We start from the raw sequence: 72,089 nt of genomic DNA, 5'->3' as shown, positions 1-72,089 counted from the left end.
CTGTAGCACCCCTGAAATGCAAATTTACACAGGTGTTGCGCGCACACATGTCCAAAGGACATGTGTGTGTGTAACATGCAACTGGGAAAAATGCAATAAAGTGCTTTTTTCTACTTTTTTCGCTATTTACCACGAAGTCTGATTTCGTGGTAAATAACGGCCAGAAATTGCGATTTCGCAAATTAAAATTGGTTAATTAATTGCATTTAAGGAATCTCAAATAGAATTTCCTTAAATGCAATTCCTTGCAAATATGCGATTTCGCAAATAGCGATTTTTGCATTTGGGATGATGAATCCCAAATGCAAAATTGCGCTCTCAAAGGGCCAGATTCTCAGAATCTGGCCCTTTGCGAGCGCAATTACCTTTCATGAATCTAGCTGTTAATCACCAAACATATATGAGTGTGATTAGTAGATGATGTTATGGGCTCGCAGTAAGAGCTGCATGGCCTCTGTACCTCTGAATAGGGATCTGTCCAATACGGATCTCCTGTTGTTTTCTTCTTACACCATCTGGGCAACCTTGGGTGCATATTTACAAAGAAATTATGCTGTGCAGCGCTGCCAGCAATTTAGCAGCGTCATGCTGTGTCATTTAAAAAACACAGGGATGCATCATAGTCACAAGAATACAGCGCAACCCTGTGTTTTCCCTTGCACCGGCGCAAAAAAAGGCTGCTTCGCACCAAATCAGACACCCTTGCACCACGGTGATGGTGCAAGGGTGCCTGAGTTCTAGGGATGATTGTTTCACATAAACAATCATTAAAGGAAATGGGCTCCTTCTATGTGTGCTGCACCTATAGAAAGAGCAAAAAACAAGGAGAAATAAAAGTATTTCTCGTCATTGCGCCACTCTAATGCCTGCTTTTCAAAGGCATTAGTTTGTGGCGCTGCCTTAGATTTACAGATCCTTGTAAATCTGGGGCAGCATCAAAAAGCAATGTGTGTTGTGGTGGAACGCCCACAGCAACACCTATTGCACACCCCTTTCACACGGAAAACTGTGTGAAATGGTACAATGTTTACAATGTGGCGTTAAGCCACGCAAAGTCACTTAGCATTATAAATATGGAGCAGGCAGGGCACAAGTCCTGAAAAAAGAAGTAGGGGGACGTTGACGTCATGACAGGAAGTGACGTCACGGAAGGTGGCTTGCACCATCAGACTCATTGCCTCCCCTCGCGCACCCCTTAGATGTTATTGCATCAGAGAAGCCAGCGCGTAAACTGAGTTCTGAATGAGCTCCGATCTCGCCCCAGAGAGGTCAAACAGTGAATGTGTGGCTCCATTTGCTCCAGTAATAGAGCTCCCGGTAAAATAAGTGGGGGGACGCCGTCCACCCACGTGGTACCCCGACTTGAGTCCTGGGAGCAGGGTATTGCACTACCGGAGCGTCATAAAAGTGATGCTCTTGTGGCGTAATGAGCTTGTAAATATGCCCCTTGGATTCATGGCCTGGCAGTGAGTAGTGCATTTCCGTTCCTGGGGCTGTATCACATAAATAGTCTTGTGGTGGTATGTGATGTGTCTGACGTTTGAGAAAAATAATGTAAACAAAGGGCCAGATGCATCAAGCATCCATTTTGCGATTCCTTATTAGCGAAAAATAAGGAATCGCTAATAAGGAATAGCAAAATGGAATGCATCAAGCAATCACTATAAAAATAGCGATTCCCTAGAATTCCTTAATTGCGACTCGCAAATTGCGAGTCGCAATTAATAAATACCTCCCCATTAATTCCTATGGGCCTAGAGGCCCATAGGAATGAATGGGAAGACAATCTCAATTTGCGAATCGCAATTAGCGATTCGCAAATTGAGATTGCGAGTTCAAGGGTGCAGGGGTGTCCAATGGACACCCTGTTACACCCCTGAATGTGATCTGTGCACATATGTTGCGCACACACATGCCCTTAGGGCATGTGTGTGCGCAACATGAAACTTTGAAAAATGCACAAAAGTGCATTTTTCAAAGTTTTTGCAAATTACCATGAAGTTGTACTTCGTGGTAATTTGCGTGCCCTATTAGCGAATTCGCTATTTTTGATACTTTAATGCATTGCATTTAAGGAATCTCAATTTGAGATTCCTTAAATGCAAACAATCGCAATTTAGCGAATTCTCTATTTGCGATTTTTGCATTTGGGATGATGCATCCCAAATGCAAAAATTGCACTCGCAAAGGGCCAGATTCTGAGAATCTGGCCCTTTTGCGAGCGCATTTCGCTTGATGCATCTGGCCCAAAGTTGTGTAAAGGTAGAAGATAAAACCTTCACCCACGACGTCAAATGAATTCAGATACCTTGGCCCACATGCATCATTGTGACATTTTGCACTTCCTAATTTGCGAAAAATAAGGAATCGCAAATTAAGAAGTGCAAAATGCTATGCATCATTATTTTCGGTATTCATTTGTGATTCGGTAAAAATCGCAATTTTTACCGAATCCCAAATGAATACCGAATTCTTAAGTTAATTTTCGCAATTCCCATTGATTCCTATGGGCCAAAAGGCCCATAGGAGTCAATGGGAATTGCGAGTGGCACTTTGAAAATTTCATGGGTGCAGGGGGGGGTCCAAAGGACCCCCCCATGCACCCCTGAAATGTATTTTTCGCATCATGTTTCACACACACATGTCCTAAGGACATGTGTGTGTGAAACATGAATGTTGAAAAAAAAACATTTTAAGCATTTTAAACACGTTTTCCAAATTTACCGAGTGGTTCAACCACTCGGTAAATTTGGCACCCTAATTGCGAATTTACAGTTTTAAATTTAATGATGCATTGCTTTTAAGAAATCACACATCTGCGACTTCTTAAAAGCACTCGCAATTTTAGAACTCACAAACATGTTACGAATTCTAAAATTGCTTCATGCATCCCAAAAAGCACTTTTGCATTCGCAAACGGCCGATTTTAAGGAATCGCACCGTTTGCAACTACAAAAATGCTTGATGCATGTGGGCCTTAGCATCAGAAAAAAAGGCAAAACTTTTTAAATTCTATTGACTTTACCAAGGGCAAGATTCCCCACAACTTGTCTGCTTTTCAGCAGTCTGCACAACTGAGATGCGTTCCAGCCATCTCCTGCATTCCATCAGTCTGCACAATTAGGGGTTTCTAACCAACTTCTCCTTTCCAGCAGAGTGTACAAATGGGTTGCTTTCCAGGAATGTCCTGTATTGCAGCGGTCTGCACATCTGGTCTGCTTTCCAGCCATCCTCTGGTCTGCTTTCCAGCCATCATCTGCTCTACAGTAGTCGGCAAACACGGTCCGCTGTACAGCCATCTCCTTCATTCCGGCAGTTTGCACATCTGGTCTGCTTTCCATCCATCTCCTGCTTTCCAGCAGTCTGCACATCTGGTCTGCTTTCCAGCGCTCTCCGGTGTAGGAAAGAAGGGTCCCAGTAGAGCTGATATACATATTTTGCTTGCATTTATTATGGAAAATTCAAAAGGAATGGCATACAGTGTCAATTAATCACAATGCATGATCCATATCATTTGGTCAAATAAAATAAAAGTGCCCCAAGAAAGGAAAGGGAAGGGGGGATAGCGTGATGCTGTGCAGGAAACAGGACAGTGAGGGAATAAAGTTTGTGACAAACTTATATATTGCAATATTAATTTTGAATGCAATACAATTTTAAGGCTTCAGATCCCTGAGCCAGAGAAGTTGGGGGATTATAACATATAACATATATTATTAACCCAACACTCCAACGGGCGGTTGTTAACTTATCTCCGCTCCCCCTCCCCATAGACGCGGCAAACTTGCCTAGATCGCTATGACGCCCCGCCGAGTACTGTATTAAGGACACCTCCACCTTCGTGGGCCTTCTAGGTGAGCATTGACTCGGTAACAGGATGATATTTTATGTATATCGTGACGGTAAAATCCTAAAAACATTCACTTATTTGCCCATAGATTAACGCGGGTTCGTTTCTTCTTTGTGAGCCACGTGCATTCGTAAAATTGCAAAAGGTTGCTGCCCTCAACCCCGTGTATCGAGACACAAGGTGAGACTTACTCCTCTAGGACTAGTAATTGCCAACACATTCTCAAGTTGGTCTCACAATTCCCTCCCCATTTCTCTGCTTAGAGATGCAGCACACCGAAGGCGACCCACAGTGACGCCTCGTCGTCATTTAAATCTTGGGTAATAATAGAGGTAAGCCCCGATCCTAATACATGCTGTTTCCACCCTAGTACTGTGACCCAGTGCACTAATATTCAGCAACTTGTTCATAGATCCAGCCCAAGCATCTGATGTGAATATGACCTATTCGCCATCTTGTCCTTAAACTCAGACCAGTCATCTGATGACAAGTGAGAATATAATCGTGCTTTTTGCTCGGACTGAGCAGGTATGTCCCTTTTGTGGCTTACGTAAATCATGTTAGCACCCATTTACATCTGGGTTCCTATTTCACATTGTCCATATGGTACCCCTGACAGAGTACCCCAAAGAGTATGGGCGATATGATCCTTAGAGGTCATTTTATAATATGACATTTTGTAGTATGGGATTAATTGGTCTCCCCTGGTCGAGTCAGGATGTTGTGTTTCTGTGTGTTATCCTGTACACGCTAGACAATATCTAATTTAACAAGTTACCCTTCACTGGTTTTACTGAATTACATAGAAATGTATACCTTAGGTTATGATTTTTTCGCATGTGTGTTATTTTTTAAAAGAATGTTCACAATTATCTGTAATTATTTGCCAACAAACACCCATGGTAACTGTGTGACTAATGTGATTGCCGCTCACTCCGGTAACTTTGACATTGATAGTCGGCTTTTTACACCTTATTGTTTTATATTTCTAGATACTGTAGTGCTCCTTTGTTGACCACCTTGTCCTGATGAAGACCCCGATGTAAGGCTAGACAAACGCCTACAGATGTAGCGTGGGGTCGAAACGTCGACGGCTACTTTTATGTTCTGTTCGGTTGACACTCCCCCATAATTTTGAACTTTTCGGTGTCAACAGAAATAGTCCTTAAACTTTTGGGATATGTTATAATCCCCCAGACGGCTACTTTTATGTTCTGTTCGGTTGACACTCCCCCATAATTTTGAACTTTTCGGTGTCAACAGAAATAGTCCTTAAACTTTTGGGATATGTTATAATCCCCCAACTTCTCTGGCTCAGGGATCTGAAGCCTTAAAATTGTATTGCATTCAAAATTAATATTGCAATATACAAGTTTGTCACGAACTTTATTCCCTCACTGTCCTGTTTCCTGCACAGCATCACGCTATCCCCCCTTCCCTTTCCTTTCTTGGGGCACTTTTATTTTATTTGACCAAATGATATGGATCATGCATTGTGATTAATTGACACTGTATGCCATTCCTTTTGAATTTTCCATAATAAATGCAAGCAAAATATGTATAGCAGCTCTACTGGGACCCTTCTTTCCTACACCGTATAGTACCCAGGTCCCATGTGGATTCCCCGGGTTGAACCCCCCTCTTAGATCAATTCCAGCGCTCTCCAGCAGTCTGCACAACTGGCCTGCTTTGCAGCCACAGCTACATAAAGGGTGCAGCCGCGGCCCATGGAGGGAGTTGCGGTGGGGCGGAAAGGCGGGGCGGGGGAGGGGCAGGGTGGGGGGTGCTAAAAAACAGAATATGGATAATAGCGCGCGCCCTGCATCACAAAATCCGATGCAGGGCGTGCTACGAAATTTGTTTTATTTATTAAATTGTTTACTTACCTCCAACTATCCATATTCCGGATATTAGCACCCTCTACCCTGCCCCTCCCCCGCCCCGCATTTCCGCCCCACTGCAACTCCCTCCACGGGCCGTGGCTGAAAGGGTGGGAAAACCTGTGGCTGGTAAATGTCCCTTACTGGCTTCAAGGCCTGGTGGAGGGCTTGGCAGGTTATGGAGGGAGCATGGGAAAGGCAGCAGAGCATTGGGGAACCTCCAGGGAAGAAGGTGGAAGGTAAGATGATAGTGGATTGGCTATGGAAAGTGGTAGGAGCTGTCACAGTGTATGGTTGCCCAGCAGCCCACCCACTGCCCTTCTTCTAAGTCTCCCCTACAGACAGCATTACCTGTTCTGATAAGAGCTTATGTTTACACATGCCACACACCCACATAACAGATAAATACATCAGGGATAACAGCTTATCTATTTATTTTATTTATTAAGTTTTATATAGCACAGACTTGACCCTTGGGTATCAGAGCGCTTCACAGTTACACTTGGAACATTTGTGATACAGTGCAAATAGCTATAAATAATTCCTGTACATGATTTTCTTATCAGTTTCAGCAAAAACAGCAGCATTACAATCAATACTAATATATTAAAGAGAAAGCCCAAACCTTTGAGGCAGGTAATCTCAGGAACCACAGCACCAATCACAAGACCCAATACAGCGTTGGAAAGGGCAGTTGCAGCAGAAGGACATAGGCTATGCAGACGCCCACCATATACACTCATAAGGTAAAAGAACCGTGCCAGCAAAGTAGTCCCTTGTGGGAGTGTCTGCGTTGTGCTGTGGGCATGTGCTGGGGGCGTGACAAACGCTGGGGGTGTGTGGAACGTTCCGCCCTTCATGCCATGTCTCATATTGTGTGCTAATCCCACCCTGCTTCCTTTAAATACCCCTGCACCCCATAATCATAACCCACCCCTACTCCTTAAAATACCCCATAACCCTTAAACACTAACCCATCCTAATCCTATAAATATACCCTGTACCCCAAAACCCAAACCTATCCCTAAACCCTAAAAATACCCCTATACATCAAAACCCAAACCTAGCCCTGAACCCTATAAATACCCCTGTTCCTCAAAACCCAAACCTGCCCGTGAACCCTAAAAATACCCCTGTACCCCAAAACCCAAACCTAGCCCTGAACCCTAAAAATACCACTGTACCCCAAAACCCAAACCTACCCTAAAATACTCCTGTACCCCAAAACCCAAACCTAGCCCTGAACCCTTAAAATACCCCTTTACCCCAAAACCCAAACCTAGCCCTGAACCCTAAAAATACCCCTGTACCCCAAAACCCAAACCTAGCCCTGAACCCTAAAAATACCACTGTACCCCAAAACCCAAACCTACCCAAACTCTAAAATACTCCTGTACCCCCAAACCCAAACCTAGATCTGAACCCTTAAAATACCCCTGTACCCCAAAACCCCAACCTACCCCTGAACCCTAAAAATACCCCTGTACCCCAAAACCCAAACCTAGCCCTAACCCTAAAAATAACCCTGTACCCCAAAACCTAAACCTACCCCTGAACCCTAAAATACCCCTGTACCCCAAAACCCAAACCTAGCCCTGAACCCTAAAAATACCCCTGTACCCCAAAACCCAAACGTAGCCCTGAACCCTTAAAATACCCCTATACCCCAAAAGCCAAACCTAGCCCTGAACCCTAAAAATACCCCTGTACCCCAAAACCCATACCTGTCCCTAAAACTACCCCTGTACCCCATAACCCAAAACTATTTCTGAACCCTTAAAATACCCAAACACCCCAAAACATATATCTCAGTACCCCAAAACATATACCCCTATACCCTTACTTACCTTATCCAAACCAAAAAAACATGCTTTTACCATTCATGCATTTACAACGAATTTCATTGTAAATGTATGCGTGGTAAAAGCATATAAAATGTAATGCCATGCATTATAATGGCATTGCGGAGTCGTAGTACTTTCTTAATGAAAGTATGCGGAGTGATGGAATGCAGAAAGAAAGTTGCGGAATAATGGGTGTTTACCCTCCCCGGGTAAGTACATTGGTGGCACGGCGGCCCGCATCTCCAGCAACATACTCATATTTTTTCACCACCCATTTGAAAAATGCACAGGTCTCTCTCATTGATGGCCAGCACCGACATACACTTTTAGACACACCTCCCGCCACAAGTTCTAGAATTGCGAACTTTAGAGCTGGGAGCTACGTTCGAATCTCGGCATCAGCTTAACATCCTGTGATTCCAGGCAAATCGCTTTGTCTTCCCGTGCCCACCACAAATGAATGTGTTCTTCTGTAATGTAAATTGTGCTCATGCCATGTTGTCGAGTTCGTACTATATAATATTGCCAGGAAAAATAAAGTAGGGAAACTCGAGTTCACGCACTACTGAACGCGCACTCTTAAGTGCATCAGCAGTGTACTGTGAATCGGAGCGTTTCACAGGCCTGTCACAGATAAGAAATGCTATCAAAACGAAATCCTACAAAACAATATACTACTGGCTGGCAGCAATTCATACCCGGACAACGTCGGGACGGGCTGCTAGTATATAATATATCTGTACATGACTTTCTTATCAGTTTCAGCAAAAGTAACAGTATTTCTGTACACATGATTCTGATGTGCTTTCTGTGAGTTGTACTACTGTAGCGGTTCGTGATCGCTGTTTGGGTATTAGTCACAATGCTAAAGAACAGTCTAGGCTTATGAAAGGAACTTGCTCATTAAGAAGCTATTTGCTTCCTTCTTGAGTGTTGCTATGTTTGGAATTTTTCTAATGTTTGGAGGGAGTGAGTCCCAGATTCTGGGCGCTGCCCTGGAGAAAGCACTGTCAAGTGTTTTCTTCTTCTGAAGGATGGGTCGTTTCAGCAAGAGTTCTCTGGTGCTCCTAGTTGGTCTGCTTCCTCCTGAAAGATCTATTTTCTGAGCTAGGTACCTTGGAGTTTTGTAGTGGGCGCTTTGTGTGTAGTACATGCCAGTTTGAATTGAATTCTGGCTTCGGAAGGTAACCAGTTTAATGCTTTCAGGTGACGAGAGATATTGTCGTATTTTCTGGATCCAGTAATGAGTCTTCCTGCCGCATTTAGACGTGCTTTTAGTGGAGCTGTGGAAACTTTTTAAAGACCTGCTAGAGTTGTACATCCATATTCAATCCTTGAAATAACTAAGGACTGGAGTGCTAGTTCGAGGTCCCCGTAGCGATGAGTGGTTTCATTTTTCTAATATAGTTCAGGTGAAACCGGGCACTTTTTGTCATTGATTTGATGTGTGTTTTCATGTCTAGGTTCTTATCAAGCGTGATTCGCAGTGATTTTGCGGATTCAACTAGTGTAGGAGTGCAGATTAGAGCTGTAATCAGTTTGGTCCATTCTTTCAATTCTGTGGGTTTCTTCGGTGGTGATATGAATAGGAATTATGTTTTTTGTGCGTTTAGTTTCAGATGATTACGAGTTAGCCAGTGTAATGACCTTTTTAAGGCCTCATTCATTTTCTTTATGTCTTCCAGTGACGTTATCTTGATGAAGATCTGAGTGTCATAAGCGTACAAGTGATAAGATATGCATGCATCACAGAGAATTTCTATGAGGGGTTCGACATGTAGGTTGAATAGTGATGGGGATAGTGTTGATTCTTGAGGGACTCCAATTGAATTTGGGCATGTAGGTGAAAGCGTCTGGTTGACTAGGAATCTTTGAGTTTTGTTCTGGAGGAAGGATTCAAACCATTTCAGAACAATTTCAGATAGTCGCATCCTGTCTTGAAGCCTGGTTAGCAATTTTTCATGGTTTACCATGTCAAAGGCACACGACAGGTCAAGAAGTACTAGTAGGCATGTTTGATTGTGATCTAGAGCCTGCAGCGCATAATCCACTATGTGTAAGATTGCTGATTCCGTACAGTGGCCTGGTCTGAATCCGGATTGGCAGTCGTCCAGCAACTTGAAATTGGCGATGTGGTTGCTCAGTTGATTTTGTACACATTTCTCGATTAGTTTAGCAAGTATAGGAATATTGGTTACTGGGCGAAAGTTATTTGGGTCTGCCGGGTCCACTGTAGGTTTTTTGATGATGGGGAGGACTTGACCTGTTTTAGACAATCTGGTAGGATCCCTTGAGATAGTGAGGCATTTATTACCTTTGTCCATACTAGGACGATGATATGATTGATTCTTTTTAAGCATTTAGAGGGGAGGGTGTCATTGTAGTGGTTGTTAGGTTTGATATCCAAGAGAGTTTTGTCAATGGTATTCTGGTTATGTAGCTTGAAGGTTGCCAATTGTGCATTGTTTTTCAATCTATCATGATCTTTTGTCAAGGTATCATTGTTTTGTTTTGGTAGTTGTCTAGGAAGGTTGTCGGCTGCCAACCTGAGCTCTCTTTCTAGCGTGTTGGCCTTGTCAGTGAAGAATGTAGAAAATTCTTCGCAGCTCAGTTGAGTTTTAGTAGTTTCTTTTGCAGATTTGGCCAGCTTATTTGACTGTTGCTTTAACATCTCAAATAGTTTCCGCGGTCTGTTTTTGGTGCTGTCTAGTTCCAATCTAAAGAATTCCTTCTTGGAGTTGAGTACTTTTTTGTTTTACTCGTTTTTGATCTTTCTGAGTGTTTTAAGCTGCGAGGATGATGGGTGATGTCTCCATTTCCTTTCTGCAAGTCTCAGTTTAAGCCTATCTTCATTCAGTGTCTCATTAAACCATGGATTTTTATCCTTCTCAGATATTCTTTTTAGTTTTAGTTGCATGGTGGAGTTGACTATGGCCCACATGCATCATTGTGTCATTTTGCATTTCTTAATTTGCGAAAAATAAGGAATCGCAAATTAAGAAGTGCAAAATGCTATGCATCATTTTTTTCGGTATTTCTTTGTGATTCGGTAAAAATCGCAATTTTTACCGAATCCCAAAGAAATACCGAATTCTTAAGTTAATTTTCGCAATTCCCATTGATTCCTATGGGCCAAAAGGCCCATAGGAGTCAATGCAAATTGCGAGTGGCACTTAGAAAATTTCATGGGTGCAGGGGGGGGTCCAAAGGACCCCCCCATGCACCCCTGAAATGTATTTTTCGCATCATGTTTCACACACACATGTCCTAAGGACATGTGTGTGTGTGAAACATGAATGTTGAAAAAAAAACATTCAAAGCATTTTAAACACTTTTTCCAAATTTACCGAGTGGTTCAACCACTCGGTAAATTTGGAACCCTAATTGCGAATTTCCACTTGTCAAAGTAATGATGCATTGCTTTTAAGAAGTCGCACATCTGCGACTTCTTAAAAGCACCCGCAATTTTAGAACTCGCAACAATGTTGCGAATTCTAAAATTGCTTCATGCATCCCAAAAAGCACTTTTGCATTCGCAAACGGCCGATTTTAAGGAATCGCACCGTTTGCGAATGAAAAAGTGCTTGATGCATGTGGGCCTATATTCGTTATTGACCTAGTGTAGTGCTCAGTAAGTTCGTTAGCTTTCAGCAAGTTGTGAGGCGGATTTAGTTCCTTCTCGCATCTTGCTATTAGTAACTCAATGTTAGGATCTTTGATGTCAATATTGTCATACCAGTGTAAATTAAAGTCGCCTTGGAACATGTTATTAGTGTGACTGTTCGAGTTAGCAGTGATGATCTCCATTCACTGTTCTATGAAAGTAGCATTATTGCCTGGTGGGTGGTAAAGCGCATGAGGTCTTTGATTGCCTGCTGTTCTTACATTGAGGCCTAGGTATTTACAAGATTCGAGAGGGTCTGACTGTATTGGGTTGATCTCTATATCCAATCGGTGTATGCATGCTATACCGCCACCTGTCTTTTTTTGTCTGTCTAATCTCACAATGTTATAATGAGGGGGCACCAGAAGATCCATGAACGGGGAAGATGATTCCGTAAGCCATGTTTCTGTTAGGATTGTCTATTTCCCGACTAACGATGAGGGCAGCGATGTCCGAGGCATATTTTTCTGCGGACAGCAGTTGAGCAGTAGGCATAGTTGTGGTTTCCCTATGCTACTAGAGTTGATTTCTCGAGTATTGGCAGTTAGCTGGACTTGTTGTAGGTTGTTATAGTTGGGTTTCCTATTCTTGGGCAGGGTTTTCTATTGGCATTGATCGGGACTGACTTAATTTCCTCCCCCCTGCTGCTAGTTTCCGGCTCATATGATCGTAATATAGTTAAGATTTCATCGTCTGATAGGTATTTAAGATTTCTGTCTGGTCGGTTATGACTATTTGATAATGGCATGAGTGTCTCTCTAATCTTGTCATGAGAGCTATTCACTCATTTTTGGACGTATTCGACTTTGGCATAGGTGCTTACCGTGATTTCCAGTATTTTCAAGCGCCACACACCCACATAACACATACTCACATCAGAGATAAGAGTTTATGTTTACACCCGGCACATAACACTTACGCACATCAGAGATAAGAGCTTATGTTTACATGCGCCAAACACCCATAAAACAGTTAAATACATCAGGGATGAGAGCTTATGTGTACACGCTCCAAACACTCACATAACACATACTCACATCAGAGATAAGAGCTTATGTGTGAACGAGCCACACACCCACATAACACATACACACATCAGAGATAAAAACCTATGTTTACATGCATTCCCAGGGCTCTCCAACTCAACATCCTTCAGAAAATCGAACAGTGGAGGAAGAGAGCACACTTCCTCCCTGCACCCCATGGATTCTGGTGGATGTAGTCTCCAAAAATGTTCATAACCACAAATAATCATTGTGTGCTACCCAGTGTTGGCCCAGCAACTGCTGGATGTCTTGGAATACATGTTTCGTGCCAATTGGCTCTTATCAGCATGGAGCAATCAGTTTGGTGGTGATTGCCACTTTGCTTTCAGTATGCAAAGTGAAATAAAGCAAAGTGCCATCTGTTCCCTATAATCATAGCATTGGAAAATAAGATATTCCTTTGTGCAATATTGTCTGGGGCCTTTAGTGGGGTGTGACTGACTTTGTAAGTATGCTATTTGCACTATAGTCTCCAAGCTGAAAATTTACCTACTAGCAGCAGTCAAACTAAGAGACTGGTGAACAGGAGCTAATAAATCTACCCTAGGCTTTTACAATTTGTCTCCCCGACTGTGATTGGCTGCTGCTGTCCGCAAATACTCTAGATCCTGGCCCCATATCAGGAGATTATACTGATGTGGCACTTTGGGTGCTACTATTTGTGAGAATGTGGCAGCCTTTGTCAAGATGCTATGTTAATTATGCTTTTACCGGGACGTGGAGAGGCAAGCAGCATTCAACCAGACTGCACATAATGCAAGCTGTGACCCCTGATTCTTTAAATGTGTCGAACATCAAGGATCTTCAGATTGTCTCTTTGCAATGAGATATCTGAAAGCAAGGCCAGCCTATCGACATCTACTAAAAGTAAAACATGATGTTCAATTTCAATTTCAATAAGCTTTATTCGGTTCAGACAAAACAAACCATAAAAGCACATATAAAACATTGTTAAAAAATCTATACAATTCATTAATCAATGAAATACAATTTTAACTGTTGGTACAGTTTAAGATAACATCTTAAAATATATGTCGCAGTATAAAAGCAGATATCGGGCTCTCTCATTGTAAACAACAGACTAATAGCAGCATTTGTGGCTACAGGTTAAAAGGAACATGTGCCTGGCGTATTGGAACAATGCAATAATTACAATGCGCTATACATTAAATAAACATTTACAGTCTAGATTAGTGCTTAGGCTTGTCACTTCAGGAATTCCAATGTTTGTACACGGAGTCAAATCTGTAGCGAGCAGGAGAGCTACTACCAGTAAGAGCACGAAATCCAGTTCCCATCATATGTTGATATGCTGTCATTAATCCAAGTGGAGAAGTATGTGGGATACTTGGATAGAAATCGTGCAGGTCCCAGATGGAAATGGGGCCGTCTCCATCTTTGGGCTGGGAGAGTCGTAGCTGGGGGACAATGTTCCGATTCCTAAACTTCACCAGAATTAAGTCCCCGGGGATTTCTTTAGGTAGGGACCCCAACCAGCCCACCCTTCTGACACCCAGAATTCCACCGTCATGATTGGGTGGAAGGGATCTGTTTTTATTTAGCCAAAATATGACTTTGTTCAGAAGGTCCCTGTGTCTTTCGGGATTCCCAGGAGAGGATGCCGGTACTCCCGAAAGAACAAGCACAAAAGGGGCGGCTTCCGGGGGTAAATGAATGCGCGTTACTCTATTTTGCTCCACTCCAGCCAGGGGGAAGTTTGTAGATACAAATTTGGGGGGAATTTTAAAAGCAGTTTGGGATGGTGTTTTGGAGTTTACACTTTCAGTTAAGGTATTTTTCCTGATGTTAATTGGCATAGGGGCTCTGGATGCAGTCGGTAGGTTGGGATGCTTGAATGTTGCTGTCTTTATGGGAGGTAAGGAGTTGGTTTTCATGGTTGTCTCTAAATTTGTCAGCCTATCCCCCAAGATATTTATTTTTTCTATGAGGGGTGCTATTATGGATTTTAGCATTTGCTCAAACTGAATTAATAGTGGCAACTGGGGCAATTGTACTTGGGCATTCAAACATTCATCACCCCCCTTAGGTACGGCGGAGTTCATGACGGGCGATGTAGAACCAACACCACCAGGAAGGTTCTGTATTTTGCATTCGGTTGCCCCGTCGATTTTCCTTTTAATACTTGGACCCTGTGACTGAACAGCAACTTGAGAGTTGGCCTCATTGAGTGGTGGAGGTGGTTCGCACAGTGTGCCAAATGGGTTATCGCTACAAACATTTTGTACAGGGGAAGGGGATGCTACTGGAGCGAACTTGGTACCACACAACGCATTTAATTCCTCCCAATAAGACATAGTTTGCGGGATTCCAGAAGTTAAAGGGGGAGATAGCGTGCTATCTAAAAGATGGAAGGATACGTCAGTGTCTATTTTTCTTGGAGGGGAAGGGTTATTCAGTCTCAGAGTTTTTTCCCCAGTCCCCTTTCCCGAGCCAAGCAGGAAAAAAGAATTTTTTAATGCCTCCTTTTGCATCATTCTTGACAAGATGTATGCAAGGTTAAAGTCTTTACCCGTTCATGAGAGGGCAATAAGTAATGGAAAAGGAGTTCTTTGTACCTTAAGTAGTCAGGGAACCAAGGGAGGTGGCCCGTCCCGTCCTCCTCCGGTCCCTGACGGCCACGGACGGCCCGCCCTCTGCCCGGGCTCAGCCCGGCTGGTCCCGCGCGCGGTCCCGCGTCGCGGGGGTTTTCCTCGGGTTAAATGCGCCTCCGTGCGCGGAAGTGTCCTTGGCCGTTTCCGCCGCTTTGGCGCTATGCTGCCTGGGGTATGTAGTCCCCACCTCCGCACTGCGGCCGCTATGGATGGATCTGCGGCGGCGGGAGGGGGGGAAGAGAACACCAACAAGCCCACCGGGATTCCGTTATGCCGCCTGCACCAGGGCACAGGTAGGGACAAGTGCTGCAAGACCCCCGTCGATTTCCTGAGACCGCATTGATGACCACAAGGTCTGGAGACTAAGTAGAAGGTAGGCATATTGCTGCTCTTACTTGTAGAAGACAAACATAACACATTTCAGCTAATCTAATGCCACACCTTAGGTTTTGCTAGCAGAAATAGTACGATACTGTCAATTTTTAGGTATTGCCTAGCGACGCAGCGTATGCTCTGCTCGCTTGCGAGACTTTTGTCGTCGGTTTTGCTTTGGAAGCGGCGTGGAAGCTCCACCCATGCTTCTCATTGGTGCACATCAAAAATGCTCGCCTTTAATTGGCAGGGAGGCATGTTTGTGACCTCCCTGTCTCCTGTTTGCCATGCCTGCCCGGAGAGGAGATGTGCACACGCATAGCGTCTCTTGGCATCTCCTTTTCTCGTACTTTCTTTATAATGTGCGAGGTAAGGTCTAAATGTTATCTAAAAAAGCTGCTTGCTTCTATATTTATCTGGATTTATGGAAAACTCATCGCGTAGGTTCATTTTTTTTCATAAGTGCCTTTCCCGACCTTATTGTCGCTTTTGCTTACCCACATTGCACCGTTTGATTTTGAGTTTGTAGCTCTTACTCGCTGCTTTTGCTTGCCCATCTCACAGCATTTTATTTTAAGTTTGTATCCCATGCTGCAAAGTATTTATATCTGTGAAACCTTTAGTTACAGTGAAGGTGCGGGGACATTGCAATAAAATAGCTTTACGCTGGAGGTAGCGCGCTATCACTGTGCCGTACTTTCTAGAGCTGGTTGACGTCCCGATTTAGAGGTATTGTTGCTCACCCAGTTGGCACTGTTTTAGTTTCCCTGGTTCATATGTTAATAGTCCTGGTTGCTTATCCACATGCACCTAATCTTTCCTCTCTCCCAATGGGAGTGACTCACTGAGATCCCACACTTCTGCGATTCCAGCCACGTCCATTCTTTCTACTCTCTCAATAGCAACGTCACTCTTATCTGTTGGTAGTGCAATATCCCACGTGATCACAACTCCATCATACGCTGTGATCATGCTGAGGTAGTGGCCCCAGTGTTTCTGCTACGTAATGAGGTGCACTGACACTCTACTTTGACAATCGGTAGAATGTTCGGGCTGTAGCGTTAACCGATCGGGTTATTTAAAAAGAGGGTACAGTTGTTAAAAGGGGTTCAAAGACAACCAGTAACCAAAGACCCCTTTATGTTGCCCGGCGGTGTCGCCTCTATGACCCACCAATATTAATCAATGAAGAAGCAGGCGCTGGAGACTGGAAGGCAGGAAACGAGGATTTTATTCTCTCCGGAGGAGAACACATCAATTCAGACAGCAAGTATCGTCACGAGGTGCTCTCACCACATCTCTGAGGCCTGGCCTCTTATACTAGGGTTTATGACCTTTATTGCACGTAACATATTCTCGCAACACTTTGATATTTGAAAGAACCTCCTCGGAATCTCCCCTTCAGGCCCGTTCCCACATACATTTACAGTTGAATTCCCCACCCCGGTCACAACAGGTGATGGTTGTCGCACAGCAGGGCATTCCGCCGGTTCACGGAATGCGTGGAGTTGATCGGATCTCATAGGGTGGGGGCTTTGATCAGCTCGAGGGTCTTTTGATGGGGAGGGGAAGCTTCCTACTGTACGGGGTAATAAACAGTATCCGCAGGGCCAGGTGGCGGCCTGGGAACAAGGAAGACAAACGGGGACACAGGGAAAGGGGGTTTGCATCAAAAGGATCTGAGACCATGAAAGGAATGAAGGGAGGTGTCGCGCTGGGAACAGGATGGGATTCTGTGGCGGAGCTGCGCTGAAGAGGGGTTTATGACCCAAGGCATGAGAGAGCGGGGGTTGTCAGCGTGCGGGGGATGCTTGCGAGGTTAGGAGAGAGAGAGAGAGACGCGCCGGCTATCAGCGAGGGGCAGGGAGGCCATGGTGTTTAAAATGGCTGCTGCTTATGCGCAAGGCATGTGAGAGTGGGAATGACCGGTGCGTGGGGGTCTTTCGTGAGGGTGATTCTGATCGTAACGGCTAAAATATGGCGGATGTGCATGACGAAAAGTGTGGCATCGGAAAAAGGCAAGATGGTGTAGATAATGTTCACCAAACTGTATTAATTTTCCACAGTCCTCCCTTTAACATTTCCAAGACATCTTGCTGGCCTATTTCCTATCTATACCTATTGCAGCGGTCATAAGTAAGGGAGAGGGGACTTAGGCAAAAGAACTGTACATAAACATCACATTATAAACATCACATTGAAAAATCTCATCATCTAGTAGGCGGGTTCATCGTTAAGTTGGTTGCAGAAAAAGTCATAGTACTGCAATATCAGACTAGAATTATGTAGCGAGGGCGTTGGGTACAGATCATAGATACTTATAGTCATTTGGAATAGGAACTGGTAAGTTATCATATAAGTAAGTCCTTTTTTGTACTCGGCGGGAGCATAGTCAGTCCAATGGTGGTTGGGAGAGAAATGAGATATAATAAAAATAAAAATCAGAGTTCTCAGTGTCTTTGTCGTCTTCTGTTGGCACTGTTAAGCACCTGGATTACAATTCGTTCTGTCAACAGGAATGTTCATGTGGATTGAGTCGTTGGAGGTCTGCGGGCAGGGGTACATTTTGTTTTGTTTCGCCAGACCTCATAGGAGAAATGCGTTACGGTTTTGGAGCAGGTGCATTTTCTTCCGTAACCCAGAGCATAGTTATTAGGAGGCAGAAAAAGGATTGTGATGAAAAGTGCAATTGTCTTTGAGTTGTGGGGTCTGTTTGTTTCTTGAGTCTCTGTGGTGGGTATTTCCTGTTGCTTCCATCATCATCGAGGCGTTCAGCAGCGGGTAGAACCACATACTTCGTTCATCTTCTCTTTAGGGGCGACCCTTGGTGGAGTTCTAGGTCACCGTTCTGAGATTAACATAGTTCGTGGTCTACTTAGTCGGAGCTCCCTCCCTTTTGACGCAGGGAATACCCTTCTCTGGATAGCTCAGTAGGATTTGGAGGAACTTGGAAGTTCAGGTGGAAAGGTGTGTGTGTGAACAGTCCTTATGGTAGGTCGGAGGAGGAGGGGATGGAGCAGGGCCAAGTCGGGAACAGATCAGGGGGACGGAGAATTTGAGACAGGCGGGTCCATAACCAGGTACAGAGAGCGGGGACTTTTTGGCACACATCGATCATAGAGCAGGGGCTTCAGGTCAGCCCTTTCCTTAGCTTTGTCTGAAACAGTGCCTCATCCTGCGACTCCTTACTGCTGTGGTCTCGCCTTGGCCTCCGTCGCTGAGGTTCCACGATCCGCAGTCAGGCCGCGTGCTCCCACATCCGGTCTCTTTCTCCTCCGACAGTGGTACCCTTAAATGAGTTCGAAAAGACAGTCTTTAGAGATTTTGCAGAAGAAGGTAATTACATAAACCTATTTCTCTCCCAACACCAAGCAACTGGGGTAAACATCCGCTACATTGAGATTTGCAGCCAACGTATAAACAATTGATGATGGGTTTGCTGGATTTCCTACAACTTCCCTTTGTGGCTAATTCTTTGGCGTTTTGTTGGTTATTACATTCATTTGTCGTGGTACGAGGTCTGGTACCCATTCATTGCATTCGTCTATTACAGTAGATGTCAGTTCTTCTGGCAGAGACCCATTTCCCTAGTACGAGTCTTGCAAGGCTAGGCCGGTCTTCAGGGCTTTGTATCTTACGGAAAAGTGCAACGTGCTATTCACCATAGTCTGATAGGCATCCTTCTGAGGGATGAACATAGGCTAAACGACTCTCCATTACATCAATGCGTCCTATCTTTTAGCTAAACATCCTATTTTCAACAAGGTTTACTGCAACAAGTTCTTTCAGTTTTCGATCTAATTTTAACTTTGCACACATCTTTCTAACTTTCTATATAGATTCTCGCAACCTGGCTACTACAAAAACTCGGGGGGGCTTGCGATAATTATTAAACTTATCCTTGGGGTGGGTGGGATCTTATGGAAAACAACTAGGAACACAGCGAATTGGAGCAAGGGGCGTTTTTCAGATTCTCGTTCAGGGCAGCTGAGACCAAACTGGGGGCATTTTGGGAAGACGGGGGTGTCTCGATCATTTCTTACTGCTTGGGGTATGGAGACAATTTGGAATGGGGAAGGTCGCATTACCACAGACATTTTTTTTTTTTATCATAGAAGCCACTGACAAATAGTTCCCTGACTGTGGGTCAAATTTAGGGAACCTTAGTCGTCTTACCTGTCCCTTTCCTTTTGGCCAATTTAATTTTCATCCATATTTAGCAGAAAAGGAGAGGTAGTAACGTGGTATCGATACAATTTTATTTAGGACGAATTTGTGCAAATACTTGTGGTATTTGGGGCCAATCAGGAGGTGCACCAGGTTCGCCAATTAGGTGCCAGTCGCTAGGAAGAGGGAAAGTGCGGAGGGGTGAAAGAGAGAGAGAGAGAGAGAGAGAGAGAGAGAGAGAGAGAGAGAGTAACAATAGGCCAAATAGTACACGTGTGACATGGAGAATGACCGTGTATTGTTTGGGCTATTCAGTGCGTTACCCAACGTTAGACGTTTCGGGTCTGTGTTAGGACGTAGAAAGCATGCAGTTTTGGGACGGAAGAGCATTAGGTCAGGTACAAAAAGGTCGCGCATTGAGTAGGGCGTCTTGTTGTGTCGTCTTGCAGCGTTAGTCCGTATTCATGCATCGGGCGTGACGTGGCTCCAGATCCTTTACGATACCCTAATCGGGACTCCAATGTAACCTGCAGAGGGAAAAAGGAGGAAAAGGGAGGGGGAACAACATTCGAGCACATCAAATGTACGGGCACGAAAGTCCTTTACTTACCACATACTCGTACTTATCTCCTCGGGATATAATCCCTAGGGTCTTGGTTTCTGAAGTCAAGGGGGCGGGCAGTGTGATAGGTGGTTCATGGGGGGGTTCGAGGGTGGCATTATGGATCGTGTGTAGGGAAACGCTAAAAAGAGGAATCAGAGGTGCCTAGCGCGAGGTACCTGGTTTTGTAGATGTATCTGGCCATCGGGATCCTTAAATCATTCCCAAAGCTGTGATGTTCTAAGGCATATCAGTTCTTCGGTCAGCCCTGTCCCTTAGTACCTTCGACCACCATACCTTTATAACATTCTATCAATCACACCGCTTTACTTTACCCATTCTCAGAAGTCGAGGTCCTTCTTCATACGTTAGTTCCTGAGCTTAGTCGCATATTTTGGAGGCAGCGTATCATACCTTTGATTCGATCATCAATCCAGGGCCGAACAACCATTTTTCAGATAACCTTAAAAAAAAGCAGAACGGTTGCGCACAGAAAAAGCCCTCCCACCAATTCCCACATTTACAAAAGTATGTGGTGCCTATTCATAGTTTGGAAAACCTTTATTTGCATAATCGTTCAGTACGTAAAATGTGAGAGTGCAATCATATTTTGGCCGGACATGTCGACGATGGAAGCACATACAGTAGGGGGGTTATTTTGCGGCACAAGAACATGTTAGAAAGGCCTAATTAATTATTTGCAAGTAACTAAAAACGTTTCATTGCGTGATGAGGGATCAGGGGCATTTCAGTTCATAAATGGAAACACAGTCAAGCTCATTGTAATCACATTTCCTAGATGTATACCGTGGGTGTGCATCATAAGCGACGTTATGTACCAGTTACAATAAATATCAAAATAAATCGTTCATTGAAATCAACATTTTTACGGGACCCCTTTCAAATGTTCGTCAAGTGAACCCTCCTCCCCTTTTCATCAAGTGCGCAAAGGTTCGTATATAAATCTTAGTACATCTAGTTTCATTAGCTAAGGAACACCACGAGGCATCCGTTAGTTCCTATTGATACCGGCGCCATTTTGGGCGAGGCCGGTTTAGTCCGGAAGTAGCATCAGGGGCAAAAATGTCTCCGACGATTGGCGGTTGGACCAGGGTCCCTTTCGGCAGTTCAAAAAAACCTGTGCTAACAGAGGGGCTGGTGGTGTGGACCGTCAATCAAGAGAGGGAGGGAGGTAGAGTCTTTCTTACCGGGTCATGTTGATGTTCAGCCGGAACTTACTCGAGTTCGTTAGCCCATAATGTTCCTGGGTGGTTCAGACGGAAGCTGATGCAGACACGAGAGCACCGCCATCTTGTTGCTGTGCCGTGGTTATTTCATTAGTGATCAATGCAGCTGTTCCCCACCGGAAGCCTGAAGGGGCTGAGGGCTCTTGGGACTTTGGTAGAATCTTCAAAGTCGAGGGGATGTTTGTCGATGGTGGGGGCTTGCGTCCAGGTGGGCAAGTGCCCGAGTTGCAATTTCGGACAAAGTTACTCCAGCGGCCTAGACCCGCCTTCCGAGGGCCCAGACGCCATTTTGAGACCCTGCGGCAGCCGCCCTCCGTCGTATCTTTCAGGAGTGGAAGAAACTTCTTGTGGCGACAAAGACAGAACATCATGCTGTTGGAGCAGGACATTTTGGTTCGGGGCGCCAGGGTGCAGCAGTGGAGTCTTCATCTGGGGAGGTGAGGGAGGCTCGTCCGTGCCGCCTCCCTCTCCCGGCGCATCCCACGCCGTCCCTTTGAATCAGGGGTGCACATGATGACCACCCTACACCCCTGATTCCGACTCTTGGGGGACCATTGTACGTCCGGTGCTGCGCAAGTATGCCCGTCGGACATTGTATGTCCTGTGCTGCGGAAATATATGTGCGTCGGACATTGTAAGTTCTGTGCTGCGCAGGTATATGGCCGTCGCCCGGCTGGAGGACATCGGCGCCGGGCCAGGGCTGGGAAACCTCCTACCTGCGGAGGCGGGAGAGGCTCGTCCGCGTCGCCTCTCCCTCCCTGCCCACCCTGCATCAGTTCAATGGAGGAATTCGTGATGGCCGGACCAGGAGATACGAGGGAGGGGGTCATTTGCATCCGCCCCCTCCCTACTCGTGGCCCGGGGGACGCCATCCCTGGAAGGGTAGTATGGGAAGACCATTTCATTGCCTGCTTTGAGGAGCCTCCTGTACCTTCTCGCCGGCGATCTCTTTTGGTCTATGGCTGTTGGCAGGCCCCGCCCCACACGTGCTATGTGTTTCGGGTGGGCGGGACCGTCGAACTGTTACATTTCGAGGACTTCCGGAGTGAGCGTAATATGTTTTGTATTTCTCCTATTAGTACAGTTTGCTTTAGAGAGTGTTCTACTAGTTATTCTATTTACCGTTGGTTGTGTGTTATCTTTACCGTAATTAAATCCTAAGTTATATAACAGATGCTTGGCTTCCTTGAGTCCTTTCTCTAACGGGGGTTGTTTACACTGGCCTGTAATTGTGTTTGTTTTTCAGAGTGGGGGAGCAACAGAGAGCAATCAGTCCCAGAACTCTAACATGTCGTTAAAATTGGTCTGACGAAATCTGTGCCATCGAGCATAATCAAACGGGGTGGTTCTATCTGTTCTGTCTGCACTAGTCTGATTGGTTTTTATCTCGCGCCTTTTCCCTATCTGTCGGCCTGTTCTTTCTGTCGACCCTCCGTTCTTACCTATGCTCTGTAGAGTCGGGCATTGGGCTTTCCAGTGCCCGAGACATCTACAGAAAGCACATTGGTTTTGTTTTAAATCTGCTCGTCCTGTGCATAGTGTCGGGGGATTACTTTCGGGTCGTTGTGTCCCGGGGTTGTCCTGTCGGCACATCCCTTTACACCGTTCCCTTTTCATGTCTACTCCTCGGAACTGTGCCATCGCTGGCCCTTCCCTTTGCCTACTAGACGTTTGGAGGTTTGTCCGTCGTGTCTCTTCACCCTTGTGGAGGAACCCAGTAAGGGGCAGCCTCTCGTATCGGCATCATGGTGTTAGATCGTTCAGTTTGTGGTTCGGTTGCTACGGATGTTGTGGATTCGATTTTTGGCTTTTGTTCAGTGAGGTGGCGGAAAACCTCAAGCGTACGCGTAAGGAGGTCCGTCACATCACTCTCACTCTCATCCCCGATATCGACCTTCCGGTACAGAGTCGTTAGGCTCTGGGGACCTTTTTCTTGATATCGGTCCTCGTATGCGTTTAAGACGTGATAACACAGTTGTACAGTAAAGTGTCGTCTGTGACTCCCTGTATAAGAATTAAACACATCCGTGACGGACTCTTCATCTTCCCTCTTCTCTACCAGTATCTTTGCTATCTTGTCGACCCCTGCTCGCTCATTTTTGCTTAGTCTGTATGTTTTTGCAGGACCAACCCTTCGGGCCTCTGGGTCGCCCAACGTTGTCGTTTGCGTAGCATCTAATACAAGGAGTTCAGCCGGCACAGAGGCCATGGGGGCTGAAGCCGTGGTGCTACTCTCGCTTGTACCTGGGGGTAGTGGGTGCTGTGCTAAGGGTTGGGAAGGGGCATATGGAGGGGGCATGTGGATGATCGGAGGACCTAGCAGCAGATCATCGTTGGTTCGCTGTTTCGAGTGTAATTCAGGGTAGAGCGTGGAGGGTGTTCTAACCAGACACTGGCTTGACGTTTCTATTTCTAGTTTCTGTTTGGTATCCTCTCTTTCTTTTATCTCTTTCTCTAGTTTCTGGGCCGCTAGGTGGGCTGCTTTCCGCAGCTCTTTTCCCAACCTACTCTCAGTTCTCTTTTTACGTTGTTCGGCTTCTTTTCGCCACATGCCGAAGCTGTCAAGCATAGTGGGCGTCGTCTTGTTTTTACCAAGGGCTGTTTCTAGTGTGTTTATTTTATCGTCTTCAAAGGATCCTATCAGTGGCCACTGACTTTCTCGATCCTTTTTCGTATATTTATGCCACAGCTGGCTATAGGCTATAGCGATTAATCCATGCTTCATGAACATGTCCTTATTAGGGGTGCCTTCCAGCGGAGCCGGATGGTTCATCTCTAATAAGCGGTCCGGGCTAAACAGGCTACTAACCAGTGGGGAGAAGACAGGCATGACGGATCACAATGGGGATAATAGTCAGCACTACCTATCTTATCATTGCGTGCAAAGACTAGACAGAATATTTCTATTCTACGTTGTTTGCAGGCAGTGAATACCTCATGAACCAATCTTGAGCAATCAATGTTAGGTCAAAAATAAAAAATCAATATGGTCAATGGGGAGAATAAGTAGGCTCGCAAAGGTCCGCGTCACCTACCCTTTCACTATCTGCAAAGAGGGGACCTATTCTTCCCTGTTTGCAGACAGAGAATCTCCAGAAAACAATCTATAACAGTTAATCAATGGGGGAGGGGCAATTGTTCAGTGGGGGAGAAAGATAGGTCCGACGGATGCGTACCTATCCTTCACTGTTTATAAAGGGAGAGCCTGTTGTTTCTCCGTTTGCAGACAGTGAATCTCCAAATAAATTAACAAAAAGTAATACTAGTATTTTCTCATCAATTATCAATCACTTTCGCAATTCGTCGTGTTTACACGACCTTACCCGGACCGCATGGACAGTTTCTTGTCTTCCGAATCCAGCGCCCGATCGTCCTCTTCTCTTCGTACTCCTTGTGGCACTCCTGATGGTTCCCAGTCAGGACCGCAGATCACTCGAGAGAGGTCTGTTCGGAACCAGTGAAGTTCGGATGATCGGCTGTCAGACGAGGGTCTATCGGACAGGGTACCTTCCGATCGTTGCAGTCGTTCACTCTGTCGTCAGGACCTCTCCCACTGGATCCACGAGTCGCTGATGGGCCCCACGCTTGGGACGCCAATTGTTAAAAGGGGTTCAAAGACAACCAGTAACCAAAGACCCCTTTATGTTGCCCGGCGGTGTCGCCTCTATGACCCACCAATATTAATCAATGAAGAAGCAGGCGCTGGAGACTGGAAGGCAGGAAACGAGGATTTTATTCTCTCCGGAGGAGAACACATCAATTCAGACAGCAAGTATCGTCACGAGGTGCTCTCACCACATCTCTGAGGCCTGGCCTCTTATACTAGGGTTTATGACCTTTATTGCACGTAACATATTCTCGCAACACTTTGATATTTGAAAGAACCTCCTCGGAATCTCCCCTTCAGGCCCGTTCCCACATACATTTACAGTTGAATTCCCCACCCCGGTCACAACAGGTGATGGTTGTCGCGCAGCAGGGCATTCCGCCGGTTCACGGAATGCGTGGAGTTGATCGGATCTCATAGGGTGGGGGCTTTGATCAGCTCGAGGGTCTTTTGATGGGGAGGGGAAGCTTCCTACTGTACGGGGTAATAAACAGTATCCGCAGGGCCAGGTGGCGGCCTGGGAACAAGGAAGACAAACGGGGACACAGGGAAAGGGGGTTTGCATCAAAAGGATCTGAGACCATGAAAGGAATGAAGGGAGGTGTCGCGCTGGGAACAGGATGGGATTCTGTGGCGGAGCTGCGCTGAAGAGGGGTTTATGACCCAAGGCATGAGAGAGCGGGGGTTGTCAGCGTGCGGGGGATGCTTGCGAGGTTAGGAGAGAGAGAGAGAGACGCGCCGGCTATCAGCGAGGGGCAGGGAGGCCATGGTGTTTAAAATGGCTGCTGCTTATGCGCAAGGCATGTGAGAGTGGGAATGACCGGTGCGTGGGGGTCTTTCGTGAGGGTGATTCTGATCGTAACGGCTAAAATATGGCGGATGTGCATGACGAAAAGTGTGGCATCGGAAAAAGGCAAGATGGCGTAGATAATGTTCACCAAACTGTATTAATTTTCCACACAGTGTTAGTAATATGTTTTGCTCTGGTGCTTGAGAGACACTGTTAAGCTTTGGGAAGTCGTAACCCTGACCTGAGCCAGCCAGAGCTCATACAGACACGCACTGCTCCAGGGGTCCAGAGGCCCTGCTAAAGCTCTGGGTATATGTGATCCTGAGCCAGGTACAGCTTCTAATGACCATCGCTGTGTGGCTCAATGGTTAGAGCAGCAGACCCTGATGCAGAGGTCTGTCCCGAATCAGGGTTCAATTCCCGCCTCGGCGGGTCTTGGGCTCAATTTTCCCGGAACCTGATAATTCTGGCCTCGGTGCCTATTATAATCATGGGTCCCACAACGGATCCAACAGAGCTAGGATGCCTGGCCTCACCTTGGGGGTGCCCAGGACTGGGTACTTCACAGGGAAAGGCCAGTAAGGGTTCCACAGAGGTATGTGCACAGCGCCTTGAGACCCCTTCAGGGGTGAATCGTGTGCTATATAAAAAGCACTACATTTACATTTAACCTGAGCCGGGGAGAGCTCGTACTGGCACGCACAGCTCCAGTTAGCATGGGTGAATAGGTGCTGGAAGTAGAGGTACGGGGAAGGGGGCTGCTGCAGCCACCCTAACAATAAACATGCTGGAGTTCATCACTGTGCATGGGACACTGCTAAGCACTGCATCCACGCAACCGTAGCCGGGGAGAGCTTGTACAGGCACGTACTGCTCCGGGGGTCATAGAGGCTCTGCTAAAGCTCTGTACATATGTGAACCTGGGCCAGGTATAGCTCCTACTTACCATCGCTGCTCATGGGACACTGTTAAGTGCTGCAACAACCTATGCTTAGCCGGGGACTCCGCCTCCACAAAACACAATCGGGCCTGTCTGCTGTTAAGCAGGTAGGGTTCACGCAGACACTCCCAATAAGTGTAGGGACACACTTTCTTACCTCCTTCGCTCCCTTAAAGTTGGGGTACTGGGAGGGGAACGTACGTACATTCTTTGCTCCTGGGAACATTCCAGGCTGATTTACCCCTCTCGGGTTGTGGGTGACCTTTCATTCGGAGAGGCATCAAACCCTCTGCACTGTCCGGCATAGACCGAATATATCAAGTGGTGACCAAGAAGTCAATGTTTTCAGCTGCAGTGTAGCTCAATCAGTGTGGATCGGAGGGGGCAGGTGGTTAAACAGGGTGAAGCAGGGAACCAAGACAATCACTACTGCTGCCTAAACGTTCTCTGCCCATTAAACCGTGCTGGGGACAAACTTCATCTGGACTGATTTTGTACTAAATATCGCCTGCGGCTTTCTCATTCACCTGCTGTTCTCCCTTACTTTCTCGCTCCATTTCCTTCCTCTTGCTTACTTTAACATCCTCTCTTCTTTCGCTCATGGTCTTTTCCTTTTGCTTCTTACTGGCTCCCTGTCCATTTCAATCCTGCCCTTTGCATCTGTCCTCTATGATACTCTTTCCCTCGGTTCCTCTGTGCCCTAATATTTTCTGCTCTCCACATCTTTCCAACTCTACCTCCTTTCGCTCCTCACTCCTCTTCCACTTCACATTGTCATTCTTTTTAGCCTCCCTCTGCTTCTTTACTCTTTTGTCCACCTTTCACATTCCCACTTCTGTACTCCCTCCTATTCAATACCCTCTCTCTGTAATTTCTTCAATTTCTACTCAATATTCCATTCTTCCTTTCTTAACTTTTACACTTTTTTCTTCCCTCAGTTCACTGCCCTTCTCTGGCCAGAGGGAGTATTCTGTACCTCAGTCAATACATTTTCCTGCCTGAGTGTTTCATATGCAGTGTTTGACCAATAAATGTATGCTCTGGTGAAATGTATTTGTTCTGAAAAACTGCAGGCGATGCATATACATGCACTTTGTACGTATAGTCCTTGCCTACGAGAAGCAAGGCTGGCAGTAAAAGAGACTGCCATTCTTGCTTCTCGTAAGCAAGCACTATAAGTAAAATGTGCTTGTTTACGCATAGTTTGCAGGTTTTCAAACGCATAAAGCATTGTCATTTACAATGCCAATAGCAGAAACTCTCGCAACTGCGAGACCTATTGCATTGCAAATGCTTGTTTTTACTGTATTGTGTCTTTTGTGTTAAAGCAGTAGAATCTAGTGCATCCTTGTACAGAAACAAGTATTGAGACAATAATGTAACATTTCTTTTCGACTTGCCTATATAGGTAACAATGCAGAATATAGTGAATATGAATATGAGGTCTGTCTTGTGAAAGGGGATAGGGTTTTCCTAAATGAATTGGAACCTCCTCAATGGTCTGGATGGTGTCCACCTGTAAAATCACCATCTCGGGAACATGTGAAAAGAAACACACTTATCTCAGTATAGAAATACCTGACTTGTCGAGAAGCGTTACCGAGTACATAGGTGCTAGAAATGAGCTCATATCATGGGTGTCTAACTCTTTATGCTCCAGATGGTCACAGCAAGTCAATACATTAAATAGAAACCCGTAGTATTCACAGGAAAGGTATATGAGAGGCCCAGTCACACAGGATCCAAGCATCAAACACAAATTGAAGGCTACCCAACATTGGCACAGTTTGGAGTGAGTGCACTTAACTATGAGCATTATGGAAGCAAGAAGTAGGTTCTAGGAGAAAAGACATACAAGGTTTAGCAGACTCCGAAAAACTACAACAACACCAATGATGGAAGTGGGCCCTCTTTGGAAGTCTGACTTGTTTTGCCTAGAACTAGGGAGAACTTACTGATGAGCCCTAGCATGCTAAAGGGTGGTGTGCTGTATGTGTCAAAATGATTTCCTTGTGTTTCTGGGAACATTTAGGACAGTGTTACAGTGAGAAATGCACACCCATTAAATCATATTATTCAAAGGCTCAGAATAGCCCCATAACCTGAGTGGAAGATACAAAAGGGAGGCCTACAAGGGGATTGGCCAGCGACGGCCCCTGGAGGGAGTTACGGTGGGGCAGGAGGGCGGGGAGGGGGAGGGGCAGGGTGGAGGTTGCTAAAACCGGCATATGGATAATTGGAGGTAAGTAAACAATTTAATTAATAAAACGAATTTCGTAGCTCGCACTGCATTGCATTTTGCGATGCAAGGCGCACTACGAAATTCGTTTTATTAATTAAATTGTTTACTTACCTGCAATTATCCATATGCCGGTTTTTAGCAACCTCCGCCCTGCCCCTCCCCCTCCCCGCCCTCCTGCCCCACCGTAACTCCCTCCACGGGCCGTCGCTGGGATTGGCTATTGTTATGGTTGGCTCTCTTGAGGGTCGCCAAAACCACCCTGTCTCCCATGAGCAGTCAGTTGAAATGTAAAGTGATAACATCTCCTTAAATATGTTTAGAAACTGACATATTCTGCTTGGGGTGAATTACATCAGCAAAATAATGGATACATTGGAACCACCATTTAAGAACGTCTGCCAAATACATAACTTATTTAATGTTCATGTAAACAGAGGGCCAACATTCTTTTCAGGTTCCTATCTTGGTCTGCAGTACATTTCTAACTTTTTTTTTAAATCTAGAGAAGTTTCTGTGAGCCATTATGGAAAGTGCTGACTGTCACGAATCTCCTGGGATTTCTGCTGGAAGTGTTTTGTGAATTCAATTTTTCATGAGCACATGTTTAAGGGCATCTTTGCTCAATGTTGCAAAGGCACCTACTATTTTATTTATTTTTCTTGATGGAAAAATATATTTTCCTATGGAGAATTACCATTTTCTAAACCCCAACAATTTCATCCCCATCATTCATCCGGATTTACTCTTGTCCTTGATAATAGGAAATCTCCAATCATATCCACGGTTGGAATGTTCTATGCAAAGTTTGTAGAATTCCCATAATCTCATAGATCAGGGTGTTTATTACTTGAGCAAGGATTCCTGGTTGGAATGCCCACTCCCTGTCCAGGAAAGCAGATTTACTAGCACCAAGTGTTCCACCACCTTGGTGTAATATTATGCATAATGAAATTGATTTAATTGTGTAGCGTTATGTTTTACATAATGCAAACATGAATATGCACTTGTAAATCATGCCATGTACACATTTAATAGAACATAGGTTCTTGTGGCATTATCTATATACTGTCTCTGCCTCCATTTTTCTCTATTCCTCCCTTTTCTTATACCCTGATCATCTCCTTCAACTATATTATGTAACCTAGTCTTCTACCCATGCCTACCCTGATGTATGTATCTCTCACAACACCCTAGTACATATGACTTATACCTTGTGTTTTTAAGTGCACTGTCACCCTCAAAGGCATTCTGCTGAACAAGAGACCAGAACCATCTTGGATTATGATCCCCTATTAACAGTCTATTGGCTATCCACCATCTTGGAAAGGGCTTGTTAGATGACCTTACACCCTTTCTGGAAATCATCTTGTTTGCCAGGTAGACAAAGAAGAATCCTGAGTTTGACATCTTTTGACTATTGCTACATTTCGCAGTCTTGCACTGCCATCCATGTCCCGCTCCTTGAACAGCACACACAACACTCTTTGGGGTGCCCTTCAGTGAAGGGAGACCAGGTGGTATGGCCCCTCGGCAGCACTTCAAGTGCAGTGTCTCAGAACATGCCTCTTGACAATGAGGACTGCTCTTCTTCATCTTTGGGCCATGCGTGGCCTCTGGTGGTTTTCTGGTCCCCTCTCATCCCAGTTACAACATTTGCTTTTCTAATTAATTTAAGAGTGTATCTCTAAAGCTTCCTGATTCCAGCTTGCATCCATCTGGGATTTTGGTGAGGGGTAGGACTTCCCACTTATTGCCTCCCTGGTTTCAGACAGTATCAGATTTTTCTATCTTGGGCACTAGTAAAGGAAGCTACATGATTAAATGTCAGGATCACAGGGTACGGTCAATGCCTTTGTCTATGAGTGGTGTAAGGAAGGGAGTGCACAAGGCCTCTTCATGAAACAAGACCTTGATCAGGCACCACAGAAGGAGAGGCAATACATATATATATAATGAGTCTTTGTGTTGTAGAACCTCTCAGGAGTGAATGGATCCTAAATATCAGTCTGTAGGGAGTGAATCTCCTTGCATTAGCTATGAATTTCAAGATGCCAACCATTCCAAAAGTCATTTTAAGGCAGGTCATTTGAAGTTCTTGTCTTCTGCATATCTAGAGCATGTCTACCTCCTTGTGCCAATGCATACAGAGCACAAGTGATTTCTGAGATTTTGCACTCATGTCCTAAATTTTGGAGGTAGGGTCCTAAATATCAAGCTATAATCAGCAGCCATAAGGTTCATCATTATCCTTGCACTAGTCATGTCTGGTTTGCTTCCTTAGCACATGATTTCCAACCACTCCTACCTAGACTGTATAACTGCTTGATTCATTCAAACTAGGCAACTACATCCATTCAGACAGCAGAACTTGCAAGATATGGATGGACCTGGTGGTTCCATTTCCCAGAAGTACTCTTGGTCTTGCAGCATTTCATAGTGAACAAATACCAGACCAAGTTAGAGCTTGTCTCCCGACCACCTGCAATGACTGAGAAACTGGGGGTTGTCTGTTAGCTGTGTTGTCTACCCTAGGGTGTTCATAACCACTCTGTGGAGGTTCTGTTTTGTTAATCATTAGTCAAGTAGTATGATCACTGATAAGATTAGCTGCTTATTTAAAAGGTTTAAATTCACTTTGAAGTTCTCATTGTAAGGTTTTACCTAAAACAAAAGGCAATACAAATCTTTTGAGGTGGCCGCGGCCAAGCTCTGGAATTCACTCCCGTGCGAAATCAGGCAAATCAAGGAGCTTCTCCCGTTCAGAAAAAAGGTTAAAACCTGGCTGTTTCCTTAGTATGTGTAACCTGCCCATTCTGTCCTGTTCTGTCTGACACTCCCGCCCTCTTTGAGCCACCAGCGCCAGGATGCCTGCAAGGTGACAGTGCCCTTTATAAGACACATAAATAAATAAATTGCAGCTCAGTGAAACACATAGGATCACCAGTTTTGTCAAAAGTTCCCATTTCAGCACACATCAGGTGTTCAACTGTGGTACATGGCACTTGACCCTCAGGAACATGAAGTTCGCTCTTTTCTTATGTACTTTTAGTCCTGAAAATGGATGTGTCACCTTACGGTGGAGATGCCACAATTGGCATCATATTGACGCAGATTCCCTGGACATCAACAGTGAAGACGTACATCCTTATTTAGAATTCACACTAAGCAAAATAGACTCAAAAACTCATTTATATGAACTTGTGAGGCTTGTGAGATGAAAACCCGGATTTCTTTGACAGGAGTATCAATCCATTAGGCAGTACAGTCTTTGACGACACCACCACACTTGGTGCTGGTTTTTAGTCGACATTTAGTGACTTTTTGACTCCCGGTCTAAAGCTCCCTTGTGAGGGGAAAATAGTAGGCCACTAAGTGGTCTGCCAAATGCACCCTTCGACGGAAGTTGATGCTCATAGGGTGAGGCGCAGTTTCCTTTGTTTCCTTTCTTTGCATGTGGGATGAATTAGGGTAAATGTATGTGATATTGCTTGGAAAGTATGATGCCCGCAAATTGCGGATCTTTAGTTACTTTCTCCAAATCAAATGAAGGAGGGAAAAAACAAAGAAGAGCAGAACAGTCCGAATTCCTCTGCCTTTCCACTTGACATCTCAAAAAGTTAAGGTTCAAAAATAGGCTTTCCGTTGCTGTATATTAAAGTCATACAAGTTATGTTATGTTATGTTGTTATGTTATGTTATGTTATGTTATGTTATGTTATGTTATGTTATGTTATGTTATGTTATGTTATGGTATGTTAGAGGAATTTATTAAAGTGCTCTATTGCCCAGATGTGTATTGGCGCTGGCTTTATAAGTAAGGAGCAACTGGCTCTGAGACTGTTTTAAGTTGACGTAAAGCTTACAAAATATAGCAATATATTTGTGCTTCTTGTTAAACCTCTTCTCCTGAGATTTACCAAGTTGGCACTACAAATTCTAGTACGGACAAAACGCCATTGACTTCAAAAGTCACACATAGGCTAGGTTTAACAAGAATCTTTGAATCTTAAACACGAGTTCTGGAAGGGGTTCTGTTGGTCATTGTGTCCTAAACCTGAGCTGAGATGCATGTACAATGACTCTACTAAGGAACACTGCTAATTTATGAACATCCAGACTGACGCCTTGTAGTAATAAGCTTCCAAGCACATTTTACGTTCTTACCTCCTATGTGCTTGTAGAATACGTATTTGTTATCTTACATAAATCATTCTCGTCTTGATTACCCACCCCCTTCCTAAAATACGCTTCCCACACTTCCTTGCTCCCGGTCAGTCTCTGGTTTACAAGACTAAACATTTCGGGGCAGATTTACAAGCCCCCTGCGCCACCACTACGTCACTTTTCGTGATGTACTGGTAGCGCAGGGGGCCCCTTCATATTTACAAGGAGAGGAAAAGGCACCCTGCGTGACTTTTCTTCTCCTTGCAAATATGACCCCTTCACACGCAGCACTGTGCGTTGGAGGGGCGTTCCATGGGTGTTGCTGTGGGGGGTCCCACGCAACACCCATGGAACAAGACACATCTCCAGATTTACGAGAAATCGTAAAGCTGAAGATGACTGTGAATGCTACGCCACCCTAGAGGTGGCGTAGCAAGGCGCAACGAGGAGAAATGTTTTTATTTCTCCTTGTTTGTTCCTCTTTCAATGCGTTCTGCATTCTACAGCACGCATTGAAAGAGGAAAAAGCCTCTTGTGAATGTTTTTGTGCTTTTGTGTTTTCTGCACAAAAACAATCTCCTCATGACGCAGGCATCCTTGCACCATGGTGCAAGGGTGCCTGTGCATGGCTGCAGTTTGTGCGGCCAGCGCAGGGGAAGGACAGAGATGCAACATATTCTTGTAAATATGTCGCATCTCTGTGCTTTCCAAACTAACGCAGCACGGCGCAGCAAAATGACTTGCTGCACCGTGCTGCATTACTTTGTTGTACATCTGCCCCCGAATACTTCTTTTCAGTTATTGCTCAGTGCAAACCATGGGCTTGAAATAGTGTTCCCCTATCCTGCCACTTTTCTCTAGATTGTCCAATGTTTCTACACATATTTTCGAGACCATCAATACCAACCAAAGTGTTCTAAAAATTATTAATTAATTATCAACACGCGAAATTATGAGTTTACTGTTTTACTTGTTGCATCTCTATACTAAACATGCATTTACAATTGCAGATGTTGCTTCTGAATCTGCTCTCACCCACCAAAGTATCACATAGAAATTGATTCTGTAATTGGCTGTCAATGTGCGATATTTTTTCGCAATTTTTATGAAATATTTGCCTTCACTTTTCAGTTCAGTTCCAAACTCTAGCATTAATAAAGTGCGTCATCAGCAGCAGTGTTGGAATTGTGGGCCTTGGAGTTATATTTAACCAGCAACATAAGTTTATATGGAGCGAATGTGGTATATCGCCCTGGGCTGCCTACTTTGGAAATGGTGAGCCATGTACTAGTTTCCACGACGGCTCAACATCCTGTGATGCTGGGCAAATCACGTAATCGCCTAGTCTCTAAAAAATAAAAATAAATGGACGTGTCCTTCTGTAATGTAACTGGTGCTCATGTAAAGCGCTCCATACCTTCGGTTGAAGTTTGCGCTATATAAATCTGCAAAACTATAAAATAAATTGTATATTCAGTTTGATAGAGTCTGTAATGATGACAGGGCTTGTTGCGGATGCTCTCTGTCCACCACCAGTAGGTGAGCTGCAATATCATATAACACAACAACAACGAGGAATCACGTGTTTATGAGCGAGGCACCCCCGGAGCACCATTTCCTTCGAAGACGTGTCATTTTTGACAGCTCCTCGAGGAATTCACTAGCCCATTCCAAAGAACCAGAGCCCGTTGCTTTATGATGCGCAGGACACAACCCCTCCCTCCATAAAAACTCCCCATTACCCTGCCACGCCACCTTCATGTCCTGTCAGCCATCGTCAGGAAAAGCTGCAATAAAAACGTGAGAGCCGTTTCTAATTAAAATGACACATGTATGACCCTCCCTAATGAATACTACAAGTTGCTGGAGATCACAAGTGCGTGTGAAGGGCAGTTATGCGTTTTTCTCTTTTCTTCATGGCGAGCCTGGCTGCTAGTAGTAACATTTAATCTGAGATGTTTTCCTGTCGCTTTGGACACGGTGAACCTGCTGCCTCTTTTTTTCTCCTCAGGTGGTCTGCGCGGACCTGTGTGGTTGAGGCTGCCCCACCATACCACATCATCATACCTCTTTTTGTGGTCTCGCTGTCGCCTCTCTACGTTTACTGGCTATATTCAATGTTACGCATCAGCGCTGTCCGAGGTTCTCTTTTCGTCAGGCTCAGGGGTTAAAAATATAACTTTGGAGTTGTTTTCTACGTCGTTTGACAGTACGAACCTCTCTGTTGCCACTGCTGAAGGTGCTTATACACCATTGCTTCGGCTCTTCGTCTATTTAAGGCACCAGTCATCCCACAGCCGTATAGAGCCATGCCTTCAATTAATTCTTCCAGTGGTTACTTTGTTTGATCATGCCTAGGTACATTAGCACTTCCAGTGCTTACTTAATGTGATGCCGCCAAGTGTTGTGGAATTCATACGTCAGCCTACCTTGTTGTCCTCCAGCTCTCTAGTTTTTGCCAGATCTTGAACTGGAGGAAAAAGAGGTGCAGAGGCCGTGTTATCTAGAGTTCCCTTGAGCACAAAACGCATCTGCATCCATTTTCTGCATCTCCAGGACTCTGAAGTATTACAAAAGGTACCACAGATGCTTCTGGTGCCCTTTCTGTAATACAGATTAAGCTGGTGCAAATATAGCACCTGTGCTATCTTAAGAGGGTGTCCCCACATTTGTGTGGAAGGTGTGGCCAAGCATCCGCACCGTATTATGGATGCAGGCGCAGATGCAAAGAGGCTGTAAGGATTCACATTGACTGTATCCATCAACGAGGTGGCATATACGCAGTGTGCCCCCACCCTGAGCGCACCTCTGAAAGGTGTGAAATGGGATTCCATCGACCCCCTAGATACCCACACACTGGTGAGTGCAGTCACTCGCTGCACCTGCCTGCAGTGGCATCTCTGTCCCCCCTCTGAAGTGCAGTTTGGGTGAGGCAGCATCTTGTATGTAATAGGGTGCTCTGCTTCTGGAGAAGTGTGGGTCAATGGTTAGAAGAGGCAGACCATGAAGCAGAGGTCAGACCCGGGACCAGTGTTCAATTCCTGACGTGGCAGGGTCTTGAGCCCAAAATGTCCACGGACTTGATAATTCTCGCTTCGGTGCCTGCTCGAATCATGGGTTCACACTCTGCAACTCCGGGCAATAGCTTGCTTAATCTCCACTATGGCTCCCCCCCCCCCCGAATTCCCCCCCCCAGCGGGATGCCTGGCTTTCACCTTGGGGGTGCCCAGTATGGGTTATCTCACAGGGAAAAACCAGGACGGGTTCCCAAAGCAAGTGCTTAGAGACCGTTGGTGATAATGCGCTATATAAATTACAATTACAAAGCAGCTCATTAATGGGGCTCCGTGGTGCAAAGAAGGGCAGTGTGCCCTAAGTATATAATACTGTCCTAGGTGAATCAATCAGGTGAGCAAAACACAACCTGCATGAAATATGATGATTTCTCTATCGGCGGAAAAAAATAATGTGGTTATTATATTTTCAGGTCTAATTGTAGACAGCTTTAGCTGTATGCCAGACCTTTCATTGACTAATTCTTTAAAGTGTGTACAGAGTGGGCTTTGTCTCTGCTCCAGAGCAGCATATCTATATCCTCTCATGCCATTGACTGCTTGTTGAGTCATTACATCCCATATGGAGTCCTTGCATTGCAATGTCTTCTGGACTAATTTACATCTAAAAAGCACGCAGACTGTAAAAGCTTTAATGGTTGGCAAAACCAATAGTGCCATCCAAACTGCACTGATAAGTTGAGGCCCATTGACTTTTCCAGTGCTTGTTTCCGTCTGTGTTTATTAGACTATTTTTCCCTACCTTCCACTCACTATATTTCCCATTGTGGTCTTTATAACTTATTATTGTTATTCTCACGTTTTCTACCATTTGAACTTCTCCTTGTCTTTTCACATTGGTTCTGATTTTTTGTATACTGTTATATTATGCTGTACTCTTTCTTAAACAAAATAAAACTTTATTAAACTAACATTTGAACTAGGCTCTCATGTGCTTCACAATTCACACAAGGGGATAGAATACAAGAGCCAAAATAATTGCTTAAGAGGTCATGTAAGCAATAGAGTTTGGAAATGGAAATCAATATTGCATACATGTTATACATAGAAGAGTCTATGGAGGCAAATAGGATCAGTATGCATGTGTAAGAAGAGGAGAGAGTCTGACACTACAACACATAAAAAGCGATGTGGATCCTCAAAGGCCAAGAAGGCTGCAAGGTTTGTGGGTCAGGTGATAAATCATATTAATGTGCAGATTTTATTTATCTAATTATTACATCGTTTTTTTAAGTGCTTTCAGTCAGGCACAATACATGCACAGTTCTAAATGAGAGTTAATGCAATCTTAAATACAAACAGTAAAACATTGAAGAAAAAATAGAGCATTTGTTCATCTGCATTCTTGGTGGGATTTTATGCTTGAGGAAATGTGGCTGCTCCTAGGCCTCTGATTGACTTGTGGAAGATAGGGGTGGTCTTCATGGAAGGCAGCATTTTCTGCAAATTAGGACTTGGCAGGCCACAGATTAAAGAGGTGCTTTTTCTCTTCCCTCAGACGAAATCTTCACTGAGTCTTAACAGCTGCAAAAGGGAGTTTGAACTGTTTGAGCCTTCAACATTTAGCTGTCTTTGACCAAAGCACTTGTGTTCGGTTGTTTAAATTCAGATAATGGTGAAGAGTCACTGCATGTCACTTTATGAGCTATAGCAATTTTGAGGTAAAGCCTGGCCACAACTGTGCATGACCTAAATATACACTCATCAATTTGTTTCTTTCTTTCATAAGTAGCTAATTAAAACAATTCAGTATTGGTGATGTGATCATAGAGCTGCAGGCCAAAAGTGACTGGAACAGCTGCACTTTATGAAAATTGTAGAGTGACTTCATTGGGAGCCCATCTTGTTGCAACCGTCAAAGTGGTCCATTACCAACCTGAGGATCAATATACTTTTTTGACATAACCATAGCAAAGGAAGCCTCATCATCACTGATACAGATAGAAGAGTTTTGATGGCTGTGCTTTTAGAGTTGTGAAGGAGATGTTCAATCAAAGTATCCCATCCCATCTCCAAGTTATGTACTTTCTGAACAGGCCTGAGAGAGGTCTCTATTTGTCTAGGTAGTCTGCTTATGGAAAAGATTGTTGACAAATGTTTTCCCTCATCCCACTAAAACAGAGTGAGTTAGAGTGTATTTATTTATTATATTTATGAAGATTTGTCTAGCGAGAACATGACCCTAGTGGATATCAGAGCGCTTTATATGACGAGGAGTAGGGTAACAATTGGACTGGTAAACAAATGTACAGGTGTGCATAACAAATGTATATGAAGTACTTAGCGTAAGAGGCTTGATTTCAATTGTAGTCAGTAATAATATGGTCATTCTTCGAAGATAAGTTAATATGGTTACATTTCCATAGGCCATTTCCTTAAGCAAGGATAAATAGTCTTAAGGTAAAAACTAAGGGGTCGATTATGAATGCGGTGAATCCGCATTCTCCGGGCTGGTGGAAGCCACCGCAGGCCCGGAGGATGCGGATTCACCTCTACGGACCTGCAAAACACCCACCGCCAGATCATGATGGTGGTGGGAGCAGCGGCGGATGGCAGGTCCGTCCGCCGCTGATCCACGGGTGTTGGCCGCAATTTGGTGGTGGCGTCTGCAAGACACCGCCAGCCAAATTACGATGGGTTTGTAAACATGCTTTTCAGCGGCGGATTTTCTGCCTTGGTAAAGCATGTGAACATTAGCTTCTGGGGGGCCCTTGCGGGCCCCCAGGGTGTCAGGGTGGGGGGTGCACATGGGGGGTACCTATGGTACCCCCCTGCTTTTGCATGTAAAAAGCGGCAGGCACCGCGCGGTGCCTGCCGCTTTGTGCATGCAAATGCATTGCATGCATATTTAACCTTGCGGCGGGTGCTGCTTAAAGCAGCACCCACCGGTGCACAGTCAAAATATTGATTCCCTAATATCGACCTACAATAATATCGAGTTGTAAATATCGAAGGTGAAGAATATCGAGGTCAAGAATATCTTTGGACAGAATATCGACCCTAAGGTAAGTATATCGAATTTTTTTGTATTGATGTAAGTAATATCGAAGTTAGTAATATCAATATCAATTATATCGATGTCACTAATTTCGGTGTTACTAATATCGATATTTGTTTGTTGTTAGGTATTTTATTATGTATTTTATATGTAAGTGTTTGTTTTTGTTAAGTAGTTTATTTGTTTTAAATTATATGTGTACTATTTATTATATATTAAAAATGTTATTTTTAATGTAATTTTATGTTTTAGTACTGGAGTGGGTTGTGGGTTTATAGGGGAATAGGGTGGGAAGTAATTTAATTATATTAAATTAATTATATATTTTTAGTAATTGTAAATTAATTTTAATTAATTTTTGCGTTTAAGTTCTGTAGCGGGTTGAGGGTTTATAGGGGAATAGGGTTGGAAGTAATTTAATTGTAATTAACACTATCACTGCTGCAGCAATTCCCCCTCTGTGCTGCAGATCCTTATTTCCCATTGTTCATGACGAGCTCAGCTCGTCATAAGCACACGACCAGTGTACTGCATGACGAGCTGAGCTCGTCATGAGCATCGAATGGGTTAAGGAATTATTTATTTTTGATTGGTATTGATAAATATATTATTTCTAATTAATTATTAACTGGTATTTAATTATTTTAATTGCTAATTAATTTAATTATTTGGTAATTAAGGTTTGTAATTTGTAATTACATTTTTTAAATGGTAATTAATTTTTTTAATTGGTTATTAAGGTTTGTAATTGGTAATTACATTTTGTAATTTGCAATGAATTTTTTTTTAATTGGTAATTAAGGTTTGTAATTGGTAACTACATTTTTTAATTGGCAATTAATTTTTTTAATTTGTAATTAAGATTTGTCATTGGTAATTACAATTAATTTTTTTAATTGGTAAATAATTTTTTGTAATTGGTAAATAATAATTTTTATTGTTAATTAATTTTTATAAATTGGAAATGTATATTCTTAATTTGTAAATAATTTATAATAACAATTAATTTTTATTGAAAAATAAATGTACTGTTTACCATTTTTTAATTGTTAATCAATGTTTCATGATTAATATGTTTTTTGTTTAGAAAAATATTTTAGTGTTGAATATTATTTGGTTATTTATATTTATTAATTAATATTTATTGGTATTTATTGTTCATTTATTGTTAAATAATTATTTAATTGTAATTATGTTTTTAGTAATTATCAATGGGGATTAGCAAATGATGTAGTTATTTAAAAATAAATATTTTAATTTTTTTATTTAGAACAATTATTTATAAGTTTGTTGTATTTAATTTCTACACTATCCAATGCTTTCCCTACTGTTGCACTCTCTGGAGTAGGAATAGTGATTTTTACTCCTACACTATCCAACGCTTTCCCTACTGTTGCACTCTCTGGAGTGGAAATAGTAATTTTTACCCCTACACTATCCAATGCTTTCCCTACTGTTGCACTCTATGGAGTGGGAATAGTAATTTTTACTCCTACGCTATCCAACGCTTTCCCTACTGTTGCACTCTCTGGAGTGGGAATAGTAATTTTTACTCTTACGCTATCCAACGCTTTTCCTACTGTTGCACTCTCTGGAGTGGGAATAGTAATTTTTACCCCTATGCTAGCCAACGCTTTCCCTACTGTTGCACTCTCTGGAGTGGGAATAGTAATTTTTACTCTTACGCTATCCAACACTTTCCCTACTGTTGCACTCTCTGGAGTGGGAATAGTAATTTTTACCCCTATGCTAGCCAACGCTTTCCCTACTGTTGCACTCTTTGGAGTGGGAATAGTAATTTTTACCCCTACGCTATCCAATGCTTTCTTTACTGTTGCACTCTCTGGAGTGGGAATAATAATTTTTACCCCTATGCTAGCCAATGCTTTCCCTACTGTTGCACTCTCTGGAGAGGAAATAGTATTGTTTACCTCTACGCTATCCAATGCTTTTCCTACTGTTGCATTCTCTGGAGTGGGAATAGTAATTTTTTCCCCTACGCTATCCAACGCTTTCCCTACTCTTGCACTCTCTGGAGTGCGAATAGTATTTTTACCCCTACGCTATCCAACGCTTTCCCTACTGTTGCATTCTCTGGAGTGGGAATAGTAATTTTTACCCCTACGCTATCCAAAGCTTTCCCTACTGTTGCATTCTCTGGAGTGGGAATAGTAATTTTTATCCCTACGCTATCCAACGCTTTCCCTACTGTTGCCCTCTCTGGAGTGGGAATAGTAATTTTTACCCCTACGCTATCTAACACTTTCTCTAGTGTTGCACTCTCTGGAGTGGGAATAGTCATTTTTACCCTTTCGCTATCCAACGTTTTATAAAATTAATTTTAAAAATATTAAAAGTATATTTAATTTTTTATATTTTTTACATTTTATTTATGTTATTATTTTATGTTTGTAAATGTATTTGTAATTTAGAATATTTTTTATTAATTTATAAATTAGTAAAATATTTATTACAATTTATTGTTCAGTACATATATATTATATATTTACTGTATAAATGTAATTATTGTATTATTATTATATATGCATTATTTATTCAATTTAAACATTATTACATACTATTAACTATGTAGATTTTATTTATTTGTGTTATTTACTTTATTTTACGTTAATATTTTAAAAGAAAAAAAAACAATATTTATAACATCGATATTTTTAACATCTATATTATATTTTCGATATTTTTGTACTTACCATGTTGTAGATAGGATGTCGATATTATTGCCTATGATATTTTTGACTCGATATTCCTGTAGGTCGATATTTTGTAGGTCGATATTTTGTCAGTGATCCGCACCCACCGCAATGTTAAACATACAGGATGTGACCGCCAGGGTGGCGGTCACATCCTAATCCCAATGTAGGGAACGCCGCTGCCCCTGCGGACGGTCCCTCCACCTAATCGACCACTTAGTCAGTAAAAAATATTTTGCTTATTTTTTTAAGGCGGCGGTAGAGAAGATTAGGTGAACATCTGGTGGTAGAGAGGTCCATATCTTAGGTGCAACAACTGAGAAAGCTTTGGCGCCAGTTTTCTTTTTGTGGGTTCGTTGGGGTTTCAGGAGCATGGTGTGCGCACTTCTCAAGGGTCTGCAGCCCCCCTATTTTTCTAGCTTTTGAACATGGTATTTGGGGGTACTGAAATGTAGCACTTAATGTTTTAAGCATGCAATTTTGTAATTGGATTCCTGCTTCATATGGTAGCCAGTTCAGGGATTTTAGGCCGGGGAGATGTGTGTATTTCTTTTTGTTCCAGAGACAAGTCTGTCTGCCGCATTGAGGGAGGCTCTTAGATGGGTCAACTTGTATCTATTTAAGCCACATAGTGTGGCACTGCCATAGTCCAGTTTGGGCAGAACAAGAGCATGGACGGCTTTTTTTAGGTCTTCATATGGAAGGCAGGATTTAAATTTCCATAGAATGCTCAGTTGGTAATTTGCTCCTTCGGTGGCAGCATTAGTGACTTCCTGCATGTTCAGTTGTTTGCCTAATGTAATACCCAAGGATTTAGCAGAATTTATGATGTCAGGGGAGCAGTTAAGTGTTGTAAGATGTTTTAACCAAGGCTCGATCTTGAGGGTGTTACTCAGCGGTGAGATGAGAAGAAATGCGGTTTTGGCAGCGTTAAGTTTGAGATGATTATCCGTGAGCCAGAGATGTGTGTTTTGCAAGATCATCTGTGCATCTAGTGTTATATCTGCTTCCCTAATGCCACAACCAGGTTTTGCTTCCCAGACAACTCCTGCAGGTTAAGATGTAAATGAGAATCAGTGCACACAAGCAATAGACACTGTTATATGTTTGTAGATCTGCTTATCCTATATCCACCACAAACCCATCATTTGCTTAAGTTATTGCAGGGTTGTTTAATTTGTATTTATTGATATGCCAAATTCCCTTCGCTCAAGGATTCATATTCTGCTCCTGGGGATTTCAATGGTTCAGTGCACTCAGGAGGAACACAAATATTATATATGATTTTGTAGAAAAAGTAACTCAAAGAAGCCTTCTCTGGAGAAATATTATTTAAAAAACAGAGTGATGACAATAAAATACTGCAACGTGGGACATAATATCACAAGTAAGGATATCTTTTTAACAGTATTAATTATTGTTAATGTAATAAAATTGTATATAATATCTTTTTTATGTTTTATTCGTTTTAGAGTTTTAAACTTGTATTATTTTATGGATATTTGTTTGTATTTTTGTATTAAAATGTAATTTTGGGATTTTCTAATATATTTAGAGAGATTTATTTTAGTTACTTATTTTTTATTTATTGGAAGGTTATTGGGTTTGTAAGAGAATAGTATTGGAAGTGGTATAAATATATATATTTTATATGTTATAAAGTGTTCATATATATTAATTAATTTATTTAATTATGTTTATTTCTTTCAATTAATTAACTATGGGATGCAAAATTACTGTGTGTATTTTAAAGTATTACATTTAGTTTTGTTATTAATTATAAATGTATTGAAATGTTTGTGTAGGTTTTATACATCAAAAACTTTGAGAATTTTCTTAAAATAAATTTTGGATTGGTTTCAATAGGTTTTTGTGTCTGTATGCGGGCAGGGTGGTAAATATTTTAAATAAATAGATTTTTAAAGTATTACATTTACAAATTCAGCTCTAATGTATTGAATAAGCAAATTACTTAAAAGGTTTTTGGGGGAAAAGTGTTTTGTAAAATTGTTAAATGTCTACCTTATTATTACGTTAATTGCCATTTTTAATTGTATTTTGTTTGTACGTATTATATATGTATATATGGATCCACAATCTTCTAGGGTAACAGAAAAATAGACGGACACCTTGGATTGTTGCAGAAGAAAATACGATTTATTCGCTGCAGAAAAAACAACGCGTTTCAGCTTTCACCTTGGTCACGCTGGAAACGCAGAGTACCTTACTATGCATTCTCAGATTAGCACTGTAGTTTCATCCTGTTTTCTGACCCTCCGCACAATACGCAAGATCTCTCGCTTTTTTTCCTTCTCTGCTCTTAAAATTATTCTTTTGGCCATGGTCTTGTCACGCCTTGACTATGGCAATATTTTGTAAACTGGTGCCCCGGCCTATGACCTTTGACGCCTCCAACTTATTGAAAATCAAGCAGCCCGACTCATTTACAAACTTCCCAAGTCCCATCACTTCACACCCCTGCTGCATACTTGCACTGGCTCCCCATTCGGGAACATGCACTCTTCAAAATGGACTGTATGACTTTTCAGGCCCTAGCAGGAACTGCACCAGCTTTCATCAACTCTCAAATCAAAGCATATGTCCCGAACAGGGACCTACGCTCTTCAACCCAATTTCTTCTCTCTGTTCCCCGTTTTAGGAAGAAGAAATCGATGGGTCTGAGGTTCTCCACCTTGGCTCCCACCTTCTGGAATACTCTTTCTTTTACCATCAGGTCCTCTTCCTCCTATCCCGATTTCCGTAAATCCCTCAAGACTCTTCTCTTCTCACGAGTCTTCTGTCCTAAACTGTCTCTTCCTACTCTTTTGGATCTGTGTCTCCAGCGCCAAGAAACCGCATGGTGACCGAGCACTTTACAAGTCCCTTAACTTCAACTTCATAACATCCTGTATACTCAAATTCAGTCATATGGAAAAAGGACTGATACCCACACCCTTAGTGCAATTTCACGTGCGCCATCTTTGCATGGTGTTTAAATAAAGTTTTACATTACAAACATCTCAGCTTCTGATAATACCTTCTATTGTTATGCTTTAGCACTGTGTGTTAAATTAAAACGACCAGCTCAGAAAAGCATGTAAAAACATTTAGATCGATTGTCATTTAAAAAATAATGCATTCAGGTTATAACGCATGACAAAGTTTAAACATGTTTTGCAAATTGATTCAATGGCTCTGTATTAAATTCTCATGTCATTCAAAGCCATGTTTAGTGCATAACCCTTCACTGCAAATATATCAGTAACACCAATCGATAGAAAGCGCTGTCTCCCATTCAATAATGCAAGAGACGCATGCACATTGTCACAAACCTCAAAGAACATGGTGATCGTGCCCAAGTGGGCATTTAACAAATGTATGCGAATAATAACGCTACATAAATATGTATAAATATTCAATGCCTAAATGTCATATTGCATATATACCCAATATAGTATAGAATAATACATTGTGGATGTATCCATTAGGCAGTCAGCTGTCTAATGGTAAAACCGTTGTCCCAGTAACCAAAATACTGCGGGAGACGCATGTGCATGAGCCTAAAACAGCCAAAGCAGAATAATCTTGCCACAGTGGGAATTCACTTATGCTGAGACACAGACAGTAATGCACAGATCCACGAAAGTCAAGCCCCAGTGTGCTAATACTGACAATAAATCTTTCACCATCTCATCGATGAGCAGCCCGATGAAGTGATTAACCCATACCTATAAAAAATGCAAATAGGAAATTGAATAAAATCTGACGGAAAACATTACAGCCAAAAATTATTTCTCAGATCATCACATTACAATATCTCATTTACTCATGCAACTCGACTTCTAATTCTTCACTTGAATTTAAACCCAATGGAGCCATGGTCTCCAATTCCACAATGTACCTGGACTCCAATTGTCCTAAACTCAGAACTCTATTGCCTCCCTGTACATTCTCAGGTACTGCATCAATCACAACCATTCTCAAAAATTTCTCATTCTGAAAATGATTGTCAAAGAAGTGTCTTGCAACTGGGTATTGCCTATTGTTGTGTCTGATCACCCTAACATGTTCCGACACTAGTTTCTTAGCACGATGAATGGTGCTACCTTTGTATGCTTTATTGCACGGGCCAATCAACACATATACACAAAGTGTTGTGTCGCATGACAGGGTTTTTCTGTTCTCCCATTCTCTTTCAATACTCGAGATAGATAAAGTTGTACAATCACTACTATTGCGGCAGGCCATGCAGTTCCTGCAGCATAGAAACACTGGGCGAGAAGACATATTGGTTTTACTTTTCTTAGTTACTGAGTTAGGGCGTAATTCATCTCCAAAGACCTGTTTCTTTTGAATGTAATCTGAGGACAACTACTAAGATGTTTCCTCAAATTGCTATCAGTCAACAATACATGCCAACGTTTTTGTAAAATATGGTGAATATCTTGTGCTTGCCCTGAGTAAGTCGTAATATACCTCAGATTCAGTTGGTTCCTTCACTGGGTGCAGTAGCTGATTGCGAGTAACTAGATCAACTCTCTTACATGCTTCCAATATAGTTTTACATCTATACCCTCTTTCTTTAAATTGTTGGGACAAGGTCTCCTTCTCTTTCAAATAGCTAGACTCAGAGCTACAATTGTGCTTTGCACGTAATAGCTCACCATATGGTATGCTATAGACCAATTTACGGGGATGGAAGCTGGATGCACTTGTTAGGATGCTGTTTCCGGTCGTTTTTTTGCGGAACAAGTGCGTTTGAACCATCTTATCTTTAATCTCCACCACCACGTCAAGAAATTAAATTTCAGTTTTACTGATGTGTTCCGTAAAGGTCAAGTTATACTCATTCTCATTTAGTTTTTTAATAAAAGCGCTAGCAGACTCAGGGTCACCGTTCCACAGGACACAGTTGGTAAATTCATCCAAACGGGCAGCCACCTGCTCCTCCCACCAGCCCATAAATAAGTTGGCATAACAGGGGGTGAAGCAGTTGCCCATAGATGTGCCCTGTGACTGCCAGTAGATGACATCATCGAACAGAAAAAAGTTGTTGGTCCGACAAAATTCCACCATGTCCACAATCATTTATTAATGGAAAAATAATGAGATGGACCAGGTTTTAAGATAATGTCTGATAGCCTGCAGCCCTAATTGATGTTGTATACTAGTATAAAGGCTGCACTCATCTGGCATAACCAAAGTGTAATGCGGCTCCCAATGGATCCCATTGGCCACCGTCAAAAAGTGTGTAGTATCTCGTAAGTTAGCTGGCAATCCTACCACAAAAGGTCGTAAATAGTGATCAATGAAACGAGATGTGTTTTCTAATAGGGAACCTATTGAGGAATCAATAGGTCTCCCTGGTGGATGCTCTGGATCCTTGAGGAGTTTAGGGAGTAGATATAATATGGGATTCTAGGATATGGACACTTGAGATAGTTAAATTCCTCCCATTCAAGTAATCCCCTCTCCCTCCACTCCACCAATAGCTCTCCATATTTGGAATTAGACTTGGCTACTGTACTTCTATCAGAGACAGAATAGCAAGTCTGATCAGTCAGCTGTCTAAAACCTTGATTTAGGTAGGCCAGTTTGACCAATATAACAACATTTCCGCCTTTGTCAGACTGTCGAATTACAATAGATGTATGAGATTTGAGATTCTCCAATACAAAAATTTGCTCAGCTCTTACATTTTTCTTAAAACCCGGGATTTTGTAATACCTCATTTTCTTGAGATCCCTCAAGACACCCCTCTCAAACACTTCTATAGCATCACATTCAATGCATGGAAAGAAAACAGATTTGGGTTTGAATCCACTCCCTGGATTAACATCCAGGTCTATATCATGATGTTGTAGGTTTTGGATAGCATTCTCATTAAAATTATCATGCTCGCTAGATGATGAGATTGCATGCAAAACTTCAATGTCAAAAACATTCAAATTACTCAAAGACACATTGTATGATACTGCATCATTTTGCTTGTGCTTAGTGTCAAACTATTTTTTCAGTTTGAGTTTCCGAGAGAAATAAAATAAATCAATCCTAGTCTGTACAAAATTAAAATTAGTGGTGGGACAAAAAGACAAATCTAGTCCAAGGAGTTCGATTTCTTCCTTAGAAAGAACTTGCTGTGAGAGATTGATCACCGTCATGGTTGAGCCTTTTTGCCCCTTGTCACCATTCCCACTGGGGCTCCTGCATCTTTTCTTGCTCCTCTGTTTTGCTTGTTTATTCCTCTTATTTGTCCTCTGCCACCTCGCCGTCTGTCTCTCAGACCACTCTGATCTGGATATTGATCTGTCCTGCCTTTGTTCATCATTTGAAATTGGTGTAAAAAATTGTTTGGTTTCTTTTGTTGTACTTGCTTGGCCATGGCGTGGCTACTGTGACAGAAGTATCTGAAAGACTACTGTCTGAAACATCACTTTCGCTAATTTTCACACTAGTAGGTGCTGGAACGGGAGGACCACCACTTGCATCTCTTTCAAATAAGTGGTCATACTTCTTATGGAAGGGAGGGAGCGCGCGGCAGTGGCGGCAAGATGGCCGCACCCTGAGGAGGCTCCGAGGCACCGAACTTCGCTTCTGCTTGAAGGGACCTCTCGCATGCAACATTTCTCTGAACAACAGCGTGTGCGCTTATCGGAGACTGCTGGGACTGTTATGGCATGTTTCTGATAAACGGTATGCAGTATTTCACTTACTTTTAGCGCGCACCTATCTCTGCATCATATCACTCGGCAATGCGGCCACCATTTTAAGCATGCTTGGAACGGCGCATTTGACCCTCCTCCTGCTCCCTCACGGCTATTGCGCACTTTAATGTGACAGAGCTTACAACTGTCTCAGCTCACCACATTTCGGATTTGCTTCAAACTGATAAATAATGTTACCAAAATAATTCTACCACAATAAGTCATACATTATCAGTTTGTTTGTACTTTTGTGGAGCCGTGTACTGCAATTATTTTCTTCACCACCTACGTGTTGTACCATGTAAACAACTTCAGCATGTTTTTACTCTGTGCAGGCGCATAGCGTTATGATCATCTGGAATTTGGAACTTGTTTGTTCGGCTATAAAAGTTGCAATTCAAATCATCCTTTTCTGACAACGTAGACAGCATGTATTAAGCATCATAAATGGCTTTTGGTTTCTGAACTATTTTCATCTATATATTTGGTCGCATATTGTGTCTCGTTGGGTTACTGGCTCTGTGCTTCCTGAATTTACATTTTGAAGGCTGTTTTCTCTTCAATAACCCCAGTCCTGACTGCTTTAAGTTTTGCCTCTGTCTTCATCTCCTTATTGGATTTCTTATCTCACCATGGATCTTACTCAGTCCAACAAACCTCACGGATCTACTGGGGCATCCTCTGGAAGTCGCAAAGACTCTGCAGGCAATACCAGTAAGCGCCTTAAAAAGGATCCTTCTTCCCCAACTAAATCACCTCTTCCCATCACGTTAGAGGATATTATGGATGAGTTACGCCTTATTCGGCCCTTTATGTCAGACACTACTACCACCCTCCAAAGAATTGAGGGAAAATGGTCTGTTGATATGAGACTATCCGATGTTAAGCAGAAGGTTAGCGATGCACAGGATGTTATTGCCAAAGTTGAATGCCTCACCAAGGAAGTTAACCAACTCAAAAAATCTGCAGAGGATTTACAAAATCACAATTGGCGTAATAATTTATGCATTTATGGAATTCCGGAGGGATCCGAAGGTTCTGACATGATTTCCTTCTTGAAATCACAGGTCTTGCAGATTGTTGGTCTCCCAAAATCAATGGACTTTAACATTCAAAGAGCGCATAGATTGGTGCCTCAAAAGGCTTCCTCCGCTACTAAACCCAGAGGTATCATCGTCTACTTTCTGTTATACTCCGATCTTATGGCAATTCTTCAAGCTGCCAAGCAACATAAACAGATGTTTTGGTCTGGTCACAAAGTCTTTTTCAGTCAGGATCCATCCAGACCAACTGCCAATAGACGCAAATAATTTTTGCATCTCAGACCAGCCTTGAAATCCATGAACGCTCGATATGGCCTCATACATCCTTGTTTCTTCAAAGTGACCTATAAAGACAGAACATTTTCATTTGATGATCCAGCTGATCTTCGGAAATTCATCCATACTCACCATGAAGAAAATATGGAACTTGGAAAACCCTAATTGCCTTTTTTTTGTCTTGCATGAGTTGCAGGTTATTGTTAATGGTTTCTCTTCTTTTTTTATTTTTTATCTGTCTGTCTTCAGGTCCGTCCTATGAGATGGTTGAAGACTCCTGCCTGTTTCATCCATTTGTCTCTCTTGTTTGATGTATCCAGTTGCCTCACTCCCTAGTATCTGGTAAGCTCCCGTCCTAGATTTTCCATATGTACATTTTTGTTTTCTTTGTTTTTCTTTCCTCTTCTTGGAGTAAATAATCCCTTACTTTTCATCTGATGTTGCATTGTTCATTTTTATGCTCGGTGCTTCCCCCAGTGGTGTGGTTGTTTTGATTCTTGCTGGCCCCCCTCCCCCGTATTGTTCATCGTTCTTTTTTTGGTTTAACATGGCTAGAGCCTTTTGGCTTTTTGTCGTCTCTTCTTTACTGATTTTTCTAGAACAGCTTTGTCCTTCTCTTATGCTATTCCTTTCTTTCTTCTCTCTCTCTCTTTATATTTTCCCCCTTCTTCTTCCCTTTCATTTCTTCTTTCCCTCTTCTTTCCTTAATAGGTTATTCTCTTTCTTCTTTCAATTTGCCCATTCTTGTATTTTCCTATGATTGTTTTACCTCTTTCTACTTCTCCCTCCTTTTGCAATATTTTTCTTCCTTACCTTTTATTACACTTTCCTTTTCTCTACATACTTTTCTATATAACATTCTATTGCATTTCTATTCGGTTTTGGGCCTCGCAAATGTGGTGGCCTCAACTATTCTTTCTCTTTCCATTTGACACTTTGTATGTACTACATTTTATATTCTCTTACTTAAACTTTTACTATTTTCTTCTTTTCCTTCTCTATTGCTTCATACTAGTTTTCCTATTTCTTTTTCTCTTTCTACTATGAGTGGTCTTCCTATCATCTCATGGAATGTTAAAGGTATTAAAAATCCTGTTAAAAAGCAACGTGTTTTGTCTCATTTGAAATGTCAGATTGCTTTCCTACAGGAATCACATCTCACCTCGCAAGATATTTCCTCAGTGCGAAAGCAGTGGGTAGGAGTAGCTTACTGCTCCTCTGCAGTTAATAACAAAAATGGTGTTGTCATTTTATTTCATAAATCGTTATCTGTTCAAATACAAAATGAAATTCATGATTCTAATGGTAGATGGTTGTTTCTAGATAGAATTGTTAATAATGTTCATCTTTCTTTTTGTAATGTACATGGCACTAATGGCATTGATTTAACTTTTTGGAATGATTTTTCTTCATTTCTCTCCTCTCATGCGACTGAGGACTTGATAGTTGGTGGTGATTGCAACCAACTCATGGATCCTTTCCTGGATCGTAAATCCAAAGCACGATATGTCCCTAATAAAATGCAAACATCATTTCATAAATCCATCTCCTCCAGAGGCCTTATAGATTCATGGGGAATATCCCATCCCGACTCCCTTGAGTTCTCCTTTTTTTCTCCAGTGCATGCATCACACTCCCGTATTGATTACATTCTTCTTTCACACCATGCCTTTCAATTTATGACTAATTCTGAAATAGGGTCTATTCTTATTTCTGACCACGCCCCGTCAGCTTAGATATGAATTATCCCTCACCTATTTCTCCTTCTCGATGCTGGCGTTTCAATAATTCACTACTTCTTGACCCCCAGTTCATTGATCACTTGACGCTCTTTATGGATGAATTTTTTTCATAACAATCTACACTCTGCCTCAGATTTTCACTTTATTTGGGATGCCTTTAAGGCTGCTGCTAGAGGCTGCATTATAGATTTTGTATCCCGAAAGAAAAAAAAGGCCTTCAGTCAATCATCTAAATTCTCCAAGAAATTAGGAAACTTGAACACTTTTATTTTACCACTAATTCCCCTGACACATTGGCGTCTCTCATCAAAGTGAAAATGCAATTTAATAAGCACTCTTGGGATTCTGCTTCTAATCAACTCCTTAAATTTAACGCTAAAATGTATGGTGTTCATAATAAAGCAGGCAAATCTCTTGCAAATTATTTTAAGATTAAAAAGCAAAAGTCTAAGATTGTTGTCATCAAAGACTCTCAGGGTGTTTCCCAATCCACTGATGCTAAAATTCTTGATTGCTTTGTTCAATATTATTCTTCCCTTTATACCCCAGAATCTAATCCTTCTCCTGAGCAAATTGACTCTTTTTTTCAATCTATTCCTAAATCTCCTGATAAGCATATAGATCTCTCTTCTTTTGATGTTCCTATTTCAACAAAGGAATTAATTGCTGTTATTACTCTTCTTCCCAAGGATAAAACACCTGGCCCAGATGGTTTTACGGTGCGCTTTTACCTTCATTTTAAAACTGTTTAAGTTCCTCATCTTCTTGCCTTAATTAATCATTTCTTGCCACTGGCGAATCTAGATGTTCATTTACACAGGCAATGCTTTGCCTACTTCCTAAAAAAGATAAGGACCCTTCCCTTTGCAAAACCTATCGTCCCATTTCTCTTATAAACACAGACTGTAAAATATATGCAAAAATTCTAGCTGCCCGTATTAACAAAGTAATCCCAGATTTAGTTAACATATATCAATCTGGTTTCGTCAAAGGTAGGTCTATTACAGATAATTCAAGAACTCTTCTTAATATTATACATTTTGCTGCTAACATAGATTCCCCCGTTGCAGCCATCACATTAGATGCTGAAAAAGCTTTTGATCGGGTCAATTGGGATTTTATGTTCGGAGCGCTCAGATGGCATGGATTCAGTCCGCCAATTATTAAATACATTCAGTTATTGTACTCTGCTCCTATGACTTTTATTTGGGTCAATGGAGCACAATCGCAATACTTTTCTCTTCACAGAGGGACCAGGCAAGGTTGTCCCCTTTGCCCCCTCCTTTTTATTCTTGCACTAAAACCTTTCTTGGAAAAAATATGTATATCAGAAAGTTGAAATCAAGTTCACTGCCTATGCAGATGACATTTTATTTTACATTTCCAATCCATCTACTTCCTTACCAGTACTTTTTTCTTTACTTCACGATTATTCTTCGATTTCTGTATATAAGTTGAATATTGATAAATCTGAAGTTCTTCCCCTTAACAAATTCTGTCTTTCCCATATGTTTGAGGGATCTGGTTTCGAACGGAATCCCAGACATCTCAAATGTTTAGGTATTTTGTATGCTAATACCATTAGAGAATGCCCAATACCGGGATTGAGTATGGCAAGACTGGACCAAGAGGAGGCGAACATCTGGGTACCTTTAACTAGCTGGGGTACAGAAATAAGGCTGTTTTAACTTCTCTACGGTCCAATGATTACACCAAGCCTCATACGAAGAAGCTGGCCTGGTCAGCCTAACAGCGATGCAAGAGCATGGATCCAGGGTGTCCAGCTTGGAAGTTGATCCTTGTTCAAAATTGCAGACGCTTAAGGTGAAATGAGGAAACACAAAAAAAAATTACATTTAAAATTAATCATAAGGACATAATTTAAAAAATCTCTTCACTTATCGAGAGTTGGTCCCCCCTTTTTCTATCCTGGTGGGGTAGATTAGCAACTGTTAAAATGATGCTACTTCCTATTGTTAATTTTTTATCTTTCTAAGCTTCCTATTTCCCTTCCACGTTACTTTTTCAAAACCGTTAACCGTCTCCTAACAAAATTTTTATGGAACAATCGCAAAGCTAGGGTTTCTCTCTCGCCTCCAACATCCCAAGAATTTGGGAGGGGTTAACTTTCCCAATATTTCCCGTTTTCACTCGGCCTTTACACTAAAACAAATCCGGCCTTTTCTTACAGATTCATCCTCTCCTCCTTTAACAGCCTGGAGCTCTATAGAACTCGCACAACTTGCTCCCTTCTCGTTCCTTACTGCTACTCGTTTATCTCAACCTCCAAAGAGATTAATTACTCCGATATTTAAACACTCTAAAGCATTAGTGCTTTCACTTTTTCGCTCTTTCTTATTGCCCACTAATATTCATTTGTTGACTCCGATCTGGTACAATAAATTCCTCAAGACCAATAATAGAACACTTTTCTGGAAAGAATGGACTGATAAAGGTATAATCACTTATGGCCATTTGCTTGTAAACAACTCTTTAAGAACTTTCCAAGATTTACGTAACTCCTTCAACCTCTCAAACACACACTTGCCTAATTTTCTCTCACTCACTCCTAGCCTTCCTTCCCTTATCCTTCAGGATACTCTCCCTCCCACTGCCACATCTCTTCTCATGCCTCCACCAGACCTTACTACTCCCTCTAGTGCATCTGCCATTTATAAATTGCTCTCTCATCCCACCACTGAATGGCCCAAATCCAAACTTGAGCTTTTATGGGAAGCTGATCTCACTCAAGAATTTTCTCTACAAGCATGGGACACTATTTGGTCCAAAATACACACAGTTTCCCATTTGACCAGCACCACACTGACTTTTTTTTTTTACCCCTTCTGATCTACATAAATTCAAATTATTCGATACGAAAAAGTGTTGGTCATGCCCTTGTGATAATAGTTATTTTCTCCATATGTTTTTCCATTGCCCCTTGGTTAAATCTCTTTGGTCCCGCATTTGGTCTACACTTAATAACATTTTATCTACTGATGTTCCCTTCGAGATTGTACACATCTTTTTGGGTGGGTCTTCCCCCATGTGGAATTTTACTTGTAATGTACGTACATTTATTGATCTTTTCATAGCAATCTCTTTTCAGATAATTACAACCAATTGGAAAGATGCTTCAAAGATTACATATAATGCTTGGTGGAATTTGTTATGTAATCATCACAGACTTGATCGTGCTTTTGCCACCACTGTACCCTTACTAGTCAAAAAAGATTTTTTATGGTTACCTTTAACTGAATTTCTCTCCAAATATTCTCCCTGACCCGTTTACCTTTCTCTTTTTTTTTCTCTTATTGTTTTATGGAAATTATAAGCAATCATTTTTTTTCTCTAAATTGCCTTTCTTTTTCCTTCCCCGTTCCATTTTCTTTTCTTCTCCTCCCTTTCCCCTTCTGACAAAATACCCATAAAAGCTTTTTTCTCTTGTTATAGTTCTTTTACCCCTTTCGGGGTTTATGTTTTATATTGTTCTTTTTTTTTCTCAGCTGCTTCATTCAATTTAATATCATTTACTTTTGTAATGATGTTTTACGTTGTATACTTTTGTTTAATAAAGCTTTCTAAACTCAAAAAAATACTTCGTATGGAAAGTTAAAGTTCTGCCTGATTGATAATCTTTATAATCGCTTAGGAATTTTCATTGTTTTTTAGAAGTAACTTCTTCTTCCAATTTTTCCATTCTAATGAGTAGATTTGATTTTTCATGAATTCTTCCAGTGCCTCTTTGGACACTAATTTCTACAAATCCGCCAGTGTAGTCTCAAATTCTGCCAGCAATTTACTCCGGTCTTTGAGGGCATACTTCAACAATATATGCATCATGGTGGTAGAGCAAGCAGCAGAGTTATTAACCCAGTCCTCCAACTTGTCCGGGTCGGGGTCCTCATACGTGGGGATTGTAAAAATACGTAAGCCCCTGGGTACCCTGGCCACATCAATGTATCTTTGCAAAGACCCTGCCTCCCACCATTTAGAGAGTTCTTTTTTATGAAATTTTTTCAAGTGTATATACAGGGATTGTACTTTCAATTCATCAGTAATATTTGTTACTGGATTGGTTGCATCACCACTTGCACCAGTTTGCTCAAAGAACAATTTATTTGCTGTCATTTTCCTCTTCCTTACCAGTGCTGCAGCCGTCATGATGTCAACAAAGCTTTAACAATCCAATGCTGAAAGCAAGACTAATACGTCTCATAGTCACTCAGCTCTCCTCCCGCGTTGCAGTCGCTTCTGGGACACCCTCGTAAGTCAGAGCACAGGGTCCCAGTGACCACACCCATACCTGAACAGTGCTCGTGTCACTGACACCACAACTGCCCAAATGTGCGTGCTGCCACTGAGCTCCAACTCGACCTCCACTTGCTACCTTAGCTGAGAATTATTGTAAGTATTCTGCCTTCACTCACCGCACACCTGTCCACACGTGCGGAAGCCTGAAGTCCAAGAAAAGCTGCAATGTTGCAGGTTCCCGGTAACACTGTTCCAAAAGCAACTGTGGGGTCAGCCTCCAAAAACAATTAAAATCTCCACAGATCCCGGCAAAGGTAGAGGCTATACTGCGGGGTGGTCCGTCCACGGGATACCGGAAGCCCCAAAATTTGGATCCACAATCTTCTGCGGTAACAGAAAAATAGATGGACACCTTGGATTTTTGCAGAAGAAAATAGGATTTATTTGCTGCAGAAAATACAACGCGTTTCAGATTTCGCCTTGGTCACGCTGGAGACGCCGAGTACCATAACATCCTGTACACTCAAATTCAGTCATACAGAAAGAAGACTGATACCCAAACCCTAAGTGCAATTTCACGGGCTCCATCTTTGCATGGTGTTTCAATAAGGAGGCAAGAAAGATGCAGTAAGACGCAAATGAAGTGCAGAAAGAGGCAAGAGAATTGAATAAAGAATTAAAACGCGGAGGGTTCGTCCCACACCTTAGGTCCCTGTCTGGAGGCGGTCGCCAGATGGATGCATTCCTCCTGTTTAAAACTTAATGGGGAGAAAACGGATGTCATTCTGTTGGGGAATTCTTCCCCCTCCGCTTTTGCATCCATCTGGCCACCATGTCTGGGTGAGCCCCCCACTCCCAAGCCCCAGATAAAGAGCCTAGGGATCTGGTTTGACCCAGCCTTGAACTTCTCAGTACAAGCCACTAAGATTGCGGCCACCTGTTTTGGGTTGATGAGGATGCTGCGGAAGGTGCTCCCCCTGCTTCCTTTTCAGGCCAGGAGGATCCTGGTCCAGGCCCTGATACTATCGCGCCTGGACTATGGGAATGCTCTTTTTTTGGGAGCCCCTTCCTTTGTCATCCAAAAGCTCCAAGTCACCCAAAACAGTGCGGCCCGCCTTCTCTACAATCTTCCTCGCCGACAGTCAGCTAGGGATGCCTTAAGAGAACTCCATTGGCTCCCTATTGCGGCGAGAGTGCAGTTCAAGGCTATGTGTATTTTACACAAGGCCTTCCATCACACTGGTCCCGCAATTCTGCAGACCTTGGTCACCCCCTACGTTCCTGTGCGTTCCCTCCGCTCTGGCTCCCTTCAGCTGGCCACCTCCGTCAGAATCAAGAAGGCTCGATGGGGTGGTCGCTCCTTTTCACATACCGCGGCCAGGCTTTGGAACGCCCTCCCCCTATCTCTTCGGGAAACCACTAACCATCTTTCCTTCAGGAAAACCCTTAAAACACACTTGTATGCAAAAGCACACTGATCTGCCCTGCTCCCGCGCTAATAAAGTGTCAGTCATGAGCGCTACGAGGCCTCCGGGTAGATAGCGCTATACAAGTGTAATTTAATAATAATAATAATAATAAAAGAGGTGTAGAAAGAAGCAAGAGAAGTGCAGAAAGAACCAACAGAGTGCTAAAAAGAGGCAAAAGGGGTACAGAAAGAGTTAGGAGAGGTGCACAATGAGGCAGGAGAGTTTCAGTAAGAGTCAAGAGGGGTGCAGAAAGAAGGAAGAAAAGTGTAGAAAGAGGCAAGAGAATTGCTGAAAGAAGCAACAGATGTGTCAAAAGAAGCAATAGAAGTGCAGCATGAGGCAAGTGAGGTACATAAAGCAGCAAGAGCAGTGCAGAAAGTACCAACAGGGGTGCAAAAAGAGGCAAGAGGGGTGCAGAAAGAGGTAGGAGAGGAGCACAAAGAGTCAAGAGAGGTACAAAAAGAGGCAGGAGGGGTGCAGAAAGAAGGAAGAGAAGTGCTGAAAGAGGCAACAGAATTGCTGAAAGAAGCAACAGAGGTGTAGAAAGAAGCAAGAAAAGTGCAGATAGAACCAACAGAGGTGCAAAAAGAGGTAAGAGGGATACAGAAAGAGGTAGGCGAGGTGCACACAGAAGCAAGCGAGTTGCAGATTGAGTCAGGAGGGGTGAAGAAAGAATGAAGCTAGGTGTAGAAAGAGGCAAGAGAATTGCTGAAAGAAGCAACAGAGGTGTAGAAAGAAGCAAGAGACGTGCAGAAAGAGGCAAGTGTGGTGCAAAAAGAAGCAAGAGCAGTGCAAAAACAACCAACAGAGGTGCAAAACGAGGCAAGAGGGGTACAGAAAGAGGTAGGAGAGGAGCACAAAGTGGCAAGAGAGATCAGAAAGAGGCAGGAGGGATGCAGAAAGAAGTACAAGAAGTGTTGAAAGAGGCAAGAAAATTGCTGAAAGAATCAACAGAGGTGTAGAAAGAAGCAAGAGCAGTGCAGAAAGAAGCAACAGAGGTACAAAAAGAGGCAAGAGGTGTACAAAAAAAGGAAGGAGAGGTACACAAAGAAGCAAGTGGGTACAGAAAGATGCAGGATGGGTGCTGAAAGATGGAAGAGAAGGGCCAAAAAAGCAACAGAGGTGTGGAAAGAGCCAAGAGAAGTACAGAAAGGGGCAAATCAGGTACAGAAAGAGGCAAGAGAGGTGCAGAAAATAGCAAGAGAACAGCAGGAAAGAGGCCAGTGGGATGCAAAAAGTGAAGAAAGGTGCAGAAAGAAGCAAGAGAGATGCAGAAAGAGGCAAGCGAAGTGCAGAAAGAAGCAAGTGAGGTACAGAGAGAGCCAATCGAAGTGCAGAAAGAGGAAAGAGGGGTGCACAAAGAAGCAACAGTAGTGCAGAAAGAACCAAGAGATGTGCAGAATGAGGCAAGTGAGGTGCAGAAGGCAGCAAGAAAACTGCAGAAAGAGGCAAGAGAGTTGCAGAAACAGGCAAAAGAGGTACAGAAAGGGAACAGGTTTTCAGATAGAAGCAAGAGAGGTGGAGAAAGAGGGAAGAGGGATGCAGACATTTGCAACAGAGGTGCAAAAAGAAGCAAGAGCAGTGCAGAAAGAACAAATAGAGGTGCACAAAGAGGCAAAAGGGTTCAACGTATGCACCAAAGCACACCAAATAACTGTCACTTTTATCTTCAATTAGTAGTTCAGCGAAGAAAAAAACGTTTTTTTAGTTTTGTAGGCAAGCTTCCAATAAGTAATCCATAGAAGGCGATGTTCCAGGTCACTCCATTGATTCCAATCATAGACAACAAACACTGCAGCCTAAGTGCGTTTTGTCCTCCTGGACTTTCTCAAACCTGCAAAATTACATATACATATAATTTGCATCATATAATTTCCTTAAATGCTCACAATACAATTAAAAAGTGTGCCCCAATCAGAAAGAAAGTCTGAGTGCACATGCTCAAACAAACATTGATGTGATTAAAAATAAAAGGATAGGGAATACATCTCTTGGGAAAAATGGTGCCTTTTGAAATATCCATGCAAGGTTGTTTCACAAAAAAAATTTTTCCCACCATATTAGTTAATCCTGTGTGCGATACAAGCAGTTTGTATCCAGTATGTTCGTTCTCTAAAGGGATAAAAGTTTCAAGGAAGTGGGCTATCTGATTCACCCATCCATTAGTTAAAACCCTGTTTTAGTGAAGGTTTGGAATACACATCATTGTGTCTCACGTTCTCTCGATATTAAAAGCGCAGTCCTTCTTGATAAGTAACGTGCACGGTTCATCAGCAAAGATGAAATATTTCTCTTTTTTCTGTACATGATCATGACAAAAGAGAACAGAAAAGGGGAGGGAGATAGACAAGTTCTTTTATTTAAGAGAACCAAATCAATAATTTGACATCTGTTTAGGGGAAATGTGAATAGTAACATCTTTTCTAACCCTGGGTGTAGTTTGCGTACTCGTGCTACGCGAAGCTACACGAAGATGTTATTGCACTACGTGAGCTTTGCGTAGCTTTGCAGGCGTGCATAGCTGCTTGGTGTGCCTGTTCGCGATGCATTTTTCTTGTTCGGGAGCACGTTGTGCGTGTTCGGGGCACTGTTTGCATGCTCAGGGGATAGTATCTCACAAACTTACCCATGCAGTCGCCTAAGGGCGCTGCCATCTTGTTTTTAAATTGTACCGCCTGCTTGCAATGCTTTATTTCCGGTTCCGGGTCACGTATAGCGTGTTCGCGATGCGCATGTCATGTTCGGGAACGCAATTTACTTGTTCACGACGATTAGTGCGTGCTCGCAGGAAATATCGCGCAAACTTACCCATGCGGTCGCGATGGGCGCAGCCATCTTGTTTTGCACTCCATGCTATGGTTCTGGGCCTAGTTTTCTATCCTCCTTCAATCCTTGCATTCCTTAGTTTTTTACACTGTTTTTCTGACTTTTTCTATTTATCATCTATCTCTCTCTGTCCCTAACTTTATATTTTACATTTAATTTCTACTTTTACTGTGTTTTTTTTAAACTTTTTTACTGTTTTCTATTACTTCTTTCTTAAAGCTCCTACTTCTTCCCCCTAACTTTATTTTTTCCTTCTAACTTTTCTTTTCCACCTCCTACACACCCAGAACCATGGCCAAGGGTAGCAGCAGCACTAGAGGTGGCTTCAAGGGCAAGGCGCCTGCACCCAGGAGCCTTGCGACAGAATGCGCCCAGCAGGGGTGCAGGCCCGGCAGCTTTTTGGCGAGGCAGAGGTGGCCGCCTTTGTTTTTTTATCCAGCGCCACCTCCCCTTGACCTTGGCAGCAGGTGGCAGGCCCGGCTCCGGGTACCCTACCCAGGAGGATCACCGTCGGTGGGCAAATGTGAACCAGGCAGTGTTTTGCTGCTCAGGTGTCCGACGCACCCATAACCAGCTGGCCCACCGGTGGTCAGACATCCTGGACCGGGAGCAAGACCTGTTGGACCTGCTAGGTGTCGAGGTCGTGGGGCTTGGAGAGTAGCTAATATATAGTAGTGTACGTATTGTTGTGTATAATTTGTTGATGAATAACAAGATTACTGCTGCTTACATTGCAGGTAAATTGTTCTCAGAACACTGTTCTCAGGACACCCCCATGCCGCACGGCCACCAGCTGTGTGTGTGTGCCCCCCGCTGCTGCTCGCAGCCTCGCTGCTCCGTGTGCCTGCCGCCCAACTGCCCGCCTCGCTGTACGTTGCCCCCGCAGCTCCGCCGGTTTTTGACTGTATTTTGTTGTTATTTGTTGTACTTCAGCCTGGTGAGATTGTATTGCCTTTTGTTTGTTTAATTTGTACTTTTTCCTTCTGTAAATCGTGCTCGTTTTTCCCCTCCTGTGCCTTTCCCGCCCGCTCCCCGCTTCACGCCGCCGCCCACGAGGCCATGCCCCCTTTGTGTTCTGTGCCCTCCCCGCTCCCGCCTCCCAGCTGCTCCTCCCTCCCACTTGTCCTTAAATGGTGACCGCGCGGCGCAGGTGAGTGTGACCTGTTCTCAGGACACCCCCGTGCCGCACGGCCACCAGCTGTGTGTGTGTGTGTCCCCCACTGCTGCTCGCAGCCTCGCTGCTCCATGTGCCTGCCACCGTAGCTGCCCGCCTCACTGTACGTTGCCCCCGCAGCTCCGCCGGTTTTTGACTGTATTTTGTTGTTATTTGTTGTACTTCAGCCTGGTGAGATTTTATTGCCTTTGGTTTGTTTAATTTGTACTTTTTCCTTCTGTAAATCGTGCTCGTTTTTCCCCCCCTGTGCCTTTCCCGCCCCGCTTCCCGCTTCCCGGCGCCGGCCATGAGGCCACGCCCCCTTTGTGTTCTGTGCCCTCCCCGCTCCCGCCTCCCAGCTGCTCCTCCCTCCCACTTAGCCTTAAATGGCGACCGCACGGACGCGCAGCGGGCGCGCAGATTGTGCGCCGAAGGCATGCCAAAGGCAAGCCTGTCCGCGCCTGGACCGCGCCCAGTGCCAGGACCCCTGGCCCCCGCCGATGCAAGACGACCCGACGGACCTACGACGCCGCAACACTCAACGCACTCAACACCCGCCGGAACCCTGCCTGCTACCGAGCCACCCCGAGACGCACCCACGGACCCTTCGCCTGCCAAGCCTGCAAATTCACCTCCCTCCGGACCGGCACCACCCCCGCCAAGCCGAGCACCAGCAACAACCACCTGAAGTGCATCCTGCTGAACACCCGCTCCGTCCACAGGCACGCCATAGAACTCTGGGACCTGCTCGACGCGACCGCACCGGACGTCGCCTTCCTCACCGAGACCTGGATGAACGCGTCCTCAGCGCCCGACATCGCAAAAGCCATCCCGGGCGGATACAAGATCACCCCGAGGGATCGCGTCAACCAGACGGGAGGAGGCATCGCCATCATACACAAGAACACCATCCGCATCTCGACTAACTCCGACGAAACCTTCACCGCCGCCGAACACCTTCACTTCCAGATACACACTGACCCCAAGACCACCCTCCGAGGCACCCTCATCTACAGACCACCAGGACCACGCACACAATTCAGCGAAGACATCGCAGACTTCATCAGCCCACACACCCTGCCCTCCGCCGACTACATCCTCCTAGGGGACCTCAACTTCCACCTGGAAAACAACAACGACAGAAACACCAACACCCTGCTGGACAACCTCGCCAACCTCGGACTCAAGCAACTGGTGAACACTCCCACCCACTACGCCTGCCACACGCTTGACCCCTTCTTCTCATCCAGCAAGCACATCTCCTTCAGCCACGCCACCGGACTCCACTGGACCGCCCACAGCTGCATCCACTTCAGCTTCAGGAAAACGGCGACCCACCACCACCCGCAACAGGTTCCCCGCCGAAGCTGGAGCAAGATCACCGCCGAGCAGCTCTCCGCCTCCCTCAGCCAGAACACACCCACCTACACAGTGGACCCAAACGAAGCAGCCAGCAACCTCGCCAAGTGGCTGACCGCCTGCGCTGACGATCTCGCACCACTAAAGAACCCTCCCAGCAGAACCGGTAGCAAGAAAACCCCCTGGTTCACCGACGAACTCAGGAATCCAAGAAGAACTGCCGCACCCTCGAGAAAGCCTGGCGGCTCTACCAGACCACAGTCAACAGGACCGCCCCCAAGCACGCCACCCGCAAACACCACCAGCTGATCCGCGCCACCAAGAAGGCGGCACTCAAAGAACGACTGGACAACAATGCCACAACAGCAAGGAAGTTCTCCAACCCCGGCACCGGAAACAACAACATCACTCCCTCGCAAGACCTCTGCGACTTACTCGCCTCATTCTTCCACAGCAAGATCGCAGACATACACAGCAGCTTCGACGCACAGACCACGCACCCTACCGCCGAACCAACGCCCGCCACCTCCACCCTCTGCAACTGGACCCCGATCAACACCGAAGACACCACCCGCACGATGAACTCCATCCACTCCTGATCACCAACCGACCCCTGCCCACACCACATCTTCAACAAAGCTGACGCCATCATCGCACCCCAGCTCTGGGACATCATCAACTCCTCCTTCCACACCGCCACCTTCCCGGAGAGCTGGAAGCACGCCGAGCTCACCGCCCTCCTGAAGAAACCAACGGCAGACCCCACCGGCCTCAAGAACTACCGCCCCATCTCGCTCCTTCCCTTTCCAGCCAAAGTCATCGAGAAGACCGTCAACAGACAGCTGGCCGCCTTCCTCGAGACAAATGGATCCCTCGACCCCTCACAGTCCGGGTTTCGGGCCAACCACAGCACCGAGACCGCCCTAATCACAGCCACCGACGACATCAGAACCCAGATCGACAACGGGGACAGCAGCCCTCATCCTCTTGGACCTCTCTGCGGCGTTGGACACAGTCTGCCACCGCACCCTAGTGAAGCACCTCAGCAACATCGGAATCTGAGAGAAAGCACTGGAATGGATCCTCTCGTTCCTCGCCGGAAGAACCCAGAGGGTCCGCCTCCCCCGTTCAGATCCGAGGCCACCGAAGTCATCTGCGGCGTTCCTCAAGGATCTTCACTCAGTCCAACCCTCTTCAACGTCTACATGAACCCCCTCGCAGCCATCGCACGCCAACACAACCTCAACATCATCTCCTATGCCGACGACACCCAGCTGATCCTCTCCCTCACCAACGACCCCACCACCGCCAAGGCCAACCTACACGAAGGGATGAAAAACGTCGCTGACTGGATGAGAAGCAGCCGCCTTAAACTGAACTCAGACAAGACGGGAATCCACATCCTGGGATCATCACCCTCCGCCTGGGACGACTCCTGGTGGCACCCGGCCCTGGGCACCGCTCCCAAACCACCGGACCACGCACGCAACCTGGGCTTCATCCTGGACTCCTCCATGTCGATGAACAGACAAGTCAACTCCGTCTCATCCTCGTGCTTCAACACCCTGCGCATGCTCCGCAAGATCTTCAGATGGATCCCGACCAAAACCAGGAAGACCGTCACCCAGGCACTCGTCACCAGCCGACTGGACTACGGGAACACCCTCTACGCCGGAACCACAGCCAAACTTAAAAAAAGACTCCAGCGCATCCAGAACGCCTCCGCCCGACTCATCCTGAACATCCCCCGACACAGCCACATCACCGGACACCTGAGAGACCTGCACTGACTCCCCGTCAGCAAGAGAATCACGTTCAGATTCCTGACCCACGCACACAAGGCTCTCCACGACCTGGGCCCCAAGTACCTCAACGACCGCATGACCTCCTACACGCCCGCCAGCCAGCTTTGATCAACCAGCCACGCCCTCGCCACTGTACTGCGCATCCACAGAGCCACCGCCGGAGGAAGATCCTTCTCCTATCTGGCGGCCAAGACCTGGAACTCCCTCCCCACCCACCTTCGGCGAACCCAAGACCATCTCTCCTTCAGGAAGCAACTCAAGACCTGGCTGTTCAATCAGTAACTCCCCCCCCCCGCACCTTTGAGACCCACCCGGGTGAGTAGCGCGCTCTATAAATGCATTGATTGATTGATTGTGTTTAAAACTCTTCTGTGATTGTAGGACTCAGGTGACTACTCTTACTTGTTTGCAACTTTGCGCTAGCTTGGGCTGATTAATGTAAGAGTTTACTTTAGAGAACTGAAGTTAGGTAATGCTATTGCTAGAGAGACTCTAGTCCTTCCATTGTCCTCTTCTGAAATAGTGGTGGATGGATACTAGGTTTACACAAGAACAGAATGGTAGTAGTGTTCCCTAATAGGGAAAAACCACACATCAAAACAAGGATAAGTCTGTAACCACAACAATTGGGAGTGCATTGAGTATATGATTGCTGTAAATAAAGTTGAGAGCCGCTTTATCAAGCGTTTCGCTTTCTGATGTCCTTCATACTTCTGAAGAAGACGATGTGATAGGGTCGGTCCTTCGTGCGTGGACGTTACAGTATCAGCTGCTTAGGTCATGTTACATGATGTTCTAACTTCACTGGGGGCCATACAGTCATCTTTATGCTTACCTCCATATTTACTGAGAGGATCACTTTGGAGCCTTTATACACCTATGTCTGAGTGGACCAATAGATTACAAGAAGTTCCATCCACTAGAGTAGCTCCTATCCCTTCTTTATGCCTAATTCTGATCGCTCCGAATACAGAGTGTTTGTTGTGTGGACTTGCTCCCAATTGAAGTTGCTTGGTGTCACACCTACTACATGACTTGAGATTTTCTGAAGAATCATATCATAGCCTTGAGAAAGTCTGAGTACTAACTGTTTACAAGCGAAACACGTGTTGGCTGCATTTCACGTCTGGATATAAACTTTCAAAAGAACAAGAAATAAAGAAAATTATACATTTAAGCATCGTGACCTGGTCATCTTGTCCTGGTGGAATTCTGGATCAGTTTATGTCATTATTAACATTATTTATATATATATGTAACATAGATCAACTTGAGTCTACATTCTTGTGATTGTCAAGCCCGTGTACAATTGAAGTTAGGGTGTGCTTCATTAACCTTCTTTTTTGGATGAATACTAGGTTTTGTTAGTATTAGTTCATCATTTTTTTAACGGTCTGCGTGACGCCTCCTCTGTCACAGAGTGCTGCTTTCCCCAGTCCTATGTAGAAACTTTTGGAGTTTGTTTAGTGAGTGGTAGGCTTAGCAGTGTCAGTCAGTAGCAGAGCAACGATCAGACACAACCAACCAACAATTGTGTATGCACAAATTTATGCATGTGTTGTGTCCTCCATCTCATCTATGCATTTTTGAAGGCAAAAAAAATTGAAATGCAGACTTACTGAACAATTGGCCCATCTGGAATAGGTGGTCTAGGTCAGGTGGTACTTAGGCTTCGTTAGTATTCTGGAACCAGAATGATTATGGGACATTAGATTAGTGTTCATCAATAAGTAGACGGTCCATGAATCCTGCAAGCCAGTATTCGATCTGATTAGATAGGTCAACTTTATTGCAATTATTGTTTCCTAAAATGTTTTCTGAGTGTTTTTTAAATGATTTATCTGTTTCACAGCACTCTTTAATGTTTGTCTCTTTCTTTATTAAATCTTACATGATCAGCACCACCCAGGGGCAAGAAGACGGGGTCCGAGTCAGCGGGACAACCACCAGAGGACAGCTCCTCTGCCGATGTCCCGGCTGCTGGCTCCAGTAAGTCCTCCAGTGGTTAATATTACCAATTATATTTCCCTAACTTTTACTGCACCTTATTGTTTCCAAACTATTAATTATGTTCCACTTCCTAATTCTATTTTTTACAAAAGCTTCTTTGAACTTGACTATCTATTTCCAAATTCTGATTATCCCTGCCTCTATGTGCCTTCTAACTGCCTCTGCTATGACTCTCTGTACTGCTACTATTAGTTTGTCTGTAGCTAAGCTTGCCCAGTTGGCCACTCTTTGTTTAAGGTTCTCTTTTGAATAAATCTCAGATTGACCAATAGCTCTAGCCACTGGGTCCTGTCCCTTGGGTTGTCCTCTTTAATCTTGAGGCTTTGACAATTCCCACCAACAAAATGCCCAACCAGATATTTCACTAGTATTTTTGTTAGGATAGTACATAACACTACTGTTGTGGGGATTCTGCACAACCACATACAGAACTATGCACAAGAAAATAGGATGTTGCTGATGGGAGGTTGTACCTTACTCACACCTCAGTCAGAAGAACCCACAATCCCCTGACCGACTAGCTATAGTGTCTTATTAGGTCCCGAACCCCCACATGAAGATACCCAATAATTACACAACCCAGAACATAACACCCTTTCGCTCACTCACTCGTGTAAGTCCACCCATCACACGAAATACCACAGAGTCTATGTGTAAGTTCAAAAGGTTTATTTATATTCAAATAACAAGCTCTGTATGTTGTTCCATGAAATTAGAACTACAGCCAGCTCCAACAGCAAAATGCATAAGATTAAAACAGTAAACATTTGTTACAAGTGTATGATAGAAGACAAAAGATCTGTGTGAATTTTGGGAGACCCCTCAGAGTAGAACGTAGAATTACTGGTTACATGCATCTGAAGCTCTGCAATTCTCTGGTTTAGGGAATCTATTATGAGACAAATGGTGCACGTTAGACAGTATAATGAAATTATGCAAGCATTTCGCAGTCATTCTAAAAAGTAACATGTTATGGCTAAGCACAAAGGACTAACCAAACTCCATAAAAAAGTGGCTTGTTTTTGACCTCTTCACTTGTACGAAACAGTCATGTGGCCTTAAAGGCGTCTTACTGCACAACAAGCTGCGAAGTAACATGCGCAAAAGAGTCGACATGAATCCAAAATAGTTACATGGCTCAGGTTAACTTTCCAAAGAGATAAGTAGGACTACAGATGACCCTAGGGACCATAACACTACCAATGTCTGTCTACTGACTCTACTCAAGTCTAGTACCCGATTTGGATTAGTGATGATGCATGTTGTACATGTTGTACTATTAACTTTTTTTCAATTTTCCTAGTGAAAAGAAATAAAATAGAGGGAGGTGTACAGGCATCTAAACACGTGTAATATTTTTCAAGGCATACTACCAGTACCAACCACCAGAACTGGCGGGGCCAGCAGCGATGGCGATGCTGCCATTCCGGAGGGTTAAATAGAAGAAGGCTCCTTGAGGAATTATTTCCAATATCTCAATAATTTTCTATTAAGTCTTATACAAGTACTTTACTTCAAAAGAAAACATAAGAAACATGGTATCTCCCAAATTTTTTATATTATTTAGAAAATGATCCTTTAAATTTTTACAAGATTCTAGAAGTACAAGTGATAGGCAACACAAACAACACTACAATTTCCTGTACATTTCCTGTAGTGTGGTACACCGTTGGTACAGTATGTAATATACAGATATATACATAGGGTGCTCCTGTACATGCAGTCAGCTAATCCATCAATATAATATATACAAATCCTTGTTTGGATAATTATGAACCAAACGGTGTATATGCGTCGACGTTTCGGTCTCTATTGTATGTTTTTCACCGAGACCATCCTCAGGACTAAACGTTGCACATGGAATTAGACAAGATGTCTTCCAAAGCCTCAATCCACTACTACTTCTCAGGGTGATTAACACCACTCCTCCACTGTGATTCCACTTGACACTCTTTTATGTCTTTTTTATCTTTTTTATAATCACGTGCACCGGGACACACCTCGGCTTTTAAACAGCCTGCCAACCATATAAATTGGAAAGCTCCACAGACGCGACCGTATCAATCAAGTCTCCGTCGGAGGGGGCAGGCAAAGATGCGGCACCTGCAGGAGCTACAGGGGGGTAGCCAGCAGCAGTGGCGGGCGGTGGTAAGTTATATTCATTACTTATTGGCATTACTTCTAGCTGGAAAGGTCACTTCACTCACCGTACTGTGAGACTTATTATGAAGTTGTAGTGAACATTATGCAACGGTTGAAGAAGACACCCTTTACTTAGCATAAGCAATGCATTAGCAATGGCAATACCAACGTGAGTTGAGTAACCAATGGCCTCTTCTATCTGACTCCAACTCAGCTATAAAAGTTTTATGGAGAAGACTAAAAGTCAGATCAGATGACCTTGATGGATGTGTTATACAAAAAATGAAAGAAGGGTTGAAGGAGGAAGGATGGGCGAGATGCGATATGACTCGCAGAGAAGGATATGTTGGAAGCATGCATAGGTGGCTGATAGGAATCAGATCAGATGCATGGGTTGTTGAATGATGGGTGCAAGGGGAAAGAAGATGCCTGCCTGGGTGGGCGGCACAGTATGGGTGGATACTAGATAGCAAGGATCATCAGCCTGGGTTATGGGTCAAACTCAAAGCTAAGGCAAGCAAGGAAGGAGCGGACGCATGGATAGTTGTTGTTGAAACCAACTAAGGTTTGTTAAGAGATATATAAAAAAGAATGATAGACATTTACTTTTAATGGATGGATGCCTGGATGTATTCAATCATCATGTACAGCATAAGTGGAGACTGTCATTGGAAGCAGAGTCTTACTTTGAAGAGAATGCAAAAGAAACTGCGCCAGAGTAGCAAAGTGGAGGGGAATATATAAGTAGTATTTTCAGAATACAGTTGACTCAGTAGTTTGCAAGCACATCATATATATATTATTAACAAGTGCCTTCCTTTGACTCCGAGGACAACTCCCTACCTATGTTACTTTATTTTCGATTGTGTCAGCCAGCCGGCAAAGGGTGGCCTATCTGTTGGTTACACAATCAATGAACAAAGTACCTTATGCAGTAGCGGTCGGTGGTTGGAGTGCTGGTGGGCGGTGATGTGGGGAGGGGGAGGGGCAGGGTGGGGGGTAGTAAACTATGGATTATGATGCAGTGTGCACAACAAAATTTGTTTTATTTATTTATATGTTTTCTTACAGTAATTGTCTGCAATCCATAGTTTACTACCACCCACCCTGCCCCTCCCCTCCCCACGTCACCACTCACGAGCACTCCCACCACTGACCGCTACTGACCTTATGTCGTCATTCCATATATAAGTAATGATATATGGATCTGATATATAATTTTAATCTGCCATTCTGTAGTAGCCAGGGCAGAGTGAAAGTGAAATTGAGCAATTGCCCTTCATGTAACAGAGAGAGTAGGGCCAGTGCCACCCGTAATAGAAAAGTATGAGCTTCCCCACCTGCAGACTCAGACATAATCCAGATCCTGGTTATTTAATTCTTTTCTTCATGGATAACAAACAAAGTGCATTGTGCAGTTCCTATTCAGGTTGGAAATGCTGCCTCTTGTGTAAAAATAGCTTGGATGAGCTGTTCCTTGTGGAGTGCGTCTCTAAAGCTTGGGGGTTACTTGTAAGGATGTTACACACGGTGGCTCCGACCGTGGGAGATCGCACTGCCGCTAACATAAGTTGATGATCTGTGTTGCTACAAAATTGTGTTGCAGCCTGTTTCCAGAACAAGGAACTAAGTAACTGAGGGGTGGATTCACAAACCTGAGGCCCACCGGAGTCAGAGAAAACATTAATAATTAAATTGGGAGCAAAACCAGTGTTGGAAAAACGGACCCCACCGAAGGGGAGCACTGTGTGCTTGTTTCTCTCCTGAGGCGGAAGCCGGGAGGTCTGTTCTGCACTTGCTCGATTTTAAAAACCTTTTGCTCGTTTTAAAAACGTATTTGTTGTCACTAGTTTGAATACAAAGCGTCAAACTTTACCTTACCATTCCCCCTCGCCTCGCCTCGCTGCCCGACCCACGCCTCAGCCGACTAACAGTCTGATCGCTCTCGGCAGGGCGTTGTGCATTTAGCGGCCATATTGGGAGAGTATTGGCGCTGTGACGTGCTCTAGTTTACTTTAAAAGGGGTCCCTCTGAACGCAGCGCGTGTTTCACTGTGTGCTCGTTTCCCTCCTGAGGCGGAAGCCGGGAGGTCTGTTCTGCACTTGCTCGATTTTGAAAACCTTTTGCTCGTTTTAAAAGCGTATTTGTTGTCACTAGGTTGAATACAAAGCGTCAAACTTTACCTTACCTTTCCCCCTCGCCTCGCCTCGCTGCCCGACTCACGCCTCAGCCGACTAACAGGCTGATCGCTCTCGGCAGGGCGTTGTGCATTTAGCGGCCATACTGGGAGAGTGTTGGTGCTGTGACGCGCTCTAGTTTACTTTAAAAGGGGTCACTCTGAACGCAGCGCGTGTTTCACTGTGTGCTCGTTTCCCTCCTGAGGCGGAAGCCGGGAGGTCTGTTCTGCACTTGCTCGATTTTAAAAATCTTTTGCTCATTTTAAAAACGTATTTGCTGTCACTAGCTTGAATACAAAGCTTCAAACTTTACCTTACCTTTCCCCCTCGCCTCGCCTCGCTGCCCGACCCACGCCTCAGCCGACTAACAGGTTGATCGCTCTCGGCAGGGCGTTGTGCAGTTAGCGGCCATATTGGGAGAGTATTGGCGCTGTGACGCGCTCTAGTTTACTTTAAAAGGGGTCCCTCGGAACGCAGCGTGTGTTTCACTGTGTGCTCGTTTCCCTCCTGAGGCGGAAGCCGGGAGGTCTGTTCTGCACTTGCTTGATTTTAAAAACCTTTTGCTCATTTTAAAAACGTATTTGTTGTCACTAGCTTGAATACAAAGCGTCATACTTTACCTTACCTTTCCCCCTCGCCTCGCTGCCCGACCCACGCCTCAGCCGACTAACAGGCTGATCGCTCTCGGCAGGGCGTTGTGCATTTAGCGACCATATTGGGAGAATATTGGCGCTGTGACGCGCTCTAGTTTACTTTAAAAGGGGTCCCTCTGAACGCAGCGCGTGTTTCACTGTGTGCTCGTTTCCCTCCTGAGGCGGAAGCCGGGAGGTCTGTTCTGCACTTGTTCGATTTTAAAAACCTTTTGCTCGTTTTAAAAACGTATTTGTTGTCACTAGCTTGAATACAAAGCGTCAAACTTTATCTTACCTTTCCCCCTCGCCGCCCGACCCACGCCTCAGCCGACTAACAGGATGATCACTCTCGGCAGGGCGTTGTGCATTTAGCGGCCATATTGGGAGAGTATTGGCGCTGTGACGCGCTCTAGTTTACTTTAAAAGGGGACGGTCATGACTCCGCGCAGCGGATGCGAGCAGCGGACGTGCCGGACTCGTGCCGGAGTCGTGCCAGAGTCCTGCCCGTCTGCACCCGTTCATCGCCAAGTAAGCGCCAGGGGCTAGTCAGGCTGCTGATTTCAGTCCTTCTCCCATCCTACATACTGCATACTCCATCAGCACTATGAAAGCACTCCAATCACTGAGGTTACTCTGTCACTATAAACACCGGCCGGAGGAACTACTTAAGGCATGTAATTGTCTG

The sequence above is a fragment of the Lissotriton vulgaris genome, chromosome 3_1, assembly GCF_964263255.1.
Source record: "Lissotriton vulgaris chromosome 3_1, aLisVul1.2, whole genome shotgun sequence".
Lineage (NCBI taxonomy): Eukaryota > Metazoa > Chordata > Amphibia > Caudata > Salamandridae > Lissotriton > Lissotriton vulgaris.
The sequence above is the reverse complement of the archived record's forward strand: the minus strand, read 5'-3'. Positions refer to the sequence as shown.